The sequence below is a fragment of the Eufriesea mexicana genome, unplaced genomic scaffold (genome assembly GCF_001483705.2).
Source record: "Eufriesea mexicana isolate 0111107269 unplaced genomic scaffold, ASM148370v2 scaffold798, whole genome shotgun sequence".
NCBI classification, from domain to species: domain Eukaryota; kingdom Metazoa; phylum Arthropoda; class Insecta; order Hymenoptera; family Apidae; genus Eufriesea; species Eufriesea mexicana.
In genome coordinates, this window is record NW_016908980.1 from 984,755 (window position 1) to 1,056,843 (window position 72,089).

The window sequence follows — 72,089 nt, forward strand, 5'->3', positions numbered from 1 at the left end:
CTCTCTTTCTATCTTTACTCGAATACACGGAGACACACGAACGCGGACCCTCGTGGCGTTGGAAAGAGCCGAGGATATGGGTAGCTTCGGTCGGCTGCGGGTCTGCGAATAACACGTGACGACCATAATGCGGCTGAAGGCGTCTTAATAAAATGAACTTGTCATTCCGAAACAGCTAACCAGCCTTCGGTCCAACCACCTCTAACTCGCCGGCAGGCTTGAACGCTTCTTCGTCGCGCACCCTCCCGTGCCTCCCGCGTCTCCTCCACCGCCACCAGCGCCGCGGCGCGCCGTCTCCATTCGTCCTATGGCCGTGGTTCCCTTCTGGAACCCTACTCAAAGTCTTTCCAGCTTCCTTAACCGCGCGAGTCTCTTCTGGCCGGCGGCTTTATTTATACCTCGTTAAATTAGTGCCGATCGGCGAGCCGCCGCGAGTAGAACCCCGATCCGCTTCCATTTCGATATAATTCGTGACACCTCGCCGCGTTCCACGCGTCTCCACCCGTCATCGGTCGTTCGCTGCCGATCGGGCACGTCGACCGATCGTGACAGTCGTTGCAATGTGTCACCGCTGGATCGGCAAGCGTTAACGTCGCGTCGCCAACGCTAACGGAATTCTTACGATCCGTCCGTAATTGCGAGTCGTCCGAGGTCACGGGCGTGTCTCCTCGTCTCCGGTATTTACCAAGTACGACGCGTACCCCTTTGAAAAATTCCCAGTCCCGTGGACGTATCCGCGCGATCGCGCAGCGCGAATCGGACGCGAGACTCGCCGAGTCACGGATCGGAAGCGACGATCGCAGAGGTCTGGAACGGCTACCGCGTCGATCGTGCGTGGCGATCGCGCGTGGCGATCGCGCGAAGGCAGAACGAAGCGGATAGGAGACGAGCGCGATCCGTGTCCACGAAATTTTCGCGGATGCGATAAATTACGCGCGACGGTTCCATGGGCGGGGGGGCGCGGGGGCAGAAAGAGCGATGGGTACACCGCGATGGCCTCGGAGAAAGGGCAGCCACCCACAAAAGGGCAGCGGAGCACTTGAAATGAAAGGGCGAATGGATGTGCCTAGGCAAGTGCAAGAGACACGTAAAGGCATTCATCTCGTTCAAGGTAGCCTTAAGTTTCTGATCAGATAACGAATGTACACTCCTCTCTCCTTGGTTGGCATCACGGCCGACGCGTCGTCTTCTCTCTCTCTCCCTCTCTCTCGCCGTTTCGTTCCCTCTACCCACAGAAACCGCCCCCTCGCCCCCTCCTTCTTCCGTGTCCCATGGCGTCTTTCTCCTGTCCGTCTCACGGCGTCCACTCTTCCTCGTCTTTTTCTTGTCCCCGCGTGTCTGACTCGCGCGCGTCTCCGCTCCTCTCTCTGTCTTCTGTCCGGCGTACGAAAGAGAGAGCTCGTCTCGTCTCGTCTCGAACGTGCTCCACACGCGAAACCACGTTACGACCGCCTTTCCTTGGCCCGTTGCGACGCGGGTGACGCCTGAAAAAAATGGGATCACGATTAGAAAGAGAGGAAACACCTCTTTCTCTCTCTCTCTCTCTCTCTCTCTCTTTCTCTTTCTGCTCCCCGCGACGCCGTTTTACTCGGTTCACCGTCGCTCGTTATTAATATCCCGCCACCCCTCGGTCGTCGATCGGATCTACGAATAAGAGCGACAGCGATGACGGGGGCGACGAGGACGGGGGCGACGTCGATGGCGGGTCGTAGGTCGTGGAAAATAAACGATTAACCCGGCGACCGTGGAAGGTGGATTTTTCAGATAAGATCGCGAAAGTTTAGTGCCGAAGAAGAGCCGGGAAGACGAGAGAGTCACCACGGAGAAATTCCCGAGTCGGACGGGACGAATTGAAATATCGTAATACCCGTGCGCCTCCCATTCTCCCGTCAAAATTTTCCTCGGACGATCGGTCGCCCTCTCTCGCGTGCAACGTTCGACCTGTCCCGGTCTCTCTTCTTCCCCGTCGAGCAACGAGTTACACGAGAAGAGTTCCATACACGCAAAAGGTCGTTGCAACGTTCCCGAACGCGATACACGGAGAGGGAGGCTCTATTCATCGGCGCGATTTATAGCGTAATTATCTAACCGAGATTGCAAAAGCGGCGAACGATGGGAAAGATAATCACGTCACCGAGATTCCGAACGTTTCTATCGTACTAGCTCCGCCACGAAACCAACCACGTCGGCTCTGTTCCATGAGAATCCTACCTTCTCCTCGCTCTCTCGTCTTCTTCTTCTTCTTCTTCTTCTTCTCCTTCTTCTTCTCCTTCTTCTTTCTCTTCTCCCCCCTCCGCTGTACTCTCGTTGCCTCCCCTCTGCCGTTTCTTCTCGAGTTCTTGCTTCAAAGTGCATTCCATAAGTTCTGAATTCGCGCACGAAACCATTTCGAATTGTTCCCCCGTTGGAGAGGCTGGAGGGACCGAGGCGAAGTAGCCGGCGGACGTGAAACGTTCCGCGAGAGACGATAGTCCGTGATTTATTTGATGTCCCTCCGAGAGAGAAAACGAGGAACCAGCGGCGGACGGGCCGTCGGTGGTATACGGCGCCCCGTGCACAAAACGACGCAACGACAACGAAACAAACGGCTTCCAGGCACCGGCTACGACGCCCTCGAATTTCTTACGAGCAGCCGGGGTCACCGGGGTGATTTCGCAGTACGGATCCGTGCGGGCATAAAGCACGTCGTGCCCGTAATCGAGGGAACCCGCGGTACTTTTCGAATTATCGCGGTCGCCACGATTCCTAGGCAAACGCGCCGATGAGGTAATTTAAAAATAATTTTCGATCGTCCCAAATCGCTTCATCTCTCTCGCTGCGTATCGGCCACGATTTCTTCTCGGTCTGGACCCGTGAGTATGGGCGTTCGGACGCGGGACGACGCGGATGAAAATCCTGAACCGTCGACGAATTCTTTCCCAGAGATGGTTCATCCATCATCCGACGACGAACGCTTTCGGTACCTACTCCCGAGATCGAACTCCTTACGTATGTACTCGTCGAGATGCACGCTCGGGAAAATAATGGAGCTTTGGATGGTGGACCGCGACGCGTGGTCGAGGACAAGATAATCGATATCAGCCGCGCTATCAGGGACAAAAGGAGGTCCGCGAGGTCAGGCGAACCGAGTCCGAGTTCCCCGACGGGTCTCGTGGATCTCCACGCGCCTAATACAATCGTGAACGGAGATAGGTTGGCGAGGGAACAATAGGGAAGGCCCGGAGTGACACGACGTTCCGTGTCGTAGCCTACATATTCGAGCGCGTTCCGAAGCGGACGCAGAGGGGGTCCAGGACGATACCGGCGTTTGGTCGAAAACGAACGCCGGCCGAGAGGAATTTGCCTGGCCGGTGAACCCGGCCGGGGACGAGCAGCCGTCCGATCGTAACAGATTTCTCGATATTTCTTCGGCTCGATCGGCCAGAACGCGTCGGACCTTTTACGGCCGTTCTTTTGATCCCTTTCATCGATCTGAACGCCGGGCCGCGCGCACGGCGAACCCTGGTACCGACGGTGAGCCCGCGGTTTAATCCCTTTCGACTTCACGAGGCGCTCGTAAAACGACATCATAATTCCCTTTGAATGTCCCCGTCGTAACCCTGCCTCGACCCGATATCGTGCTTCTCGCTCCACGGACGCGCGCTTCCTCGTCCAACGTAATTTCAGCGGATCGTTGCCCGATCCTTCGTCCATTTGTTTACCTTGCCGCGAAACCGCGGGATCGAACGGGGTTCGAACGGTTCTCCGGAAGGTTTAGAATCGTGGGTGACGATAGGTTTCTTCTCGCCGCTCGACTCGTGCCGCGTTCGTCTCGTACGCGCGCGCGTAATCGTCGGTGATCTCTCTCGGATACAACGACTCGTTACGTCGTCGATGCTCGAATAGATCTCGGAGAATACCGTTGCCAGGTGTAGCAAGAAAGAATAGAAAGAGGTGAAGAAAGATGGACGACTGCTGCACGGTTCACGAAGCATTATAAACTCGTATCTCGAATTCAAACTACCGCTCTAGCCGCGAACGCGGAAAGGAAAGGCGCCGTATCTGTCGACCGTTCGAAACTTCTCATTCTCGTCGCTACAAAAGCGTCGTCACGCCACTCTCCGCGCGTTGATCCCCTCGAACGGCTGAAACTTTTCAATTTCCGAGAGCCTCGTGAGACCTGGTAGCTTAGCAATAAGCGACCTCTGACCCCGGCCAACGCTTACGCGAAACTTTCCACGGGTAACGTCTCTTTCCGCCCACCTGGTATCCTATGCCCAATGGGAAATCCAACGCGTACGCGAAACTTTCCACGGGTAACGTCTCTTTCCGCCCACCTGGTATCCTATGCCCAATGGGAAACAGGGTTCATTCGTACTCGCTAGGTTCGAAACGAAGCACACAGCCACGATAAATCCTTCCGCGGCGTTGCGTGTCACCGGCACGGCCGGATCCCTCTCTCGCGCTTCGATCTCGCGAGCAAACGCTCGAGAGGAGCGGCCAGGGGGTGCGGAGAGGCGGACATAAAATTAAGCCGCAAATAAAATAAGCCGGTGCTTGCCTTCGGAGGTGTTCGCGCCCGTTTATGTCCAGCAGGCCGTGAATCATCGCACCTAAACTAGTGACGTTTACTGTCAGGGATAACATTTGTCATACTAGACGGAGGAGTCTTTCGGTCCGCGCAACGAGCCAGACCGGATTTGACGACGTGTCGGCCAGGACGATGGAGAGAGACGAGGCTGGCCCGGAGGATCAGGTCGGCGAGGCCTCGTAGGCTCATCCGTGGGGGCAACACTCGAAGCACCACCGTAAATCTGTTGGCGAGCAGCGCCCCGAGACCGTTGAATTAACGGATCGCGATCGTAAAACGATCCTTTGCCCCTTTCGCGCGTCTTGGTCCTCCGGAGGGCGAAGAACGCCCCGGCGGATCTTTGCCCTGGCCGGTGATTCATGGCGAGCCGAAAAGCTCGTTTTCTCGGAAATACGTCGCGGCTCGCGTTGCTCGAAAACCGGAGGCCGACCGGTCCCTCGGACGGGAGCGACGCGTTTCGTCGAATGCCCCCCCGCAACTGCTCGGCGGCCCGTACCGTCGCGGAAACTCGGATTATTTCGTTGGCGTGCTAAAGTTGGCGGAATGTAACGGGCGCGCGCGAACCACGAGTGGGAAATTACCCCGGATGGCCGTTGGTCGATCCGCGGAGATCGGTGCCGGCACTGAATCGCGACGGAGGAGATCGGTACCGACTTGCCGCGCCGGGGTGCTGTCAGTTATCAGTGCATAAACATTCGTTCTCCACGCCGGCGTACCGCTCGGTCCCTCGCGTTGCGAGTTATACGCGGCAGGGTTCGGCCGGAGGGGGACAACACACCGGCACGCATAAAGTAAGAGCGCGGAAGGGGGGAAGAAAAAGAAAGGGGGAGAGAAAAAAGGGGAAAAAATGGGCGCGGGAGCGAGGTAGGTAGGATACGAAAGAGGAGGAAGTGGAAGACGAAGTGTCGGAGGTGGTGGAAGGAGCGAGGGAGAGAAAAAGAAGAAAAGGAAAAAGGCGGAGGTGAAGGAGGCGGAGCACGGCGACGCAACCCGAAGGAACGCGCGCGACGGAAGGGATGGAATATGATATAATGCAAAGGCAAAAAAAAAAGAAAAAAAATAAAAAACGAAAAAGAAAAGAAAAAAAAAGAAAGGCTGCGGTCTGCTGGGTCGACCGGCGTGGGGGCTGTAGGGGGAGATTTAAAGCCGCGTGGACATTGTCATCGGACGCGCGGCTATAAACCAAAGCGGCCGGCGCTGCTAACTGAGACGCTCTCTCCGTTACCAGCGTCGCCGTGCGTGTAACACGTACGCGGGGTGCCGTGGTATGTTTCGCGGTCGCCCGTGCGCCTCGTCTCCACGGTACAGATCTCGCCGGTTATCCGGCACCCCTTTGCCTACGTATATATCGAGCCGCGTTTACGATCTTGGCAGCAGCCCGGCCGGGACAGGTGTTATTTTTCATCGATTCGTTCGAGCCGCTGCCTCCCAAACGATCGCGCGATCCGTTCGCTTTGCCGCGAGAGCGCTTTAAGACCGCGTCCCGCGCCGATTTTCAGGCCCCTGCCGGACGCTGCGCGGGGACAGCGGGGCGAGAGAAAACACGAGAGAAAGGTGAAACGAGAGGGGGCGGGCGAGCGAGGAGAGAGCCCCGGAGAGCCGAGAACAAGGAGGCCGCGGAGATCCGAGATCGAGATCGTAGCCGATAATAAACGCATTCGGGAGCGAGAGCCGACTCTCCCGAAGGGGAGCAACTCGGTGTGCCGTGATAGATAGGAAAAAATCAAACGCATCCGTTACGAAGCTCGACTCTCGTGGTCCGGCTAACGGCCGAAATAAATCCTGCCACCCCTTCTTGCCCTCGCGCGAAATCCGCGGCTCTCCTACGGACTACCGTCGCGGCCATTTCTCACTCCCCGCCGAATCCCGAAATTCACGAATTCGCCGACTCGCGATCGCGCCGGGACTCTTTCTCCGCGCGGAGAGCAACCCACCGAGATAGCCATCGGCTGTGGCTTTTTCTCGCGAGCCGAGCGAGAGGAACCCCGCGAAGAGTGAGCCCACGAGAGGCGCGAGAAAAGAGCAGAGAAACGTCCGTCGAGTTTGCTACGAGCCCGTGACGGTTCGCTATCATCGATTGTTCCGTTTTACCTTGAGCGTGCGTGCGCGGCGTCTGTCCCTCCGTTATCTGTCGGGCCCCGCGGCGAGAGAGGATAGTCCTCGGACAAGATTTCAATGAACATTTCTCAGCGGACGTCGCGCACGCCGGCGCAAATATAATGCTCCGTCCACGGAGGGTGCTTCGCGATCGTCGCTTCTTCCCTCGCCTAATCCGCCTGACCAGCAGGCACTCCGCGCTATCGTCGAATTCCATCTGCGGTTCTTTAACGCGGCTCGTTCGCGATAATTCACGCGAGCGCGAGTGGAGCGGGGAAACGAACCGCGTGATGAACGAGTCGATGCGCAATGACGGGGCCCTCGGAGACTTATTATCGCGCCCTCGAATTATATACGGCCCCTCTTTAAGCCACAATATGCCGGGAAATTAATAGACGCGATTTGCGCGCCGCCTCGCGCAGTCAGCCACGTTGAAATTATGTCGCGTCCAGGCCCTCGAATAATTACCCGACCCGTCGCGCTGCTTGGGAACCGGCGACGCGCCGGATTAACCCCCTCGACGGCACGACCCCGTTCGCAACCTGCTCGCAACCTGCTCGCCGACCTATCGGCCGTGTTATCACCGCTTTCGGACGTCTCGCGAAACTCGTCCGCCTTTTACGACCGTTCGCGACCGTTTACGATCGTTCTCGAGGGATGTTTACCGCGTCCATCGTTCCCGTATTTCGCGTTTCAACGAGCTCGCGCGTCCGAGGTTCTCGCGAAGATTGCAGCGTTTAGTCACGATCCGACGATGTATCGATGCGATACGTTGGGTGTTGCGTAACGACGTTTGATTACCTTCTCGCGTTCCAATGGTCCCGTTCGTGTCGATATTCTTGCGTTCGGCACGCGTCGCCGTGATTCTGTATACAAGGCTCGCGTGACGCGAACTTTCTGGGTTATGTACGTTGCAACGTTCTCGCCACGCGACGTTCCGATTCGTCGCGTAAGATTCGAGGTAGACGCAACAGTTGGATTCTTCATGGTCGAGTAAACGAAACGTCGAGTCGACGCCGAGCATAGGGGGTCCACTGTTCCAGTAGTCGGAATCGATGCTCGGCTGACGTAATCGTCGGGAGGAAACGTGGAAATATTTTGTAAGGAGATCGCTAGTAGAGCGTGGGATGGCAACGGAGTCGGGTCGAGGAGCGGAAAATCGGCAGAAACGAGCGGAGAATGCTCCGAATCAAGTTATACGGTGGCAGCGTAGCTAATAGTAATCGTAACGCTAACGATACCATCGTATCGTCGCGAAAGCATTAGAAATCGTGATTCGGTGGGTAGCGGTGAGCTCGTAACCTTTGCAGCGATGCACACCGTGGCCAGATGACGGGAGATAAGAGAGCACTGTAGATAACGGTATACAACGGACGTTGCAGCTAGATCTACGGCAGAAACGCGGAGATAATCGCGCGACGATGAGGCGAACGAAGAGGAGGATGTCCATTTAGCAAATCGGACCGTGGTGAACCGGGGACGTCGTAACGGAGAGATCTAGATTAAGCGTTCGCCGTGCATCCTCGGGCAACTGGAACGGAGAAGACGCTGCGTTTCGAAAGATCGGGCGTGCGCGCGATCTCCTTCGGTGCCAGATCGGGACTACGATAAATCGGGTAATTTCGGACAAAGCGAACGGGACTCTCTCGAGTCGGAGACGTTAAGTAATTCGTTGAGCAGTGGTATCTCCGTTTGGCGAATACCGAGGTAAATATTCAATGATGGGGACACGGGGAAATAATTAGAACCCTGCTCCGAAGGCGGCTCGTGTCCTCCGTCGGATAAGCCGCTAATTTCCCCATAGATCGCGAACGTTACTGCGACAACGACGACTGTGGGAACCATGAATAAACATTCGGGATTGCCGACGAATCGTTAGACGAGGCCGGTTTAAGCGGCGTTCGGGTACCATTTGTATCTCTCGGAGAGAAATTTGTCTCCTTCGAGCGGACAGAAAGTGCGATCGTGTCCCCATTAGGGGGTTTACAAACGGGGCCTGGTAAATTTTTATCGCGAGCGGGAAGCCCGTTCCGTTCGGAAAGTCTGTCGAGGGATGGGATTTGCGGGGACCTGTGGCGTACGATAACGATTCTCGCAGGTGCGATCCCGGGGCCGCGACGAATTACGAGCGTACGAATCGACTTCTTGGCTCGGCATCGATGCCGGCGCAGATTAGCCGCCGATACGTACGCGCACGCACGCGGCCACCACCCTGTTTTTTTCGCCCGTGCGAAGGGACGCACACTGGCCTAGCGGACGGTGGAAGCGAGGCAACGTGTACCATGGGTGGTAACTTAACACCTTAACGGATATTTATGGGCTTTTGCTAACGCAAAAGATAAAAATAACGTTTTCGCCTGGCCCACGGCCAACCTCGCGCGATACTAACCGCGACGCGTGTGCGCGTGCGTGCGTGACGTCGCACACCTGCCCGCGACCACGTGCAAACGCTTCTCGAATATTGGATTCGACCGTGTGCATTCGGTTCGTTACAGCGATCATCCATATATATATATATGTATGTATACACATATGCTCTATCTACACCGTGCCGTCGCTGCCATCGCGTTTCACGGCTGCAGCGCGAACGTAAGTTGGTAAACGCTTTCGCGAATAATCGCGATAAAAATATGAAATATCATATCGGCGGGGCTTTTCGTCGACGCGATTATTATACGAGCATGACCCATCGACGATGAAGCAATCGAGGAAGACGCAATTGCCCGATGCTCGAATATCACCCCCTCGGATCTTGACTCGTTAACTCGAGCGCGAGTGTAAAGCGTCGAGAATCGATAAATGGAATTCGTAATACTGGCGTGGAAGTTAAAGAGAGCGAAACGGGGAATTCGTCACGGTTTCGGCTGGACGAAAGAAATCTGGGACAGCCTGTACCCGTGGGTGTACGCGTACACACGCGTGTCGAAATTTGCGGGGGGGACAGGCATTTAACTCGTCGCGAATGAACGTGTTCAAAAGTGTACAAGGGTGGCAATACGAGGTTATATAAGCGCACATTCGGCGAATAAACGTATATCGGTTCGACTGTCGGCTACAAAGCCGTCGTTTACAGCGGGGCTAGCCCACGGCGAGCGCAAAATCTGAAATCTCGGCCGTGGTTCCGGGCCCGGACACGTCTCAATTATGCCGTTAAAGGAGCTGTTGATCTTAATCAGCTCCCCCGTAATATTTTTTCGATGCCACGGGATCGCGCGCCCGCGCCCGCGCGAGCTCATGCACGCGGACGCGAGCCTCTGCTCGCGGATCGTGCAAATCTGATATGGCCGCCGATACGGATCGACGAATGTTGCCGGACATAACTGAAAACGATAGCCGATACCTCGGCGAAAGTTACGAGACAATTATGTCGGCCTCTTAGAAATATCGCCAGTCCGACCTACCTAACCGGTGATTTTTACCAATTAGCGATTAAGACGATTTACGACGGTTACGTGGGATTCGAAGGCTATCGTTACCGGCATCTGGAATTCGTGTACCGCTGTTAACCGAATTCCATCACTCGGATTCCATCGTTATCAGATTCGGAAAGTCGGGGGGTATCGGTACCGAATTCTAGGATCTACGGGGTTCACGGGTCGTTGCTTCCGAATTCTTAGATTCGAGGGATATCGGGACCAAATTCTCGGATTAACAGGAAGAAGGCCATCGTTCCCAAATTCTGATATACGCGGGATCTCTGGCGGGTTAGGCAGTTAATCTCGAATTCCGGGTTTTCCAGTCTCAGGAGTCGAAGGTCGTTTCGAAAGCAGTTTACGAAACGGTTACGAAATTTACAATTCGAAAGCCATCGTCAGCGAGATTTGAAATTCGAAATTCGTAAGGGGCGAATTTAAAAATTCAAATACCATCGGTGGGCAAATTTTACGACGTGCCCTGGGTACTTCCTTCCCGATTCATAACCCTCGAAACTTCAGCCTGGAGCAGCCAGCGTCGCGCCAGTGACAATTTTCTTCGCGCACACGCCGGAAGTTACATAGTAAAGTCAAAGAGGAACGAAGGGGGTTGAGCTCGCGGTGGCGTGGGCGGAATCAAAGTCGGGGCCCGTATTAATGAATTAAATTTAGCGAGTGGCAGTCGAGTGGGGCAAAAAGGAAAGTCAACAAAGAAAGTTTAACGACGTCTGAGTCCGCCGGTTCATCCGCGGCTTCTTGCACGCGAGCGTGTGCGCGTGCGCGCGCGTGGAGCCGCCGCTCGCGAGAACAGAAAAGGAAACAATGGACGAGAATGTTCGCGTGAAATTCGTTAATTGAAACGTCTCGTGGAACGTGAACGTCGTACGTACGGTAGCCGTTGTTTGGAAAAGGGCGTGGCGACTGTGATTACTCTATAGTGGGCGGGAAAAGCAGTATAAGTCATTTCGCGACGCGTACGCGGTACCGATCGAGACCGTGAGCCGAAACGTTAACGTCCATCCAACGAGCGTACGTTTTTTCCTCCTTTCTTTTCCCCTGGGTATCGTATTCACCGGGAATAAGGGTTGAAACGAGGCGCGCTTAGTTAGACGTTGTCTCGACGCTCAGCTTCGCGATTTCCATCCTGCATATATCTGCATACGCGCGTCCTCGTAGATGCTCGCGATGGCAGCGTCTAATTATCTCGCGGCAAGTCGGGCCTGCAATTACGGAAAGGCCGCCGTTTGCCGCGTTGGCATTGTTACAGATCTCTCGCGACTGCGCTATCATCGAACGATCGCGTCGATTTCAACGGTATGCAAATCGAGAGGTCGACGGACGTTTCCGCGTTTCCTTGGATCTCTCGGGACGAAGCTCGAGACGCTGTTGGAAGGACGCGCGTTCCGCTCCACGCACCACAAAGTCCACTTAATTTCCACTTGCTCCGCGAGAAGTCGTTCCGCGTGTAACGTGTCCATTATACCGGCGAGGCAACGACGTTATCTGGCTAATCGGTCCGAGCGTTTTTCGCTAATCTCCGACAGACAGTACTCGTACCATTTAGTCGACACGTCGAGCAAATCCTCTTCCTTCGCGGCGATTAGTGTCCCCGGGACACGTCGCCGCCACGGAATCGATTCTATCTCGATCCCTCGATCTCCTTCCCTCCTTCGCGGCGGGATTAGCTAAAAACAGCGAATGGGCTAGGGCCCGGGACAACGGTGCGCGACTCGGTCCACACGGTCGCTGGCGTGCACACAGAAATGCGGAGTAGAACGTGTGTGCGTTACTCCGATCGCCTTTTAGTCCCCGTTCCACCCCTCGCGCCGTTGCCACGGGTTCGCGGGGCCCGACGGGCACGGGGGGGAAGAAACAGACGTCCGTACACGACATAAGCATATCAATAAAATGTTTAATTGGCGTTTACATTTCTTCATTCGGCCCAACAAGATCGCGATACCGATCTTCCGCCCGGTTTCTCGTTCAGCCCCGTGTAAGCTCGTCCTTCCACCGCGTCCTTCCTCCGCGATGCACCTCCGGCCTGCGCGGATGTCAGACGTCTCGCGGAGGTAAGCGGCCTCCCTGGGGACGAGGATCGTGGCGAAGGGAGAAAGGGAGACGGAGAGAAAAGGAGGAGAAAATCGAGCGAAAAGACCGTGGAACGAGGCGCGCTGCGACCAAGTAACGCGCGTGGAAATAAAGGGCGGCCGAAGGGGCATCGCTCGTTTTTCTCTCTTTTCAGGGTGACGACGTCGATATCTTATTATAGGACGTCGTGAGAGAAAAACGGGGCACCGTTAGCGAATAATAATAATAAATTTCGCGACGCACCTCGATTACGTCGATCGGGTTCTGCGAGTCGAACCGAGGTAATTCCCGACAGTCGGCCGATTAATTAAGCCGCCTGAAATATTCCGGTCGATGAGTTACCATGGTAAAAACACGTCGGTTACATCGAAGGAGGAATGGTCAGGTGAGAAGGTGCGAAATCCAATTTTTTTTATCTGATAAACGTATCCCGGGCGTACAAGGGTCGACGACAAGAGGGCAGGGATTGGCCCAATTATTTCCACCGGCCGGGCAAATATTTCTCGGCTTAATTCGCCGAAAATACTCGATCGATCGCGACGTCTACGACTCGTGCGATATTTCACGGCGAAACGAACATCGCACCGTGACGTAATCGCTTAATTAACGGGTCTTGGTCGCTTGACGGCCGCTCGCGCCGCGGAGACGTGGCCCTCGTGTAAACACCACGTGGACGGTGCCGTTTGCGCGACCGATCGCGCCTCCGCTTTCGCCGTTACGCGCGAGTATGAGCCGGGACAAGCCGCGTCAGGGGGCCGGTACCACGGTATACCACAGGTGCCGAAATTTCCTTCATTTATTTTCTCGCGCGCGGTCCCCTCTTGGTCACCGTTTAGCCACGACACCTTCTACGCGCCCACGCTTCGGCGAGTCGCCGTGCGACTGGTCGCGCGTGTAGGTGTAAGCGAACGAGAGGAGGAGGAATAGAATTTCTCGCCGGATTATGGAGCTTTCGGCTTTGAGAGGTATGGTTGTAGCAATTTTGGAATTTCAAGGTCCACCGTCGACGCGCACGCAAATTTCGCTCGCGAAAATTCCACGAGAGCGAAAGGTGCGCATCCGCTCGACCCCCCTCGCGACCACGTATCCGATGCGGCTCGTAAAACTCGCGCGATATCCCGAGCAAATGATTACTCGAACGAGAGCCGGCGAGAACATCATCCGTTGACGGCTGATCCAACGACCCCCCGTGTCGTAATTGTTAGAGGATCGTCGATAGCTGCCGGGGACTCTATCATTCGGAATCTATCGCTGGAACGGTGTGAAATTGTTCGACAGAAAGTTTCCATTTGTTTGAACGACCCAGTTAAACGAGTCGTTAAAATGGTCGATCGGTTTCTTCCATTCGCCGGCCACTCATCGGAGCGTCGAGTGCGACGTTAACGATTCACGGGCAAAACGTGAAGCGCGCTGTCCAATCGGTATTAAACGGAACAGAAATCGGCACTCGGAAGTACCTCCGAGTCGCTTACCCCGTTTACCCGGCGCGCAACTTTCCGGCCGCTTTATTACGCGAGTAACGGTCACCGGGCCAAAGGAACCCGTTCGCGCGTATCGAGGGACTTTTATCGGGCCGAGTCGCTTCGGGTAATTTTAATAAGAAAATAAGCGGACGCTTGGCGGGAAGTAAAGCGGCGCGGGGGAACGGGGGGCTCGGAGGGAACCGGTAGAGGAGCCCCGTTAATGATTTACCGCGGCTTCGACTTTATAACCGCGAATTCACCGTCGCCGCAAACGCCAAACTCCTCTCGGTGCAAGGGGGAAGACGAGAGAGCGAGGCAAGACCGCGCCACGCCCCCGACCTCTCATCTTTTACGCGTCTCATTCCGTGACGTCGGTACGCGAGGGCCGCCGTTTCGGCAGCGAAACCGGCAAACGCCTCGCAACGCGCTTCGCAGCCTGCCTCGCAGCTCGCCGCGGAGGGGCGGTTTTCGAGCACCGTCGAAAACCATCGCGCTCCTTTTTCCCCGGTTCCCGGCCACCGACTCGCTTGTCCGTTAACCTCAGCCGTCCGGCAATCTCGCGCGAGATGAATTTCGAGGGAGGACCGCTCGTCGAACCGGAAAACGATCCTCGATGTGCTCGATAAAAGTCCCCGCGACCAGCTCGAGCTGTCACGATCGAGGTGCGAGGATGGCTGTTTCTCGGATACCGCTTCATTCTGCTCCTCCTCCTTTCGGCTGTTTACGCGCCTCGCGACTTAACCCTTTGCCGATTAAATTGCACTCGACGTTCTCTTCGAAGTGGTTCATAGTCGACGCCTCGGAGACGCGATATGGCAACACGTGTATCTATCTATCTTGGACCGATACGAAAGTTGGACCGAGGTTTCTTCGTTTGATATTTCGAAAGGCGGAAAGAGCGGATGTGGCAAAAATGTGGGTTTGAAGCTGTGCCAATTTTGGTATGATCGATCTTGTTCGAAGAGGTAGGAAGTCGAGCAAGAAGGTGATTAATGATTGCGATAGAAGATGAGTCTTTGTTGCAACAGTTCTAGATCGTAACTAATGGATCGCGAATGGAGGAAGTATATCTTGGGGCATGTTGCACCGGCCGCGGTGCCAGGTCGTCGAATCTTCCGCGTCCCTGGACGCCTCTTTTACAGAAACCCGGACCACTTCCGGGACTCGAACCGATCTTAAAATTCGAATCGCCGCCCTCTCCGCTCGCGCAGATAGCATCAGAATCCGGAGGCTGAATTGAAAAGCGGAGGGGAGCGCGAGTGGGAAATAATTTTCGCGCGGAATCCCATTAATCAGAGTGACTGGTTGAAAAAGAGTAGTTAAGATAGAGCGTAACCTCATCGACGGCCGTTATCTCGAAATCACGATCGAGGCTGTTAACTCGAAACACGTGGCCGAGTGGCAAGCCGAGCGGTAAGGCGAGCGTTCGAAGGAGTAAAATGGAAGAGTGGCGAAAGCCGTGGGAGGACGAGGACGGAGAAATGGAGGGAGAAAAGCATAACGGAGGGATGCGTTCTGTGTACCTGGAAACAAGCGATTCCCGTTAGGAAAGATGGAAAGCGGCGTAGGTAACCGGACGTGCGGACTATTTCGAGGATCATTATTTCTGGATCGGTTTACCACTATTCATTAACGTCAAGCTTTCCACGTAACTCGAGATCCTTCGAGGCCACTCGCAGGCGGCTGCGAGCGTTAACGGACGTTTACCGACCACCGGATAATTATTTTTCCTGCGCCCTCGTGTTAATCATTTTACGATGTGTTCATAAAGCGGGCGCGGACGGAGCCGAAAGGGAAAGACTCAAAGGCGGAACGCGAACGTCTCTGCCGCCTGCGCCGTTATAAACGCGGGAGTGTCCGATTGGATTACGGGGCAAAGGGGTGGGCGGAAAATCTGGAAATTCTAGAGGAAATCTGGTACGCGGCACGGGTAGAAAGTACCATGGGAAAGCACGGCGAATCAGGGTAACGGTACGGCATGCGTACGCGCGCCATTACGATTTTCCCTTCGAAAAATAGCGCAACAAAGAACGGAATAGTTTCCAGCAGATTTGATCCGATTTTTTACGCGCCAACTAAATTCGAGGGAAAACGCTGGAATCAAAGTGAAACGAAGCCCGAGTCTAAACGGATCCGCGCGGAATCGACGAGCAACGGAGAGGAGAGAGATGTATCGGGGAAAATGGAGCCGGGAACGCGGCTCGGTCGCGCGGTCGCGGCATAAATAAAGAACGAGGAACGATTCCGCGAGGCAGAGGCCGACTTTCTTGCCGCATTCCACCGGTCGTGTGCAGGAAGAAACGAACAGGTACACCGTCCGCGGGGGACCGCTTTGCAGCGCGCGGTCCCGAGACTATCGATTGCGACGCTCCTCGTCGCGTGGAGGAGCGGGCGTGGTTGTCCCGCGAAGAAAGATACGCGCGAAAGACGAGGAAGGCGAAGAGCCACCGAGCGTGTGTGGAAGGTGTTGCGCGACGCGGTCGCGGCTGCGGCCGCGGTTACCGCGGCGTACGCCACAGGCCCTTTCACGGCCGCGATAATGGATGAGCGTTCTTAATGATTTTTTCGCCGCGGAACGCATCGGTCATTGAGTAACGATGGCGCGTACGAGATAAGGGGCCGAAGGTTCGAACGAGCAGGCGAAAGAAAAGGTGGAAGAGGGAGGTACCAAGGGGATGAGGGCTGGCACGTACGCGCGTTAAGTCGATTCGCTGGAGGCGTCGTCGCGGCTCGCGAGAAAGGGACGGGCGTCGTATCGCGTAGCGGAGGTTCGCTTTCACGGTTTATTTCCGGAAAACCAGGCGTCTGCTCGCGATCCTTGCGCGAACACCGGTGCAGGACTCGAAATGGGTTGCACGCTTTCATCGCGTCGGTATTTTTGGAGATCCTCGTCTAAGACGCGCCTGGTCGTTACTCCTCCGAGGCTAATTACCTCGTGGAATCGTTCCTTTCTCACCCTCGTATCGCTCGGTGAACTTCAAAGGTGCCGATTCGATCGGGGCGTTTGTTCGCGGAGCGTGTCTTATCCTACGACGAGACGCGCGTCTCCGAAACGGTCGGCAACGCGAACGCCTGGATGTAATAAACCGGGAGACAAGGGGCATCGGTTAATTAAGCAAAGCAACGCGAAAAGCGCGCAGGAAAAATGCGTTGGTAGGATAAAACGCGCGAAGCCTCGTCGCGCGATGGCCGAGGGAAGAGAAAATCCGCGTCGCGACGCCCCCGGCTACCGCGCAACGAGCTATTTCCGGAAACAAGATTCTTTGTTGCGACCAGCTCTATGCTCCCGCGTAACTTTGGTTAATTAATAGTCGCGAAACTATGCGGCGACGAGTCTTCTCCAAGCTATAGTCACAACCCAGCGTCGTCGATATCGCGACGTTATCCTTTTCGTTTCTCTCGGGTTTTCGCACCAAGATGTCCCTTTGTTCCCTTCGCGCGAGCACTCGCGGATGAACGCGCGAAGAAAGCCGAGCTTTACGAAGTTGTTAATAAATTGGACTAAATTGCGGTCCTCGTCGCGGGTATTATTTCGCGAATTCCCTCGCTGTCTTTCTTCGCTTTGGCCTGTCCGTTCGTTCAAAATCGTCGCTTTCGTTTTCCACGAAGTCGCGACGACGATACGCTCGGTTTAAAATTAACCATTGTCGAGGCCGGGCATTTTCGCGCGCGAATATTCGCGATTTACGTGGATCGTCTTCGGGTTCGTAGGGTCACGTCTCGCGCCCGGAAATTTTCGCGTGGATTTGAAGACCCTTGATGCGCCTGCACGCGATGACGAACGCCCCCGCGACGCGACGCGACGCGACATGGCCCGTCGTTGCATATGCATTAATCGATATCGCGTCGAGTTCGATTAATATTTTATGTTAATGGGTGCCGATTATCGTCGGCTTCGATTATGCTGGACACCGTTGACCGACGGCGTTTTGTCATTATTATTAATTATGTCACGGGCGTCCGTCGTGAGAATGCGAAATAACTTCCTATCGTAAACACGTCGATAATAATTATTGCTTGACCGGTTAGGACCCCGAGGGCGATGATTACCAGCGTAGAAGTCTCGTTGAGAATATCGATAAATTAATCGCGCGCATACGCGCGTATATCAATTAGGCGTAGGATGAATCATTAATTCGAGAGGATGGACGTCTCCCCCCTCGTCCCGGTCGCTGGTCCGACAACGTCACCCTCGGTCGTGTTGCTCGTTTCGCGATGCCTTCGTTTCCATGCGACTCGTCCTTTCTCTCGCGCAAAGCCGCTGTCACGCGGCGTGGAAGCGAGCGTTTGCCGAACGGGGACCGGTCGCTGATCGAACGACATCGCGGCGAGTGGGAGAGAGACGTCGACGGGGAAAGTTTGCGGTTTCTCGTGGTTTTTGCGGAGCGTGCGTGACGCGTAAAACCGTGCGATCCGATGGCGAGGTTTGCAAGGGCCACGAACGATCCTGGCCCGACTATTGATCCGGAGAAACGCTCGATCAGAGACGCGATATTCAATTACGGGGCCTGACAATTATCGCGCGACGGCTGAAACGACGTTCGATTCGAGCACGGACAGGAATTCAATTTGTAAAAGTCGCTGAATGCCGCCCCCTCCTCGCACAACAGGTTTACAGGCTTTCTTGACTTTTCTTTTACAGCCCGCGTGCGCGCGCGCGCGAGCGTTCGCGACCACGTCCGTCGCAGACGAGCTCGCGCCGCCGGCGTCGCGTTGTATCCGCGCGAAAAAGAGGATAACCGCGACGAGCTTGCCCGCTGATTGGACATTGAAGTCCCTTCGTCGCACGATGCAACTTCACGCCCACGTCGGCTGGAAATTCGAGCCGTTCGACGCACGCACAATGCTCCTCGCGATGCCAGCGGATCCGCGTGCCCTTCCTTTTGCGTTCGTTCCTCACCGATTCGCGCGGCAATCCTCTGCGAACGCGCTCGCGGAAAAATGAAATATCAAACGCGGTGTCAACCGTGAGCCCGATCGAATCCTCCAGCCAAGAGGATCCGATCCTATCTCGCGGCGCGCCCGAAACGAACGCCGGGTTCGCGGACCTCGTCGATCTCGCGGTCGATACTCGCGAGACGAATCGAGAGGTCTAGCGAGGGCTACTAGCCGGACACGCTGTGCTTCCGTTCCATTTTTCGCTTTTTCGCGGAATAAAATTAAGCCAGGTATCCTCTGACAATTGCTTAAAATTATGGGGTAGTTCGTGATCTTTGGTACCGTGCAGCGATGATGCGTTAAAACCAGAAATAGCATTGGAATCGAGAATCACATTGGAATCAAATATAACGTAGGGTATATGATGGAAATAATTATAGGAGAGTCGAAGCGCGCGGCCTTGGGTTCAGCATGCGTGGCAAGGCTCGAGCCAGTTCCACGTAAACACGCGACGATGAACGACAACCTCGAGTTCGGCTCCGACGATTAGGCGAATATCGCGTGTTTATAAACGCGCGCGGAAGGACGGTTGCGACCACGTGCGTGGACAGTTGGAAAGTGCGAGCCTCGGAGGACGCATAGCGTGAGACAGCGGGTATTCGGACGTGTGGCAGGGCAGAAGTGTGAGTACTCAAATATTTTTACCGTACTATTACTGTTATTACGACTAGAGATGTTGCGTGTGTTCCATTTTCTAACCTCGTATCGAGAACGCGTAGGGATTTGCGAATAACTAAATTTGTTAGAACTAGAAGTTGCACGAATAATAGGATTGTCGCGAGAATATCGTAGTAGAGGATAGTTCGCGTCGATTTCGATCGTTTGTAGCAGTCGTAGGTGGTAACGATCGTTGGAAACTGTTCGGAGAAACCTAAATCGATTTTACAACGATTTTCCGACCCCGATTTTCACCGATGCCCACACTTTCGAGTAGCCGCGTTACCCCGCGGATTTACTTACGCAGGGAAAAGTTAGGGAATCGCCGGGGTAAGAGGAGACTTCACGGTGAAATTGAAAGAGACGCAGTTTATTGTGAACCGTAGGAGTTACGAGGGTCGTACAGAAGCGGACTGCTCGCGAAACTTTCACCGACTGTTTTATTAGCAGGCGGTCGGACAGCCGGGCGCATTAGGTCGAAAGAAAGAACGGGACCGGTTGGTCGGTTGATTGGGACATTGAATCGCGTGCACCAGACACGCGAAGTGTCCCTTTTAATTCACGAGTCTGAATCACAATCGCGATATCTTCGTGGCGGATAGAAAAAGCGTCGGTGAGTTATGTACAACCGGTATAAAGAGCGGCCTAGCTAGACATTAATCCTTAAATAAGACTCGACTCGCCGGGCAGGAGTCAAAAATTCCATTTCCAATCTTCGATACTCATTAGCTGTTAGCGCTCGTTAATTCTAATGCTCATTACCTCTTACACTCGTTAATTCATTGCCTTCGTATACTCATTAGCCTACGTTACTCCTGAACCGTTCCTCTATCCCACTTTCGACCTGGCCTTTCGATTATTTACAAATGTAAACCATCATTGTACTCGACGGTATACGACCCGGTCGATCCCGTCTGCTTTCCATCCGTTCGTATTTCGGATCACGCCCATCTCTCAGCGTGCGATCACTGCCATTTTCTTCGTCTTCTTCCTACTTTTACCGTACTTCTGCCAAACGGGGGGAGTAAAGATTCATCGGGGCGTAGTTACAACGCACACGCCAGTTTAACAGTACATCGACCCAAAAGCAACGACGCCAACGTACTACCGCGTAATCCATATCCGACAAACTTGGCGAGAAATGCATCAACGTCCTGCCATTTCTCAAGCACGCGACGTACAACGATCCGCGCACGTGGTCCAATGGCTGGCCGCTAAGCATCGCGGCCAAAGGATCCGAAGGCAATTAGCGAACAATACGGAAGAAGGGTGGGTCGCGGAAGCTTTCGCGGCGCCGCGGCAATTCTCCGGATTCGAAGAAAGTTGGGCACTGCTCGGCTGGATATTCGCCTCGGGTCTAAAACGGCGAAAACGTGACGCGAAACGTCGTCCTTGGATATTCGAGCGACGTTCCGGCGACGGCGATAAATTTCGCGGTTCGGCCTTACGCCAGGAGAACGAGCAGCGTAATCACAATAGCGGCGAACTCGAGGTGGTAACAGGCCTTCTTGGTCCAGGGCTCGTGCGTCGCTTTTGTGCTTACCGTTGCTGCTGCTGCTACTCGCTGCGACGGCTGTTCCTTACGTAGCACCCGAGACGCTCGTCGCGGAACAGACGCCGCGGTCACAATAGACACGTCGTTGCGCCGCCTTCCGCGTGCCGGACAATGAAACGGGACAAAAGCGCAGATTAGCGATATTCCGCGAACACGGTGCACGAGCCACGGGGGTGGTAGAAAAGTGCCTCGCTCTGCGAGCAGTAAACGCGATCCATCAATGATCGTCCAGGATTTAGTATCGTCGCGGGACGCAAAGTGCTCGGCTTGTCGAGAATTCGCGTCGATACGGGGATTGTGATCCCTATAGAATTCGAATTTGTAGTGGCGCGTATAAAGGCGAAGAATTATTCCGAGGAAACGCGTTCCATTCCGTTCCGTTCGTTGCTCGATAAATGGACTCGTTATTTGGAGCTTCTCTGGTATTCGTCTGCCCGACGTACCGGATTGATCGAGGAGGGGTTAAAGGGACGCGTTTTGGTGGAAATGGAGGAACGTAGAAGGGTTCGTAAGGTAGATTGTTCGAATTATTCACGGTTGCGTTAATTTTCGACGACTGTGATTATCGGGAGGGCGAATCTATAGGTAATCGTGACACGCGAAATTAACTGTCCGAGAAACCCGTTAGGTATAAGAGCATGCACGAAACGCAGATTAGTCCATAAACAGCGGATTCGTATTCCTGCCGGCCCTTACGGACCACCGTGCACGTCGGGCCAGGCACATTGTTCCCGGCCGTTATTACCAGCCGTGCCGAATGACGGGATGATTCAGACGGAGTGAAATTCACAATAAATAATAATGATAATAAAATGTCGGGGAATACCGCGGCGTCATTATTAACCCGGGTATCGATCGACGGGCCCTTGGCTGCACGGCGATCGCGACCGATAACGTTCTTTCTTTCGTTCGTTCCTTCCTGGAAGGACCGTCGTAGATCCCAAAGGAGCCCAGCCAACAGAAGAGGCTATTCCCTTTCGCTACACACGCGTACACGCGTACACGCAGCGGTGTGCAGACCGGGTCAGCCACCGATGGTGGCACGGACAGGCCGAAATCTCGATTCCTCTATGTCAAGGCGCGCAGTCGGGGTTAACGTGGCGACCTGCTGCCACCTTTCTTCGGCTTTATTAATACTCGGTAGGTGGCCGGCATGACAATAATCGTCTGTGATTACGGCGGAAGACCGCGGGAATAATGCCATATTAAAATGATATATCGCTGGAAGGGGTTGCCACACCCCTGCCGAAATGAGCCGAGGACAATCGGGGCTGTGGGAAATTAAATGGCGGAAGTAATGATTTATTTCGGAGCAACTCGCAGCTCTCTTAACGCGGATTCGTCGTTCTCCGAGTCATTCGGAACGTCTTCGAGGTTCGTCAACGGAGACGAGCGAATGACGATGATCCTGCGACTAGCCTGCTCTATTCCCCGATAGATTTTTCTACTCGCAGTATCCCCCTAGGAAGATCGATTAACTTATCGTTTAACCAGTCTGGCCGACGTTCCAACAGACGCGCGTCTCCCCTCGGAATCGCGTCCGGACGGAACGGCGAGGGCTCGCATTGAAAGGCCGCCATTAAACGGATCGAAGTGCAACTATCAGACGTTCCGCGAAAGATACACAAGCGGCGAGACCGCGGGAGAGTCCGTTCGTCTACCGTCTGTTCATCGTGTAATAAAGCGTGTTGGAGCGAGCGAGCAAGCGGGCAAACGTCTATTCCGGCCAGGGCGTTTCGGGCTTTGCCTACTCTCGCTGGCCGAGAAAGGGCCGCTCTTTCAAGATCTCCCTTCCTCGCGCTGGCCCTTCGAGGTAACCGTGGAGAAAGAAGGAAACACGCGAGTCCGGCAGAGAAGAGGAGGACGGCTAGAGTTACGCGTAGGCCTGGTCGTGGACGGAGGCGGCGGAGATAGAAACAGAGGGGCGAAAGGGGGGAAAGAAAGAAAGAAAGAAAGAAAGAAAGAAAGAAAGAAAGGGAAGAGGGCGAGGAGCCGGGAAAGAAACCAATTGGAGTCGAAGGGTTTCGGCGAAAAAAAGAGAGACACGTAGAAGGAGAAGAAGAAGGTGGAGAGGCAGGGCAGACAGATAGAAAAGGAAAAGAGCCGTGGAAGAGGTGATAAATGGGAATGAGGATTGCTTGGCAAAGTGCGAATGGGCCACGAGCGGGGATATGGATGGAAAGGATGGATGGGTGGATGGGATGGATGGACGGATGGATGGGCAGACGGTAGTGTATGGACGGATGGGCATTGCACGAGAGCGCAAGTATTACGTCTGGACGAAATCCAAATGCATTCACCGGCGCCGGCCATTTCGACCAACCAACTAATCCTCCCACCTGCGCGTTTTTACTACCGTGCTTCCCTTTTCATGCCCGCCACGGCTCACCTTGGGACCGTGGCTGCGGCATCTCGCGGCACGGAGTTAGCTACTTCTTTCTTTCCCCGGGCACCGGTAGCCCTTTCATGGCCGACGAGGATTTATTTAAAACCGATGGCTACGCCCTTTCAGCGAAATCTCGCGTCTCGATCGTGTCTCTCTCGCCGGTCGCGCGTACCATCCAATCGCGTGCATCGTCCGCGATCTGTCCGATTCTTCCACTCTTCGGAGAGTAATCTGGATCTTGCCGAGTATCCGCGACGCGAGGCTAAAGTAGCAGGAAGTGCGCGTGAAAACGCTTCGCTGCAGGGTTCGACGACGCGCGAGCTTCGGGATTACTTCGTTACCTTAACGAAGCGGCCACTCAACCTTGACATCATTAGCCGATTGTTCGTCTAAGTCCAGCTGGTACCGGCCAGAGGATTTATCTTCCTCGCGCAAGATGTATCGTTCGTCTCTCCCCGTACCCTTGCCGCGTCTATCATCCATGGCCGCGGGGTGAGACGAGCGGACCTCAGCAGCGACGGCCACGACGGTCACGACGACGACGACGACGACGACGACGACGAAGAAGGGCTCACGGTCGCGCCGAGGCTCAAAGGCGTAACGAGATAAACGCGCACGACGAACAGAGACGAGGAGGAGGAGCTCGGTTAGTTCGTCGATTCGAGATTCCGTGGATACGCGGCGCGATACGTGGTGGCCAGGCCCGTGTGATGATTGGTCGAACGAATAATCCAGCCAGCCGGCTAATAAGAGACGTATTTATACCTCTCACGAGGCGAAGACGAACGGACTGACGGACAGGTCGGTCAAAGGGAACGCCACGCCGCGCTACTAATGAATCCGATTGTTCCCGCTGAATCGAATTGTTAATGAATTATATATCGTTGCGCGGGTCTACCCCCTCTGAACGATCTATGCCCGTTGCCAGAGATTTCACGGCTCGCCATCGACCGGTATCCATCTCTGTCCGGACTCCTTCTATTTTCCCTCGCACCAGACTGATCGCCTTCGCCTCGTTTGCCCGCGCGCGCCTCCTTTCCTAGCCGAGCGTCGTTCAGAAACAATACGCGCGCGATCCCTTTGCCTCGATTCGAGGGAAAGATGCTCCCAGGCGAATGGTATCCCTTTCAGACACCGGAGTTTTATAGGTCCTGGTTAGGCTCGAGAGGGTTGAATTTCGTGGACGGTGGCACGGGAAGATTCGGAGGCTGACTTTATTAGAAAAGTGTCCGGGTGGGTGATGCCGCGGGTATATATTAATTTTAATAGTGTCCTGATACTTAGTCGGATTATGTAAATCGGATGAAATATGTGGCGTTGGCCAACTTTCCTCCCGCTGAGGGCACGAACGCGAGAATTTCGAGTTTTATGTACCGCCGTAAATCTTGCGTAATCCACCGTATGGCCCTCTCCGTCTGTCTGGAAGCGTGGCCACAAAAACCAGCCTGGAAATCTTCGAAACTCGAGTCGTAATAAAAAGGCATCCGTACCGTCGATAGGGGAAAGGTTTCGAAAAGCCGTGATTCGGGAATCGAACGCTTTCACTCCCGCGCATCCTCCGCGTCGAAGGAAGCGAGAGATGCAACAGTCCATACCTGTGTCTAGCATTTTCGTCGAGGTCTCTTTACCGCCTAAACGTTTCTCGAGAACGTTTACTCCTAAAGGATTAATAACACAGCGCGGCGCGAGCGATTATGCCTCTGGCTGACCATATCCAGCGTTCGTCGACGACCGCTTGGAAGGAACGGTGGGCGAGTTCTCGTCGCGCGGAGGGATGCCTTCCCGACGAAGCTGGCCTGCTGGAATCGACACGTTCCGAAAGATCCAGCCGGAACGTGGGTATTTCCGCTCGTTCGTAACGAGCCAATCTCCAGCCAGAGGCGTTTCTCTTCGTTACCGTGAGAAACCCTTCCGCGTCAAGACTATGACACGCGCGCTCCGCTGCGAGTCGGCCAGCGGTGCACGCGTTGCTCTTCCTCGTCCGCCGCGTTGTCTATCACGCTCGTTAATTATTCCTCGTTGATCGTCGCGAACCTGTCGCTGAAGGAACGGAGCTAGAGCTCGACGAATTAAGGATATCGTAGATCTGCCGCGGGTTACGAGTCGATTACAGGCGATAGTCGATAGTCTGGTTACTCGCTCGTTAATGACTTTTCGCGCGACTAGAATACCTTATCGTTCGACGAGGTAAATCGAAGCTTTAATACGAGCTCGATTCGGTTAAGATCAGGGATCTGGCAAAAACATCGAACCGAGTTAAACCGTCGTTCGGAAATAGAACTCTTAACCCCTTTTAAACCCCGAGACTGGATACATCTGCCGCTTTTGCTTGTTTATGCTTCGTTACGAGTATCCGAATAAGTTCTTCCCCTCGGATGAAACTTTTCCACGCGCGAAACGTTATCGTCCCTCTTAGTTTATAAAGTAGCAGTGGTACAATGGCGGCTAAACGTACCTTCGAGTTTCTAAGAGTCCGCGTAAACTATTAACGAGCGAGTTTAAGAACGCGAAAGGGTAGCAAAACCGAGAATTATGCGTAGCGACTGTTGCAAACTTGCTCCGGCGAAAAGTCCGCGTCGCGTTTCTTCTAACGAAGGATCCTTTCAAGGGAAATGCGCAAAATCGACCGAAGGCTCGAGATATCGCGGGTTCTTCGTGAACGATGCAACGAACGTCGAGGAAGTAAACGGAATTAAGCGTCTGCTCGGAAGCAGCGAGCTACGTGCTCGTTGAAAAAAAGAAATAACCCCCCGAGTGGGAGCGAATTTCGACTGGTTAAAACGTTATTGAAATTCGAAAATCACGAACGGATTAAATTCCACGAGGACCTCGCCTATCGTCCCTCCTCCGGGCAACGAAACGTCGCTCGAGGGATAAAAACGCAATTCCCTTGGGATGCATAAATTCCGCAAACGCGAAACGCTAACGTCGTAAATCTCGCGATCGACGAAGCAATCGACTAAATGGACACGTGAAATACAGCGCGGCGCTTCCATTAAAATGGAGGAAATGATAAAGAAGACGTCGAATCGGTCGCGTTACGACTCCCTTAATGGGCCTCTTTTTACTTTCGCGTATTTATTAGTATCGCGTAATATAATGTCAATTAAGAACTAACGCCGGCGACCGATAAAAAGGAACCGGATCGAACGTGTCCTCCAGCGTGTACCAACTCGAATGGTATTTTTTGGCAACCCTCCTTATCCGTCGGCGGAATGGAACAGCTCGTGAAGCAGCGTTCGATTAAAAAATCGGTCGCGCGACGCGTCGTTCAAAGGTGAATCGTTCTCCGGGTAATTTGAATACAGTCGGGAGACCTTGACTTTTCGGCACACCATCGGAAACTAATCCCGTCTTAGGGCCTCCGAGATCGGCTTAGAGCCGGTATAAAACGTGAAATGTCCGGCACGGGGTCCGGTAGCTGACGTTTAAGTTCATTCTCGACTCTTAACCTCGTTGTTGTCGCGAGTCTACAGAGTCGTAAAAGGTACAGGGGCAACGTGATCAACGGTGGGTGGAAGAGAGACAGTCGCGCGCGATCGTGCGAGGGTTGAAGAAGGACGTAGGTAAGAAAGAATCCGAAATGAAGTCGGACTTTACGATCGAGTATATTTCATACGTCGCTCGGAAGCCGATTAGTGGAAATAACTTAATTCACGGTTTCGAGGTCGTTGTATTTTAAGGTCGTCCACGGGCTGGCAGGAAGGGGACGAGGGTTTGTTCCTCCCGTAATTCGTGCCACGTTTAGAGACTTATTTATGGTGTACGCCGCTCGCCGACGCAATACTTGGTCAATCGTATTTTATTAACCGAGGCACCGCTCGACTCGACCAGTCGATAAACTCGAATTACTTTTCTTCTTGCATCGAGTCCTCGTCCTGTTGGCCTTTTTAACCGGGGACGAGCAGCGAGAGCTTCGAACGGTGTTTCAATTAGGTTTCTCGAATAATTCGCCGACTGGTTAGGCCGCGATCGCGGGACTCCTTCTTGGATATCGCTTCGGTGTCGATGTCCATAATCGACCATCGTTTCTTCTTAAATTCGTAAAGTGGAATCCAAGTACTCGTATCTCGGAACCTTCGCACGCAGAAGCCGAGGAATCTCGTCCATTGGAATCGATCAAAATCCCCGCGATTTCCGTTCCCAGCTCGGCCTCGATCGATCGAAACGCAGCTGAGGACCCCGTGCACCGGTGAACCTCGCGAGGGTTCGTGAACTCTCGTTCGACGTTCTATTTCACTTACGCCAGTGTTTCACAATGGGCCCTTTATCTCTTACTTCCGACGAATATCATTGCATAAATAAGCGGTTTCCCGCGCAACAATGTTGACAGTAACGCGAAAATCATGCTAACAGCCCGGGGGATCGTCGACGGGGCGGAGAGGGCGAACGGCGACGTTCCGCGTGGTTTCGTGATTTGGCCGGAGGTGCATTTGTAATGCAGCGTAAAGAAAAGATAAAAGGGCAGGTTCATCGGTGCTAGGATCAGGTACGACCGCGGAGAGGCCAGTCGCTGGCACGGTCGCGGGATCACGTTTTGCAATATTTATAAGCCGCATTTCAATGATATTATTCCGCCCGTTCCATTTCGTACTTGGCCGCGAGCTTCTGCCGAGAGACGGAAACGGGATCTAACGTCGAAGAAATTCAAATTCGATTTTGACGGTAATGCGGTTCCCGCGCGCATTCGATACGACGACTTTTCGCCGGTCGCCACGAACTTCATAAATGGCCGGGGTATCGTGTACGTTCGAGCACAGGCTCGCGATGGAGTATTGGTCGATTAGCGTAAACGTTCGTTCCTTGGTTCGACGACCGAGTTCGCTCGAAGCGAATTCTATAAAAGTAAAATTGAAACCCGTCGGTCGTGTAATTTATTAATCTAGACTGTCTAAAAATATGAACAGAAGTCGGTTCCATTCGCGGCGATTTTAATTCGAGCAAGGAAAGAATAGATAAATACGTTAAGGGGCATTCACCTGTAACAGATGGCTGGAAACTGAAAAATCGAGAGAAAAATGAATTCGCGCGACTTACCCCCTATCCGACCAGTCTATGAAACCCAAGAACTCACGGCTGCTCTTGGAGACCGCTTACCAAGAGCATCGGACTCGGAGGCGGACTAGCGGAGCGCAGAGGGTGGAACGAAATGGCGGCGAAAGTAATACGAGTCCGATGGAATCTACACATCGGCGGGCGGAGGAGTCCGATTTGCGGTGTGGCCTGGGCAAATTATAAATGGAATCGGGCCGATCGCGAACCGCAGGCCCGCGTAGAGAGATTCGCGTCGGAGCGCGTTTCACACGTGGCGGAGGTGCGTAAGGTCGGCAGCCTTGTCCGGAGTGTGCGTGCGCGCTCGCGTGTTCGTACGTGCGAACAAGCGTGAAAAGGTGGGGGGAAAGAAAGGAAGAAAGAAAGGAAGAAAAAGGGGGTGGCGGAGAGGCGGCACGTACAGCTCGAACGTGGGAGATGTTCAGGTAGCTCCGGCCGCGAATACGTTAGGCAGATTACGTATTATGATGCCCTATTGTATACAAATACGAATACCTACCGTGGCCTGTGTCGGTATATGGGCGTAGACACACCGAGATAGCTTTGTCTCACGTGGAAACGCGGCAGTAGCGCTGCGGGGAACGTTTCGCTGCTCCCCCATAGTCCTGTTTCCTCTTCTCCCGCGAGAATATCGAAACGATATCGCCGGCAATTAACCAGACTTTTCCAGAACTCTCCGTTTGCTTTAGCCGGCGAGGGTGCTAATGGATCGACAGTGTTTGCCGTCCTATCGATCCTTTCTTATTTAATAAGAAGGGAATTTAATGGCCACGGGGGAGAAACGCGGCGTGTCCGTTTTTGTCCGTTTTTCTCGATTTTCCAGCTGCTCTCGCGGCTGAAATAACCAGTCGGATCGAAAGATATACATCTTCCAGGGACGAACGTTTAATTCCGAAAGACCTCACGACGATCGATAGCTCTCGAATGTTCGAGAGCCCGGCAGAAGCGCGCGCGTCGAGTTTGGAAGCCGAAGGAGAACAGAGAGACTCGTCTCTCCGTTCATGGAGAAAACGTTCATCTCCGGTATCGCGCCTCCTAATCAACTCTCGTCCCTCGAGCGACACCTTTAATCTGCCCGCGAAAACAACGCGGGCACACGGTAATCATTGGCCGGGGAGATTGTTCAGGCCTGGGCCGTTGGAATCGTCTTCCGAGCCCGCCGACCGACCCGTATCGGTTCATTTCCGGGACGCTCGAAAGCCGAAAACCTCTACGGCGTGATACATAGTCCGCGGTCATTTCTTTATTACGCCGCGCGTGATTCATGCGCGCGAGTCCGATTCGTAAATCATCGGAACACGCGACTATCCGTTTCGAGGCAGGGTTCTTTCTCTTGCTCGCCGTTCTGTGCCCGGACGCTCCTCGTTTCTCATTCCTCTCGCGGCCTGCACCGAGAGATCCGATCGAAATTTCGAGAGAGTCGTTAAATCATCGGACGGTCGATGGTGTCGATCGGCGTTATTTTTCTTCCGTCGTCTCCGCGCTCCGCGGCCGCTTGTCGTTAAGGCACTGTTCGCCGCGGCGCGGAGCGGACGGAGCGGACGAAGCGGAACGGTGACCAGAGCGCGGCCAGAAAGCGAAAGGGATGGGAGGCAGCTAGTTAATCAACGCATACGTACGAGACGCACGTACGATCGTGCGTCGGGAAACGGGGTCGGGGGGATGTTTGGAGTTATTAATTGGCCGCGCTCGTAGATTATCCTGCCCCCTCTCTTGTCGCTTGCCCTAACCGGACTCGCGATTTCCGGCCTCTGAATGACGATGTGTTCTGCCCGAAGTAGTCCGATCGCGTGAATGACGTTACGTCGCGTTACGATGCCTCGCGAGGTACCCCGTGCTTCTCGATCAACGGGCAGAAGTTACCCTATTTTATTCCTCTCGCATCGAAAATAAAAAAGAGAAAAAAATACTGAACGAGAAAATTTCTCGCGCCTATCATGCTCGGTAGTACAACGCGTCGGAACGTAAGCGGATATCGATGACAGGATCGCAAATTTGAACAGGTTTGTCACCTAAACGGTGACTCGAGGCTTTCACACAGTAACGATGATGTCACGTCACACTCGACGTTCCTCCACAAAGGCTCGATACCTAGTTCCTGTCAGCTTTTTTTCACCCCGATCGTTCCCTCTCGTTTTTCCCTCTTTCCTTTTTTTCTTTTTTTTTTTTTTTTTTTTTTTTTAATCCATGTTAACGCGAGAACGTAATTTCAAAGTGTCAGGCCGACGTACAGAGCGTTAAAATTATTTTAACGCTCGGAACTTTCATAATTTCGCGATTACGGTATTCACGGAATGAACCTACTATCCGGGGATATATTATATTTCGTCGGAAATTCGCGCGTGCCCGGTGATTGCGAGGAGGATCAGGCGAATCGCGATAAAACGCGACGCGCGCGATAAGCCTAATAGAAAATTCTTTTTCGTCCCGTGTATTACCCATTAACCGTTCTTTTGACCCCGCTGCGTCAAACCTTTTGCCCCCGTTCGAAAAATTGGTCACCCGGCGAAAATTGATTTTCGTTCGCGCGCTGCTGACCGATCGCGATCGCGTGACGCGCGGCCGAATTCGAAGCGCCGTTCTTTGCCGCGGTAACGACGTTAACGCGAAAGATACACGGGCCTCTCTGCCCGTGTGCCTACTCGCTGCTACGACCTCGAGATCGGAGGTGGAACGCGAAAGAGAGTGAGAGAGAGAGAGAGAGAGAGAGAGAGAGGGAGGGAGAAAAGAGAAACGGGCGTTATATCGGCGTGAAAAAAGACGCGAGCTCTCAGTCTCATTTCCTAAGGGAGAAAGGAGATTGATTGGCCGCTGCTGGTACCTTCGATACTTCACCCTAACGCCTTAACTTAATGATCCGGAATGCATCGTTACTTTCGGAGATGCGCGCGATCCCTGATGCTTTATCAATTACGTTAACGTTCGCGAGGCCCCGTCTGTTATTAGCGTATCCCAAAGCGACACTGCGATCGATTGCTCGATTACTCTCACGCGATTATACGGATCGGTAACATATGAGACGTCCGTTTCGAAGATGTTCGAGTTCCCCGCCATGAAACGTCGGATAAAGACGCTGTTTGTCTCGGAATCAATTCGGGCCAATTCTCCGTTAATGCGTTCGGTTATTGGGCCACGGTTCTCGCCGTTCAGCCATGGTCTCGAGATCGAGAATCGCCTCGAGGGGGTGTTGCGAGCGTTTCGATACGCGAGAAGCTGTTAAGCGTAATTTTCAAATCGTACATCGCAAAGTTTGCGAGGATACGTGGCTCGTTAGCGAAACACTCGCGATCGCGCGTAGTCGAGAGAACCGAGGCGAGTATTCGTCACGGATCGGCCTCGAGGCGAAATTAATACCCCGTTTAGACAGGTAGCGATAAAAATGCTTCAACGACTAAGCAATCGGCCGGCCGGGTAAATAAAGACACCTTTACCGGGACGCTATCGCGTTAACAAAGTGGGTTAATCGGTTTTTGCATAACACACCGTCCGGCTAACGATACCGGTATCAACGACATCGATCTCTGATTACGGGACACCCTATGTGCAGAGCCAGCACGCTCGCCGGGTACCAACGGCCATCGTAGACCTCACCCCATTCTCTCTATCGAGCCTCCTGCTTCGTGTACGAACGCGGTACCACGGGGCTCGACTACTAATAACAGCCACTTTGCGAGTGTGAAATAATTACTCCGAATGGCATCCAAACCAGTTCCAACGCGGAGATTAGCATAAGTGATCGAAATGATCAATGAGTCCGTGGCCTCCGCGCGACGTGACTCGCCCCTATCCCCTTCGTTTTCCAACGCCAACCTCTCACTCCCTCTCTCTTCCTCTCTCCTCCTCTCTCTATCCCTGTCCCTTTTCCAGCGCCAGTTTTCTCTCTACCGCTCGCCGTTCTCCTCGCGCGGCTCTCGCTCTCCTAGCCTCTCTCGCGGAGACGCTCTTACGCCGGGTGACTTACTATGCTGCTTTACGTATAATGTACGTAGTTGCGTATGTACCCCGAGTCGCTAACACGCTCGACGGGATTTACGGCCGTGGACAGCATCGCGGCCGACCGTTCCTCGCCGCTAGTCGTTCACCGGGACACCGGCCGCGCTCGCGGTTCCCCCGGTTCGCGCGGAAACTTTCACCCGCGAGCGGATCCTAACGAGATAAAAATCCCCGAGGCTTTTTGCCGGCTCGATCGCCGATCTCCGGTGAAACGCGATCGTCGCGCGGTCCGGCGTCCTTTTTGCCGCGTCCCGCGCGCGGCCACGAGCTCGCTGATCGAGCGTTGGATGCGGACACCGCGTCCGGTTTCGCGCTCCGCTCGATTAGAAAGTAGTCGCGAGGAAGCGCGCCACCGTCGGGCACGCGAACGCGGGAGAAATTGCGGAAGTTGGCGATCGCGAGCTGCCTGTCGAAGCCGAGGCGTCGATATCGGGTTTCGTCTCGCAGACTTCGGCCATTTCGGCGCGGCAGGTTTCGTTGCCGCCGGGTAATTGACTTTGTAAACTCGCGGCGCTCGTCGAGATTGCTTTCCGATTTTACGTCCCTGCCTTTGCGAATTATTATTTTCCATTATTGCCGTGGGAGAGAAAAACGTTCGCGTTGGCGCATGCCAATGACATGGTCGCGTCGAAGTGTCTTCTCTCTTCGTTCTTGGAACAAACACCTGGAACACCGTCTGTTCCCGTGATTTTACTCGAACTTTGAACCAGCTAGGCGAACCCGGCATTCCAACGCGGTCATTTATTCGGCCGCTGACTATGCCCGAACGCGGCTTAATTTCGCTGGATCGGACAAGAAGCGATGCTTCCTGCGCGGCAGACTCGTTAACCCGAGGGTATTTGTTACAAGTGGATGCTGATGAATGACGGCAGCGTGGCTCTCTCGGGCCAGCGCCGAAAATTAGGACAATAAGAAAGGGTGCCGTAGGCGATCCCCGATGAGGATTAGCGTACCTGGCCGTTCCACGCCACTGACAGAAGGAACAACGGCGGCCATTCTTTCGGCCCGTGTTACCGTTGCTCCGCGGCCCGTCGTCGATGCGGTTCTGCCACTCCGTTCCGAGTTCCGCGTGTAAGTACGCGCGTACGTGCAAAAGCAAACGCAACGAGGAGGACGAAGGGAAAGTATGGCGCGTGTCCTTAGCGGAACGTAGGCGAACCGTGATGAATCTTGGTCGGTATTCGAGGCTCGTACGTAACGAAAATCGTGACCGCGACCGTGACGAATTTTAGCTAACTCGCTGGAAACTGGAGCGAAGGTGTTTTACGAACTGGCGCGAAGATTTCTCGGCGCGGAGCGGTTGGAAGACGGTTTCCGTGCAAACGTGGCTTCCAGGTAGGCGGATCGTTTTTCGAAACGGAGGAAATGTCGCGTCTTCCCGCGTTGCGATATTTATAACCCGATAATTTATGGCTGTTTGGCTACTCCGACGCCTTTGTCCCGCGTGAATAACTCTTCGTGGGTCAATCGTGACCGAGCGTTCAACGTCAACCCCTTGCCTCGCGATCTTCCACGCGATTCGATTCTGCTCCGCCGATTACGCCCGCGAAACGCGAAATCGGAGATGAAAGGAAGCGGTATTTTACGAACGCTAAAATTCCCGATAACGGCGCAGCGGAACCGGAAATGAACCGCAAACCTGGTTTCACCGGAGTATTACTGTCGCGACCTTTCGAAATTCGTCATTACGGAGGAATCGGGCGTCGCTGTTTCGCGGTGGAAACGTTCATCGCGCGGAACACAATTTCGCGTAACGAGTTCGCGTCAAAGTGATATTGCCCGCGCAGAGGGTCCCGATATCACCGAGTGCCCTCTCGTCTGTCCTCGCGTTAAATCGAAAATTGGCCCCCGAGCCGTGAAATCCTGCGCGCGTTCCGCCCTTTTTCGCGCTCGCGCCAACCCGATACGAGTTTTAGCCTCTATTAGCCCGCTCGAATTTTAGAACGCGAGACTGCTCGCGTTATCTTCCACGCGAGCGTGATCCGTCGCTAATCGCCGTTCGAGCGAACGGAAGCGGCACGGAGCGGGCTCGCGTAACCGTGCGATCGTTAATTCGCGTTTGACGATACCAGCGTGAGGCGATTAGGCTGCCGGAATTCGCGATATTATTCGCCTTTTGCGTGATTTTCGAGGAACGTGCGGCGGGAGGATGAGTAGGATAATGAACTGCTGGAATAGAATGGTGGGAACGGGAGGGAATTGAAATGGCAGAGACTCGGCTGGCTAAAATCTATCGCCTGTCCCAGGGCAGCAGACTTTCAAGGGATACCGGTATCTCGCGACTCGGAGAACATACGACGAGATTAAAAAATAACATTTCCTCGAAGCCGGCCGCGGAACATGCGGCTGAAAGGACAATTACAAGAAGAAGAGGGTAGAGAGGGAAATAGAAAGGCGGGCATTGTCGTCGGGTTTTACTCGAGCGGCGCACTATACGGAATTAAATTCTCTCATGCACGGGATAGCGTGTAAGAGGCACGAGGCGGCGGTGACGCGAGATCTCGAAATTCCACGTTGAGGACACGGAAACGACCTCCGTCGTAACCGAGTCGTTCGTGCATACCATTACCGGACTGCTTGATCGCGAGTGACGACCTGAAAAAGTCACGTTAAACCGTATGAGAAAGTGTCAGGCTCGTTGATGGAACGAGCCGCGAAGAGGATTTCAGGCTCGCTAAGGAGGGCACAGGCTCGAGAGGCCAATGGTCGCTCGCGTTCTCACGACCCAACGAATCGACTTTTGCGCTTCCACCGCGGGGCTCGGATCATCCAATAACGCGTAACGTTTTTTCCCCATTTTTTCTTTCTTTTTCGTGTTTAAATCGCGCATCGCGAATACGGATAGATCAAAGTGTCGTTAACGGAGAGAAAGGAAGAGAAATCGAGCGAGAAACGATTCGCGGAATTGACCGACGAATGTGTCTACTCAGTGTCAGGTGTTCGCGCGATCGCGAGCTCATCGTCGCAATTACTTATTCGGTGATGGCGTTACTCGGAACCAGCGATCCTTCGCTGCCATTTCGAATCCACGGATTTAGATTAAACTGTGATCGCGATCAGGCGAATTCGACGGGAAACGCGATAAGGGACGAGATTTTATCTCGCCGGAGCTGCCGTATCGTATCGACCGGGGGTTCGAGAGCGATCCGACTTAATAATCCGTAGAAACAACGCCTCGGTCGTGGGCGGTATATAAATTTCCCGGAATGGAGTACCAAGGAGGGCAGAGATAAAGCAATTTCTATTCGGTGTAAATCGAATGAGCGAAGTTTTGATAAACGCGTCGAAAACAGAGGAAGCTCTCTGCCCGCTCGGCCCCTTATCGCCCCCGCCGCGGGAACTTTTAAAGGCTCCTTAGTCCAGTATCTCGTGCTATTAACCAAGAACCGAAAAACTTCTTGGGTGGCGGTTACCGAGCGTGCACGCATCACAAATCACCGTCGCGTAGCCTTTCCACGCGCGTCCCGTGTCCGTCCCCTTCGTTATACCATCGACGTCCCACGGCTACCGTTCAACGAAAACGTCGACCTCGAATTCCACTCTCGCATACCAGCCTCGTTTTCGACGAACGCGAGGCCTGGCTATCTCCGCCGCACCTGGACCATACGGGATATCCAGTCAGCGATTGTTTCCGCCCCGTGACACGAAACGATACTTAACCGTGTGTACGCCCGTCGTATACGCCGTCGAGCGCGGGAAGTTAAGCTCCGCGCGCAACTTTCCACGAATTTCACGGACCGTCGAGGGAACCATTAATCGCGCGACAAACCGAGCTTTCCTGATCCCGGCAAGTGCAAATCGCTCGCGATCGAATTTGCAGCGGAAGCACGAGGACGCGTCGGTAGTGGGGCGAGTTGCTCGTGACGGGATGCAATCGCGACCGAGAGAGACCTCTTTAGTCGTTTTCCTCTACGTACCGTCGGCGTTTCAGGAAATAGCAGTTTCGTAATATTTTCTGCCTACGCTGTATAGATCTTTCGAAAGAAACTATCCACGGAACAATGGGTCGCTATCGGAAAGCCACGCGCTTAATACCATCGGGCGAGCAGAAGACGAGTTCCTGCCGATCGGAACACGAATCTACATGCTAGAACACAGAGCTATAACGAGGATGAGACAGCACGGACGGAGAACACGGAAGACACGGAGGACCGAGCGTGTAGCTCGTATCGCGGCTCACGGTCCACGTTTGAAGGTAGCGCCGCGCGAGGACGGGTGAAATTTCCCGGCGCGGATAATTCGAGGGAAATGGCCGAGACCGTAGTCGCGCGAGTGGTACGATCTATATGCAGATCACGAGGAGAACGCGGTCGTCATACCGGTAACGGACCCGCGCGCTTAACCCGAATACTCCGACGCGCGGGTATACACGGTGCCGGATGACTCGGTGGCGACGAGAAAAGAAAACGAGAGACGCGGACCGGATGCCGGCGTCCCGACGAAGGTCCGCGAGAACGCGCGGCGCGAGGGGGTGCCGCGAGGTCTGCTTTGAGCCGTGGTTAATGACACGCGATGATACGCGGCATTCGTCACTGTCCGATGTCCGGCTTGATTGCCGCTACTGTTCTCTATCCTTTATCTTTCGCGGCCCCGCGTGTACGCCGCGCTACGCTTAAATACGTCCACGTGCATAAACCGCGTGTGGATCCGAGCGAGCGTAATGCGTCGGCCGAGATCCCGCGATGGAATTCGAGGCATCGAGGTGCCAGCCGCGGCCAACCGCGAGCGCTCTCGGCTTCGGCCTCTCCTACGTTTCGGTTCAAAGAAATGGGCGTAACGTCGGCCGAGGAACGGTAGACGAGAACTTTTCGTCTCGCACGATTATGGTCGGAGGTACGGTATTTTAAGTTTTCGGCTTCGAGAACCAAGCATTCGCGGAATTTCGGATCAGAGTAGGAAAATATCCGATGCTATTAGGTATCTTCGTTTCGAATCATCGTTGGATTCAAATTTTTATTCCAATTGAAATTGTATTTCAGTCACCATTGTTTCATTCCCCCGCAACTGTCAGATTCCAAACACCTCGAATTCCCGTTCGCTACGTCGCGACTTTGCGTCGTTTCAAATTCAAAGCACCACCGATCCGAACCCAAACTTCGTCATTCGCCGTGTTTCCGGCTCGATACGAATACAGCTTTCATTTCGAAGCTTACACCGGGAAAAAGCTATCAGAGTCGCTTCGGAGTCCTCGCGTGTACGTCTGGTCTCGCTCCTCGGCGAATATTCAAACTCGCCGGCCAGTTGCCGCGTTTACGCGAAACTCGCGCAACTGCCGCGTGTCGCGGGCACACGACGCCGTTTATACGTGCCGTGATCGTCGGCGATCGTCGGCGGATCCGCGACCCGGAGGGAACACGCAGAAAAAGTCCGTTTGGCACACTCCACCATTAGCGGGCGCGGCGAGGAGGCCCGAAACGATGGGCCGTAACTCATCCGACGAGCGCGCGCGCGCGCGGCCCGGACCAGGCTCTGCTCTCCGTTACTCACTGACAGCCAGTCGCGGAAAAAGTTAACTTATTCTAAGCGTGAAACCAGACCCGGGCCCCTGAAAGAAGCTGCACATCGTAATCAGTCCCCTCGCGTGCCATCGGCCGTGCTCGACTTTCGCGGGAACCGGGCAGCGGCCTTTACCGCGGGACTCGGCCGAATCACCCATTCGTCCCGCCTCGCGAGCTCCAATCCCGGGCATAGGTTTTATAACGGTAATTAGGATCGGCCCTATTACGGCGCTAGCTTTTTGCCGCTTTGTCGCCCTATCGATATGCGTTCCTCGCTTGCCGGTTTTAATCGGTTCAACCGGACATTGTCGGCGGTCAGTGAGACCCGGCGGTGGAGGATGGCGAGAAACTTTCTTCTGCCTCTGCCGAGCAGATCGTCGGAGATGTACGAAATCTCGCGAGAACCTTGTTCGAGGATAGTCGTAGAAGGTACGATTATTCGAATCGAATCCGATAACGTCGAGACGCGAAACGGACGAAGGTATCGCTGCGCGATGGCGCAATTCGCGAAGCCATATCGAGCCGTTCCTCGCGCAACCCTAATCCCCGATGCCGTCGTGCCGCGTGGACCGAAGGGAAAAGGGAACGCGGGCGAATTAATCCAAGTTGCCGAGATGTACATCGCGAAATCGCCGAGAGAAAGAGTAAAGCGTCGAAATAGGCAAGCGAAGGAACGCCGGGACGGTATTCGGTACCGGACGTCTCGATAATCGAGCTAGTAGCCCCGCTGCCCGACGAATAACAGCGATATAATTGCTCGTCCTACTTCGTAATCGCGGGTTTTCGATTGCAGCCGCGTTAGTCTAGTTTCGATACACGGATCGGGGCTACGCTTAATAATCCCACTGCCGAGCTACGCTAAGCTCACCGTCTGGAATTCTATTCACCGTCCGCGTAGACACGGCAAACGAGCTAATCGCGTTCGCGCACGAACCAGCTGGCATTTGTGTTTTCCCAGGGAAACGTAATATCCCATTAATTAACGCTAATCAACGATAGGAACGATAGAGGCCGAGATAGTAGACCGAGGAGGCACTTTTGTCCTCGCGAACGTGCGAGGTCAGGAGGATAGCTATCCGGAATAGAGGCATCGCCATTGTTCCACACCGCGTGTATACGCCACTCCTGCGAGCGAGTGGAGAGTTCGGGAGAAGATTGCGGAACGGGCAATTCCATTATTTCGCGATCGAGGTCTCTCGCGGTGGAGGATATCGTCGGAGGGATAGGATTGAACGAGGTTCGCGCGCGGAACCTTGACATTCGTCGATGCGCTCGTGGCCGGAGAAATTAATATCGCGGTCTCGCGTCAGCGGGGATCACGAGAGCTCGCTTGGAAGGCAGAAGACAGAAGAATGGACGAAAGGGACGACTCTCGGCCGTCGTACGTTGTCCGAGGCGTGGGCAGGCAAGACAACGCTCGCGTCGCCGCGAACTCGTCCCTGTGACGGCGTACATACGATAATACCGGCGGTCGATGGCATATGGAGCACAAGATCGATACCCGACCGATGCGCCGATACATCCGTGACGAAGGTATCAGGCCCCCTATTAGACGTTCCACGATCGCCACGACGACGCTCCGCGTCTACCAGGCCAGGGAATATTCAGCTTAGTTTGCGCCAGAGGGTCCCCTCTTTTTCATCCTCGTCGACCGCTTCGTCCTCGTCGTCCGCGAGTTCCTTCCCCTCTGGACGTTTCCATTCGAGCTTTGTCAGGGTAACTGATCGCTACGAGCCCCCACGATCGATCGATACACGCTCGATTCCCTGTAAGCGAGTTGCAAATGCGATTGGCGTTGAAGGAGGAGCCTGCCGGAAGCGGCGGGGCCACGGTGAGCATTAGATGTATTATTAGGAGGGAGAAGGCGTTGTTCCTCCGCTCCGCGCCGATGTTAGTTAGCCTGGTCGGATAACAGAACGGTCGGTTGATGAATGTCGTGGCAGAAATCGTTAGAACGGTTTCAGCGGTCCGCTGCGCGTACGAGCACGCCGGGCAACGCGCGACGATGATCCCGAAGAACGCGATAATTTACCGACCAGACCATTACCCGCGACACGCGTTCGCGTCTATGGTCCGCGATTTTCCCGAGAATACGTTCGTTTACTCCACGTAATAATATTCCCTCCGTGCTCGTGCTTCAGCGAAAGTTCCTCCAACGACCATGCGACGAGGCACGTCGGAGCCTCTATATCCCCCAGGCGTTTGTCGCGTTACGACGCAACTTGCGCGAGGAATGTCGTCGACGATCGCGCGTCCTCGTTCGCGCAACGTGGTAGCGTCGGCTGATATATTCGCGGGGCTGCAACGACGAACCGGGCAACGAGCTAATCCAGCCTCGGTGGTAAAAGACCGCAGGACCGAGCTCTCGCCCCGTCGTTACGAACTCTCCTACTGTGTTTCAATATTTCCTTTACGCCCCGAGAGCCGCGTTAGTGGCCGGTCTTTATATCTCGAGCACGCATAAAACCGGGCATAATAACTTTGCAGCGGGCGCGCGTTCGCGACATTTTCCTCGCGTCCAGAGCCAACCACACGGCGATCATTAAACCGCCATCGCCTTTAAATATTCCCGGAACGTACCCGGTTCCACGATTATCCGCCGCTTCTCCGCCGATCCCGTCGAGCTTTCGCGCCGCGATAAATACTTTGGTCCTCGTCGCCCATCGCGCCACGCACTTCGCTGCTCTGACATTCCTAGGTCTTCGTCTCGACCGTCCTTTGACCATCCTTCGACACACCGTTGAGTCCGGCAATATCGCGGCCACCGTACCATCTCCACGCTTCGACTCGCGTGCTTCCACCTCGTACGATCGTTCATCGAGGTTTCACTGACATCAGGTGCAACTCCTAGAGCCGTGGATAACGATCCTCGAGAACGAAAGGAAGCATTTTTACGACCGACTCTGGCTTCGATCCGGACGCGAGGCTTATCGAATACGCCTTGTCCGGGACGCGAGGATTATTTTATCGCTACGTCAATGCGAATCTACGGATATACTGATAGACTCTCTCCCTCCCTCTGTCTCTGTTCCTCCGTGCAACAGGCTGTTTCTCGCGTACGGTGACAAGGTGTTGGGATGTTTGGCGATTCGCGCGAGCGCGACGTCGAGGCGAAATCGCGCGTGTTCGGGAGCTAGCCGAGTGCCGAACGAAACGAAATGACGCGGCGAAAAGGAGCAAAGCGGAGCGGCTGGTAGAGGACAAGAAAAAGGCGAAACGGAGGAAGGGGGACGGGGTGCAGGAGGCAGGTACGATCGTGAGGAGATCCGCGGGCAGATTTAGCGGCTCCCGCTGACAAGACAATAGCTGTTCCCCTCGTTTTCTGTGGACGCGCATTCCGCGGGTAGGTATGCGCGCTTCACGAAGCGCCCCGACGCGACGCGCGCAACCGGAGCCCTCTCGCGCCTTCCAGCGGCCACGGTAGGAGTTCTTCTTCCTCTGTGCCCCCAAAGCGACCGCGGCTGTCCCTTTTCCCTCGGGCCCCGAAAGCTTCTCGGCCACACCGCCGCAGCCGTTTTCTCTTTCGTCGTTCTTTTGCATCGGGACCACAGCCCGGGAATGGTTTCCATTCGTCTGTCCTGTTCGGCCCGGCTCCTGCACATGTTTATCGCCGCCACGGAACTGACACTTTCGCACGGATAGAGGCCGGGCGAGAAGCGGCGGACAGCGAGGCGGAGCGAAGCTTTTCGGCCGTCCGCGGCCGCAACGTCCGACGACCTGTCTCTACTCTCCCTCTTCTCCGCCATTCGCTTTCCTCCGACCGTCCCGACGCGCGGGCTCCCACGCTTCGGCCCCCGTGCAAATAGCATCCTCGTGACGCTTCGATAGAATCTTTGCTGACTTTTTTACGCTTCCCGGCGATGAGAGATTGGTCGACGCCGTCGTCGTCGTTGTTGACGCGTCTCGATTCGGAACCGCGTAATCTTCCATAGACAGATGGAGCACCGACTCGAGTTTCCGGAAACTCCGGCAACTGTGGTCCCGCCAAACACGGTCTACCCGACCAAACACCGCGACTCGCGAACCTCTCGAAATGAAGTCGTCCCTATAACGAACCTCCGCAGGGGAACGATACCGAGGGGGATAGTTTCTAATTGAGCAAGTTGGAGCTCGGCCACGAAATTAACATTTAACGGGTCGGACACCTGGAACCCGAACGGACAGCTAACTAATGCCTCGGTCCGAACGCAGCGGTGTAGCTTTGCGAACGCGAGAGTCCACAGGCGCGGAGCGTGCGGTGGTCGCGATCGTGTGCGGCTAGACGCGCCGAGGGCCGCTGCAGCGCGCATTTCACGCACCGCGACGCGCGCTATCTGAACCGCGAAACGCGTGCGTAGCAGCGGCCTCTCCCCTGTGTGTTTACAGCTCCTGGGGCACCGGTCTCTACGAGCGACAAAAAGACCAGGTGTAACCGGCGGCGTACGACGCGAGAGAGCAAATCGCTCGAGTTCACGCAACGCTACGTGACGGGCCGAGGCGGAAATGCTCGCGTGGAATCGATAAGCCGGCTAAAAGCGAACGATGAAATTTGTAGGTTGTCTCCGGGGTGGGTAATTCGCCTGCGTTCAATCTGCCTGATTACCCCGGCGGGTTGCGTTTCGGACGATGGAATGCCGTTCGCCGTTCCGAATCGCCGAGTCCAGGGCGCTCCGGGGGTTAATGGCGAAGTAGGTGGCGAAACGGGGACGAGATACGTCTACAGCGTTCGCGTTTTAACGTCGGAACCGAAATATCCGACGAACCCAACGACCACGTCCGAGTATAAACGGGGAGGGGTCCGATGACCGGGGAGAGGAAAGAATTCTCCCTTTATCGCCGAGATCGATTACTCAACGCGGACGGGCGGTGTGCGCCGCGGTGTACAGCGCGTTTCAAACGCATCCGCAACGAACGCGACAAATAGCGTGCGGCCGGGCCAAAAAGCGCGGCACGGAAAGACAAAGAGGAACTCAGAGCCGCGGGGCAAATTTGGGGCCAGAAGAGCGAGCAGCGGCCAGAAGACTTTGATTTACATTCTCCCTAATTACAAATGAAACGCGCGCTCTTATTGGCGCGTCAGTAGCTCGCAAGAAGGATGAGCCTCGTGCATCGTGGCGCGCATGCGTGCGTGCGAACGGCCGGGCCTCGGCGCGCATGCGTGCGCGCTCGGCCTTTCTTTCGCCACGACCGCGATACGTCTCTCGGAACATGTGCTGGCCGCACACGCGAGCGTGGCCGCGTGCGTACACGCGGTACACGCGTAAACCAGCGTACGGGGTAACGAGCGAGTTGACGCGAAAGAGGAGCAGAAGCGGGCAGCGAAATAGCACGGCGGAAGAGAGATGGCCGGGAGAGGGAAGAGAGAGAGAGAGACGGGACACGGCACGGCGTGCGAATCCTCTTCTCTCCGGCATTTATCACTCGGCAACCGCGCCAGTTTACGCGCTTTTAGGCCGCGCGAGTGTGTGCGTGCGACGAATCGGCGAACCGAGACGTCGAGACAGCGACCGCACGGGGGAGATCGCGACCGTCTTCCGCTTAATGAACGTAGATTTGGTAGTCCCGGGAGGAACGGATATCGATGGTTAGAAATTTGTCTCGGCGAAAGAAAGCCGGGAGATATCCTCGCCGGCCAATTTCTCCCCCTCGCGTGGGGACGCGAGCTTCGTTAATGTCTTTTTCGCGTTCATTTTTTAACCAACCTTCTCCCCCCTCGGATGATCGAGCAAGTGTACACCGCTGCGCGTTTATCGTGCAAGCGTCTCTCTTGCCACGAGATTTGCCGCGTATCGACTCGATCGTGTAGGAAACGTACGACGTGTAAACGTTGCAATTCCAGCGAGTATTCTCTCCGTGCTTTTTTTCCTCCTCGCGCTTTCTCGTCTCGAGCGCGCCGATCGAGCGGATCGCGCAGAGTCGCGAAAGGGACTATCGGGCAAAGATCGAGTGGGCAATTTTTCACTCGTCCGGCTCTTATTCTGCCGTTGAAATTACCCGCGCCTAATATCTATACAAACCTCGCGGACCGTATTTGGAACGGCGATTGTTACGAGTCACACACGGCGCGGCGCGCTCGGTTTAAAGAGGAAAAACAGAAACGCGAGCGAGAACAATGCCGCGCAATTTCGAGCGCGATAACAGGGCCGTGCCGCGGCCGGGAACGAAGGCATTTGTCAGTACACGAGCGCTTAACGACTTGGCGCTGCAAAGGAGCAACAGGTATCGATAGCTAGAAATTAGTCTTCACCTCGGGGTGGGATATCGCGTGAACTTTAAAGCGGGTGTTTAAAAAAGAGAGGAAAAAAGGGAGAAATAGAGGAAGCAAGAAAGAGGAAAAAGAAAAATACCGTTGCTAATAACTCGCAACGCACGCTACGCTCTCGCGCTCGCCGGACCGCGCGTGCACAGGGAACGGCTTATCGATAGGTCGAAAGACGAAAAGGAGCAGAAAAAAGGGAAGTGGGAAGAAAGGGAAAAGGAAAGAGAAACGGGATGATAATAAGAAAGGTGGAGAAGCAGGGTGGGAGAGAACGATCCACAGATCAACGTCAGAAAAAGTAACAGCTCGACGACGTCGATGGAACGACGCCGAATGGGGACCCACTTCTTCGACCTAATGAATATAGATTCGTTTCAGCAAGAAGCAACAGATATTGATCGCCGCGAATACGTCTCCGCGCACGAATATTAAGTTATCATTTCACGGAGATCGCGCTGCCTTTCGAACGCGATCGAGCTCGATACGTAATCCACCAGTCGTATATCGGTCTAATTGCCAGGTAAGTTCTACGATGAACGAACAGGGAAAAAAGGAACGAGACGATGGCGAAGACGAAGGGAGAAGGAGATGGAGAAAGAGAAGAATAAGAAGGAGGAGGAGGAGGAGGAGGAGGAGGAGGAGGTGGAGGATGTGGAGAATGAAGATCGAACTGGCAATAGCAATCGAACAGGGGGTCCGTACCTGTGGCATTGGCGAGCGCGTGATCCGAACGAAAGTAAACTCAGTCGGTCGCATTCCCGGCCGATTATCGCCTCCGCTCGATTATACGCGCTTCGTCGGAGCAAGAAATCGCAGTAGCGATCGATGTCGGGTGAAAGGAAGGCTGGAGGAGGGAAGAAGAAGAAGAAGAGGAAAAAGAAAGCGGACGGCAGAGGAAGAAGGTGGAGACGCGACGGTGGCCGGCTGTTGGAAGGGAGAGAAAGGCGAGGAGGCGTTCGTCTTGGAATTCGACGAGTTGCAATGGAAATGAAGCGCGCACCCGCGCGTATATGGTACGCATCGACACCGTGACGCGGGTATCGATATCGATTGATTTATCTCGACCGATTCTCCCCGGGCCTACGTCGATGACTGGCTGGCCGAAGACGAAAGGGTGTATTGGCCTCTCGGTTGTTCGCGACGTGTGTTCGCGACGTGTGTTCGCGCTCGTGCTCGCGCTCGCGCGCGCTGGCGCGCCTACCTAATGACATCGGCTCCTCGTGCAGCCGCTCTTAGGGCTGATTAAAAATGGCATAATGAAAGAAGCTGCTGCAGCGACGACGATACGGCGCTGCTACCAAGAAGCCGGCAAGCCGCTGGCGAGCGAAGAAAGGGGACGAGGAAAGGTCGAAGAGAAGAAGAACGCCGGGAAGAGGGAGCGAGAGGGAAGCAGCGGGCCGAAATCGGCCGAGAGGAGGACAGAGCGAGACGAACCGGCCGTAGAAGAGGAGACTCCTGGTCCCGAGTGGAGTTTAGTTTTTTAAGCGATCAATCACCCGCTCTACAAGAAGTACGTATCCCACCTACCGAAACGAGAAGCGAGTTAGAAAGGGGGTTAGGGGGGAGGACAATGAGAGAAAACGAACGAACGCGTCTCGGGGCCCGCGAAGAGGAGCGAGAAATCCGTTGTGGGCTGGGCGGAGGTAGGACCCGGCGCGGTCCAATCCAGCCACCGAATCATCGTTATTAAACGCTCTATTCAACGCTCCTGTGTATTACAACGAGGGTAGCGTAGGTTGCTTACGAGCCAACGCGTCTGTCCCTTTCTCGTGGAAACGCGCCGCGAAAGCTGCGTTGATACTTTTGCAACCGACCCGATCGTCCGTTCGCGTTTCTCGTTTCCCGCGTTCCCGGGGCCCGCAACGGGGGTCGATTACGACTCGCTGTGGCGAACGTTGGCACGCTGTATAAATAACGCTCGCGATAATACGCAAAATCCATCTACGATGCGGAGAGATACCCCGATCAGGAACAATCGTCTCGGATCGGAGAGGTCGAGCGCCGATTTCCTTGTAAATTGCTTCTCGATCCCTCCAGCTCCATCGTTCTCTCGTCGATTTCTCTTTTTCTTCCTTCGCCATCCTCTCTCATCTCGGTGTGCTGGCTCTTCCACCCGGCTCGTCTCGATCCATCCGCGTCGGACCTCTGAATTCGTCCCCTCTCCCTCTCTCCCGTTCTCTCTTCGTCTCTCGGTCTCTCTTCTTCTCGCCCAGGGATAATAATAAAATATCACAATCATCACGGCTAACTACTGTTTCATTAAACGATTAATTAACCGACGATATATTACGTAGATAGTGCCGGAATCCCCGTGCCCCGTCAGGCCCCATTCTACCGATTATTGCCTCCACTCTGCCTACGGTGGCGTTGCGATGCAACTTTCACGCGGCATCGATACGCCACCATCGGTGGCGAGCGTCCCTTCCTCGATGGGCCCGGTACCATCGTCCTATCCCTTTTCACGGCTCGATAAGACCCGAACCGTCCTCTTCTCTTCTTCTCTCTTTTTTTCGCTCTCTCTCTCTCTCTCTCTCTCTCTCTTCTTCGCCGTTTTAATTCCCTCGTTCGAAAAGCCACGTCGAGGGGAGGGTATTAGTTGTCCTTGCACGAAGGCCATCAGCGCCCCGTCGAGCCGGGCCCCGATGCCGACGTCCGATTCGTCGGCGACGCGAGACGCCCGTGAAGAATCGGTGAAAATTAAAAATTAACCGGGCCCCCTATTTACACTGCTGTTTACCGTTACCGCGACCATGGCTCCGGGAAAATGGCCACTGCCGCAGCTGTACGTCGTCCAATTACGATAATCACCGGTCGTTGACGTTGGATTTGTCACCGTGAATGGCCACGAGGCGTTTGATTTGGGCCCTTCCCTCGTCTCCGATCGTGATAAGGGTTCTAGGATGCTATTAATGATTGTCAACGAGTTCCTCCACCTATTTTTTTCCCCCTCTTTTTCGTCCCCTTTTTCAAGCAGGACCCGGGGGGATGCGTCCGACGTCGTTTTCGAGTCTGGTATATCGCCCCGTGGATAGATCGTTTCTTTCCCAAGCGTGATTAGACCGAGGATCGAGATTCCTTTGCTCCCGTCGAGCCACGCGAGTCACGCCGAGCGTTCGAGTTTTCGATTTATCGCGTTTCTCCGATGATCCAGTCACCTCGAAACGCGTTCAAGAGGCAATAATCGCGACGCAAGGTGCATAAACGAGTTACCCCGTGTCGTGCAACGCGATTCGCGTCTTCGTTGGATTTATCGACGAACGCTAATTGCCTGCTCGTTACGCGCGTTATTTACATTCCGGGTTAACGTCGTGCAACGCGATTCGCGTCTTCGTTGCGCGTTGGATTTATCGACGAACGCTAATTGCCTGCTCGTTACGCGCGTTATTTACATTCCGGGTTAAAAATCCCGCGAAATACGACAATCTTCCGTCCCAGTTGTAATTTATGGCGCCCGATCGATAATCGGCTTATCGCTGTTCGTCAAAACCGACGATCCAGCGTTTATCGATCCGCGCGTTGTTCGTTTCCGAGCCGATCGAGAAACGCGGTTAACCCCTCGCGGATTTCATTCCTCGATCGCAAACGCGGCTCTTTCTTCCGAGAAATCGGGGAATATTTATCGCGGATGGTACTCGGAATCGATTCACGAAATTACCGCGACCACCGCGATCCGTAATCGTTCGGCAATTAAATAGCCTCGATCGCGATAATATCCGAAAGTTTTTCGATCTTCTTTTTACTACCGAAAGAGAAAGACGATGAAACGTCCCCGAGTCAGCGAGAAAACGCAAAGGTACGACGTCTCTCTTTCTCGCTCTTCTTCTCCCACTGCCCTCCGCCATCTTCCAATTGCACTTTATTTATCACAATTTGCTGACGTTGATATATCGTTACACGGCCGCACGACACATATGTATGCGTCATCGCAATTTACATTGGCCATCTCTCAATGTAACCGTCTTACTTAACGACCGGTCGACCGGCCGCGGACTGTCTTTAGAACGGGGCCCTCGCGATGGAAACTCGTGGAATTTTCACGCGTCGCGCGACAGCTGGTCCCGGAGAACGGCTGAAAGGTATACGGCGGCGATACGCTTATCGAAAAATAGTGCATTTTGCAATGGGAACCGGTTCCCTCCGACAGATAACCCGGACCGCATAAATACACGCCACTAAGTACTTTCAGCGCGCGACGAACATAAAGGGACTGTCATATTGCACGTCTCTTTTCCCTTATCTCCTCCGCTGGACCGACTGGCCAGGGACACGAGGAGAAAAGCCTTTGAATCGGTACCTTGCTCGCTGCCAGCGCTCGCGCGCACGACTCGTCGGGCCCGTAGGTGTAAGCGTTCGGGAAACATTTTTTCGGAAAACCACGACCTCGGTGTTTTATCGAATTCGAGTCGTCGTTATCGCGAGACCAGCGGCGTAGAAATGCCTGGGTTCCAACGACGGAGGGAAAAATTCTCGCCTTCCCCCGCGAGGGAAAACGAGAGACGCTCCAGGATGGATATGTCACTGCGAGGCGGGTACCGTGTGGGTTAGGTCGGAGAACGAAACGAGAGGGAGAGAGAGAGAGAGAGAAAGAGAGAACGGTGCGCGGATCGCGAGGCAGGATATAGAACAATTAGGATGTTAAGTGTCGACCATTTAAGGACGCGTGTCACAACATAATGCCCGTGTCCGTCTATCCATTCATTCGTACCACGACCCGTCCCACGCGATCCTTATTCCGCTCTTTTTGGTCCGTTTATGCGAGTCCCGGTCTCGTAATGCTCTTACGGCTTACAAGCGTCTTCGTGCGTCGGTTTCAGCACGGTGCATCGATCACCCGCAATCTCACGGTCTCTAACTCTCGCTGGTCTAGAGAATGCGAATTATAAAAGGGAAAAGGACGAGAACGAACGCGCGGGGAATATTCCTGTCGACGACACGGCCACGTGACAAATCGAACGAGCAGGAGAAACATTTCCCATTGTGCCCGGCTGCTGCGACCGCGCGATCCTCCGAAATGATCGCGATCGCGAATAGAACGATACGGACGCGTAGCCAAAGGGTCAACGAATCGTCACCGATGACCCGACATTTGTTTGTCACGCGCAACATTTTCGCTCCAAAAATCGCTGCTCTCGAGGCCCACTTAACCAGCGGTAATGATCGAAAATCGCCACTTGCGAGGCAATGGCGGGCCTCCCCGTCCCGAAGGCAATAAATTCCATCGACGGCCAGCGAGAGGGAGATACCGAGCAAATTTTTACTACCGACTTCTTCCACGATAATTGCGCCGACCTTGTTTACCAATCTGGCTACGCGAGGCCATCTACGCCGAGAGAGCCCCATCCGGCAACGGGGACCGATCGCGGGAACGAAAGTTTCTGTATTTTCGCCGGTCTCCGTCGACATCGACGATGCAAGCGGAATTCGGCGATGGACTGGACGATTAACGATTTACTCGCGAGCCTTGAAATATTCCCGGAACGTCCAGTGATAGAACTAACCTGTAAATTACGATTAATTACCCGTACGTTTCGAATCTCCAGACTCGGAGTCCCGTTCGTTTAACACGTTTCCTACATAATTCGTGGATACGAGAGTTCAGTTCGTGGAGTCGTTCGTTATTCATCGACGAATTCTAAAATTGGATACGCGTTCGACGATTTCCTGGTTGGCAAACGAAGCTGCGACTGAACCCCGGGTATTCCGATTTTCCAAACGACGACGTTGCAAAATCGCCTGGATTCCCGGGAAATAAGAAGAGCGTTGCGCTCTAACCGATAGGACTGCATGGGCTATGAAATAGTGGAGAGAGAAAAAGCAGCGAATAGAAGGGGGAAAAAATAGCGGAGACGAACACGGAAAGCGTTTAAAGAGCGTGGCTCGAGAAAGGAAGGGAACCGGGGAGAGAAAAAGAAAAGAGCGTGGAAGGAAAAGGGAACAAAAGGTGGCCGCCGAAGGAAGGAGCGCGTTAGCCGAGGCAGCAGGTGTAAACGCGGTGGCAAAGTAGATGCGGATAAATATGCGAAGCACGAAGGATCCTTCGAGGGTCCTACGAGCGAGCCTGCTCTAAGCCTCTGCCTGAAAGCGCGCGCGCGCGCTCGCTCGCTCGCTATAAACTCGCGCGATGGATAATTAGAGTCGAGCGCTACGATTATCGCGCCATATTTAGCGAACGCGGCTAGACTAGCTCGCAGGGAACCCTCGGTAATGGACAACGGGCGTGCACCTTACACGGCTACGCTTATTTTCCGCTCCGAAGAAAACGTCCGGCCGGCGACCACGCACTCATTTGCCACCGCGTGCATCGCCCGAGTCCGCCATTTCTCCATCCCGGAGACCGGCCAAAGCGTGCAGGGAATACGAAGGGGCATTTTCCGATTTAATTCCAACATCTCGGAGTGTAAGCCATTATTGCGTCCTTGGAAGAGGGTCGAAATTCGACGAGAAGAATCGGGATCGTAGATTTTCCGCCGATCTGCTCGAAATATTTCGTTCCCGAATCGATTGGAATCTAGATCGGAGGGTTTAAAAGGGAACAGCGTAGCAGGATCGGCCCATTGATCCACTGACCAGGCGTTTCTCGATCAGCGGGGGCGAATACGAATTTAATCGGGGCCCGATTATTTCGGTGGTCGGGCGGGCCGACGGAAGAATTTTCGCCCGTTCGTACGGTCGACGAATCATCCTTCGTTCATTAGGTTTGCCAGCTGCTCCGTGAGATTACCATTGCCGAGATTGTTGCCGGTCATCGTTTGCAATCGATGCCTCGGGAACAGTATGGGGTCTATACCCGCCGCGTGCGCGGTTTCTGTGTCATTTTACTCGCGCGAGCCGCCACGGGTTCCTCTAGCGACCAGAGGCGGCCACGGTGTGTGCCGGTAATTAAATATCCGTCGTTTCATGCCTGCGAACCTGGCGAAATAATCGAATATCGGAGTCATAGGGCGGCAAAAAGTTTCTCCCGTCTGTAATGAATCGCGCGCGGTTATTGGATAATTAAAAGCGGCTAAGAATGCGGCTCGAACGCACGGTACGAGGGAACGGAAAATTCGAATCGCGATTGGAAAGCTCGCCGCGACGCGCGCAATCGTTTTCATAGCTATTCGCGAAGCCTCTGCTATACGGTACTTGATATATCGTCGTCCGTTCGCTAATAAGCGGTCGCTCTGACATTTTAACTTCGTTAGCAACCGCTTCGTTAAGGAGTTTCCACGGTTCCTCCTCTGCGTCTACTTTCTACTCCTGCAGCGATTGCTCTATCGATCGACGTTTCTTCTGTTTCCGATTCGTTCGACAGCCGATGCCCGATTTACAAACGATTCCCACGTTCGAAATTATCCCCGGTGAAATTACTCTGCTCGATCGTCAAACTTCCCGCGAATCCTTAGAACGTGTGCAGCGTCCCGGAGTAGCGAGCTCTAGGCAAAGAGGATTACGCGCGGCCTCTCCGTGGCGCTCGCGCCATTTGGGTTACAAAGCGACGCGAAGAAGGAAGAAAAGGAAAGGAGAAAGGACCGATGCATCGGTCTTCCCACGCGGCCGCTAATTACCCGACCGTTACCGGCTCGGTATCGGCTGGATGTTTTTACAAACGTTAGCGAGGAGCGGGTAATCATGAGTCGGCGCGATGCTCGTGCCCGGACGAATGTAACCGGGCAAATGAAACAAGCAAACCGCGCGAATAATTACGGCCCGCTATCTTCGGGGTCCCCGGAATAATCCTCGTTTCCCCCGATACGTATCGATCGTGCACGATGACCGGCAACAATCGCCGGCTGCCGCGGCTGCTGCACGCGCACACGAGCCAGACCCGCGCAACCCGCGCGCGTAATCACGCCCGGATGATTCGCGGACGCGTGCAAAATCATCCACCGACCCCGTTCCCTCCTTCTTCCATTCTGGTTCGTCGCGAGGGGCGAGAAGCGGAAGGAACGGTGGAACGAAGAGAAAGGGGAGTCGCGATGGGAGAAGTTGCCGGAGCCAAAGCGCAACGTGGCCCGTTGAAAGTGATGTATACCGAGTGGCTGGCTTCTCGGCGCTAATTACCGCTATTAGTAACCCCCCACCAGACCGGTACTCGCAAACATTAACATAAGGGACAATGACAAATGACAATAACGCGGCTGCGACGCGGTAAGGCACTGGCCTCTCGTCCCGCCTCGTCGCGCTTTCTCTTCCCTTTCGTCAGTCGCTCCTCCTTCACCGTCGCAGTTTCACCAGCCGTGCGCGTCCTTTCTTTCGACAGTCGTTCCTGCCGTTGCTTACCACGCCGTGAAAACGCCGATCGGGTGACGCGGTTTCCCGTCGTCGCCGGTGGATAACGTCCGGAAGATCCTCGAGGTACCTAACCTCGACGACGCTCAGTCGCTCGCTCGCCATCCGCGGGACCAGCTTCCTCTCCGCTTCGCCTCGTTTGCCCGTTGACGCTCGAATTCCGATCAGCTCGGCGGCGTTCTTCTTTCCTTTTTCGTCGACCACCCCATCGATCCTCCGGTGATCCGTACTTCGATCCCCCGGCCGTTTCGTGTACATACGAAATTCGACGAAAGGGGGCCCCGGTGACGGCACGTCGAAAAGGGACTTCCGCGTGTTTCGCCGCACGACGGACAATTTGTTTGTTACAAGGACGAGACCCAAGCGAGAGAGAGAGAGAGAGAGAGAGGGGGGAGAGAGAACGAGAGACAAGTTCGAGGCTCCGTTTCACCCTTCTGGCCCGCCTTCCCTTCCCACCTTCGATACCCTCCCTTTCCTCGAGCAGTTACGTACCTAACGAGGCCGCGAGATGGATCGACTCTCCGTCGAGAATGTGCCTCTTTCTCCTCTCCTCTCCTCTCCACTCCTTCCCCCTCCTTCTCCTCCTCGTCCTCGTCCTCGTCCTCGCTCTCCCCTCGTTCCCCTTGCACCGTGTCCGCGATCGAACAGGAGCACCGTCCTCTGGCCAAGTAATTTGTGCGCCAAGACAAAGAATTCCTCTCCTCCTTTCGTACGTCGTCCGAGTTGGTTTCGTGCCGCGAACCGGATAACGAGACGCGGAAACTGATTGATTTCCCGTCGTGGACGCCTGCCAGCGCGATAGTCCGAAGCATTAATGAAGTTGTCGAGGTGACCGCCACCGGCCCCTCAGCTGATCGGTGAAGGCTCGCCGCGGGAAACGCGCCGTCCTCTCGTTTGCCGCCGCCAACGAGAACGTCCGTCCGCACGTTTCCGCGCGTCCACCGTGCCATCGATACTCTTTACCGACTCCACCGACTGACTGCGGGTATTAAGACGGCGGGATTGGCATTTACAACCGCGTCCGCGCGGGAAACTCGCGTTCGTGGAATCCGGCCAGAGCTGGACATTCGTAATCGTCTCCTTTGTTCCATCCGCGATCCTCCGCAGGATCGGAGAACCGAACTCGAGGTAGCCTTTGCCTTTTCCCTTCGATCCGCGAGAATAGCGGAGAACTCGGTGATAAGATTAGCTGATAAGACTCCGACCAGACTGTCCTATTCGCACTCTGATTCCAACTCGATTCGCGCTCGTATCTCCGTCCGAAAGATTTTTCGTTCCGCTCGATAGCCGGTCACCGAACACGCTTCAGCTCGGATCGACCGCGTCGTGTCTCGCTTATCAAAGCGGAATAGCCGAGCATCGACGGTGATACCCATCGTTCAGAAGCGATTCGTCAATCGACGGAGAGTTCGAATTAACTCCGTCATGAAGGATTCGATGGAGGATTCGTGCTGCAAGGGTCGTATAGAAGGAACAAGAGGAAAGATGCACGGCGTCGCGTTGTTCCAGCGAGTAACGCTATCGATTAGGATGACTGGGAGTTTCGAGATAAGCCGTCGTTCCCCGTCATTTCTCCGCGTAAAGCCCCTTACCTTTACAGCCGAGGCTGATCGAGTTCCGATGGGTGCGCCGCGTTTCAAACGCCTCCGCATTAATTACGCTGTTCAACGCGAATCTTAATCTGTAATATCCATTGAGCAGTTCGGGTCCAGTTTACTTTCCTGAAAACGAATGCGTGCGATCGAAACTACGCTGTCATCCTCGATTTTCGAACGTTCCGAGTTTCTCTAAGCTAAAATGAAGCGTTGCGTGAAAGGTAAGAACGTTGGGAGACTCGTTCTTGGCTTGAAAGTTAGGTGAGAGTATCCCGAGTTTAACCGTGTTTATAGTTATAATTATTTGTGTTTCTGAATTATTATAATTGGTCTTCAAAGTTTTAAAATAAAACGACGATTGTACTTTTTACCTTTACATTTGCATTTTTATGAAAAATTCTTTATATGGCAAGAATTTATTATACAGTAACGTATTTTGTAGGTTTCTCTGAAGTGAAACTCATGGGATAGAGTGCCATAGCTACGTATAATTCGAGTACCAAGCGCAATGGAGCTAAGATATAGCAGTCTGCGAAAATTAATTAATAATGAAAGGATTATCAGGGAAGATAAAGTGTTCAAATTAATAGTAAATATTATTTGTGTATAATTACTATATGTTCTTTTATGTTATTGTAGAAATAGCAAAGAGTTAAAGAAAAATGGTCTTTGAATGTGCAACGAAATATGGTACGTAGAATATTGATAAATAGACTCGATATATCCTTAATGGAACTTTTTCATTCTGCCTATACCTTTAATAAGATAGACAAAGATAGACTTCCAGCGACATTCGATCATTTTGGACTCGAAACTCTGAAAAGTAACAGGAACACAGAATGCACGAGGAGGTCGTCTAAACCTGAGCAGGTGATGGACAAGGACGGCAAGCGGTTAGAAAGGGAAGGAGACGACGCCGCAGTGAAAAATCACGTATTTCCAAATTTCTACGAATAATTTGTGAACTTTTATAGTTGCATCGGAAAGCAGGAACTATAGGTAACATTTTTATTCAATTTTCGTACATAATTTTACGCTAATTAGTTTGTTATCAATAATTATTTGAAGGCGGATGTGATTCGATAACAACGACCGACAGGCATGTTCGAGAAAATATTTAATTATGCACAAAAATAGAAGGAAAATGTGGTCAAAAATAGCATGAGAACACGCGCAAGAATCGCGTCTTTATAACGTGTGTATGCAATTCGAAAAATAATTACGTAAAAGATAGTAATTAATGAGAATCTATTGGTATTTACGATAACAATTCAAATTCTTTGTAGAATAATTATTAATAATTAATTGATTAACGAGAAATTTTCATCAAAAATAATATCAGAAAGTTCTTTATGGATGCCTCTTTACGACGTAATTATAAAAATTCACAAATTAATCACGGAAATTGAGAAATTTTATGATTTTCCCTTTCAAGTCAATCGTATTTGCGAATCGCCATTCTGTTTCCTTTTCGAAGCCGTTGATTGGCTCCAATGCAGCCAATCAGATAAAGTTTCGATCAGTGCCATCTATGAATTTTGATTCGAAGCTTTTGACGACCTCCTCCCGCATCCTATACTTTTGTTACTTTTTGGAGCTTCGAGTCCAAAATCATAGGTGGCACTGATCGCAAGTCTTTCTGATTGGCGGTAGTTCCGCCAATAACAGCAACAGAAAATGTGAGGGGCGGTCGTCAAAATTTCGCTACGTGACAGACGAGGACAGGAAGCGCTTAGAACAGGACAGAGACGACGCCGAAGTGAAAAATCACAAATTAGCAAGTTTCTGTGATTAATTTGTGAACTTTTATAATTGCATCATATAGGTGCGTCTTTAAAGAACTTTCCAATATTATTTTAGATATAAATTTTTCCTTAATTAATTAATTATTAATAATTAAATCGCGGAATGTTTGATTTAATGCCAAAATAGTGACAATTCTTCATCACTTAATATCTTCTATGTAATTAATTTCTGATATACATGGACTCATTATGAAAACAATATTCTTGTGCGTATTCTCATGCTATTTTTGACCATATTTTATTTCTAATTTTGTGTATAAATAAATATTTTAACGAATATCCCTGCCGGTCGTTATTAACGAATCATATCCGCCTTCAAATGATTATTGATAACAAACTAATTAGCCTCAAATTGTGTACAAAAATTGTATAAGAATGTAGCCTATAGTTCCAGCTTTGCGATACACTCATAAAAGTCTATAAATTATTCACAGAAATTACGTAATTTGTGATTTTTCATTGCAGCGTCGGCTCTGTCCTTTTTTAATCGCTTGCTGTCCTTGTCTATCACGTGTGGTTTCGACAATCTCCTCGTACATTCTGCGTTCCTGTTATTTTTTTGAGCTTCGGATTCAAAATCATAGATGGTGCTAATCGAATATTCCTTAAACTTCCAGTTCAAAATCATAGATGACACTGAGAGAATATTCTTTGAACTTTCAGTTCAAAATCATAGATGACGGTGAACGACTTTTCTTTAAACTTTCAATCCAAAGTCATAGATGGCACTGATCGTATGTTCCTTGAACTTCCAATCCAAAATCATAGATGTCATCAATGGAATATCTTCTTTCCTTGTCTATTTCATTGAAGGTATTAGCGTGGTATAATGGGTTGCATTAGGAGCGTATTGAGTTTATTTTTTGAATAGAGTAATCGCAGGTTTTCTCTTACTTATGTAGCGGTATGTTAAAGATGATGTAAAATAAATTTGACAAAAAGACTGCGGAGGGGTATGCGACATAAACATAGAAGAGACAGTACGCTGAAACAATTGCCAGGAATTCTAATAATTCTCCAAAAACTTTGAGCCTATAAATTTCGCAGCATTGGCATGGAACCTTCTGCCAATTTTGCGTTCTTGTATTAGGCGAACATAACATGAAAAGAGCGTGCACGCTGACATAATTTTTGGCCTACAAAATTTGTAGTGTTGGCATGAAACCTTCTGCCAATTCTGCGTTTTTGTATTAGGCGAACATAACAATAAAAGAGCTCTCAAGCTGACAGAATTCTGGGCCTACAAATTTCGTAGCGTTGGCATAAAATCCATTGCTAATTCTACGATTTTCTATTAGGCGAACATAACATGAAAAGAGGTCTATCACCGAGACAATTCCAAGAAATGACGTCATTTCCAAGAATTTTTTGGACAATACTTTTACCGCAGTGAGGAAAAATTTCTGGCCGACTTTACGATTTTGTATCAGGAGAACATAATATGACAGGAGGACGTTCGCTGAAACAGTTCCAAGAACTGACGTCATTTCCAAGAATTTCATGGACAATACTTTTACGGCCGACTTGGACAACACTTTTACGGCCGACTTGGACAATATTTTTACGGCCGGCTTGGACAATACTTTTACGGCCGGCTTGGACAATACTTTTACGGCCGGATTGGACAAAACCTTTACGGCCGACGTGGACAAAACTTTTACGGCCGACGTGGACAATACTTTTGCCGTCGACATGGGCAATGTTTTCGCCGCCTCAAAGAAAAAATTCTGGCCGATTTCGCGATTTTGTATCAGGAGAACATAATATGACAGGAGGTCGCTTGCCGAGACAGTTCCAAGAAATGACGTCATTTCCAGGAATTCTCAGATAATCCTTTTGCTGCCTTGTCATAAAATTTTCGGCCGATTTCGCGACTTTGTACTAGGATAACATGACATGATAGGAGGTCGCTCGCTGAGTCAGTTCCAAGAATTGACGTCATTTCCAAGAATTCTCTGACAATGCTTTTGCTGCCTTGTTGTAAAATTTTCGGCCGATTTCGCAACTTTGTACTAGGATAACATGACATGATAGGAGGTTGCTCGCCGAATCAGTTCCAAGAAATGACGTCATTTCCAAGAATTCTTGGACAATACTTTTGCTGCCTTGCCGTAAAATTTTCGGCCGATTTCCCGACTTTGTACTAGGATAACATGACATGATAGGAGGTCGCTCGCCGATTCAGTTCCAGGAATTGACGTCATTTCCAGGAATTCTCTGGCAATACTTCTGCTGCCTTGCCGTAAAATTTTCGGCCGATTTCGCAACTTTGTACTAGGATAACATGACATGATAGGAGGTCGCTCGCCGATTCAGTTCCAAGAACTGACGTCATTTCCAGGAATTCTCGGACAATACTTTTGCTGCCTTGCCGTAAAATTTTCGGCCGATTTCGCGACTTTGTACTAGGATAACATGACATGATAGGAGGTCGCTCGCCGATTCAGTTCCAAGAATTGACGTCATTTCCAGGAATTCTCGGACAGTACTTTTGCTGTTTTTCCGTACAATTTTAGGCCGATTTCGCGACTTTGTACTAGGATAACATGACATGATAGGAGGTTGCTCGTTAACAGATTCTTGGAAGTGACGTCACTTTCCAAGAATTCTGATTGCGTGCATATACATACTGCACAACGACTATTCATTGAGGGAGATTTTAATTACTTTACTTACCTTACTTACCTTATTTTCCTTACCTACCTTACTCCACTTAGTTTATTCTTCTTTGTTCTTTCTTCACATGTTACTTTAGCAGATATTGCTCACTCTTAATTTTCGAAGTTCGAAGAGAACATTGAAAATTTACAAGAGATAGGAAATATCTTTAATTTTGTGCGTAGCTCTTAGCTTGGAATTATTTTCCAGAGAAAAATCTTTTTTTTAGAAGATTTTACTTTGGAAGTTAATTCCAATTACCAGGTCTCACCACGTGGAGGTGGCTACGCATCGAGACCCGACATGCGCCCTAGTGGCGCATCCTACTGGCGCTATCTGTATCAAAGGTAGCCTAGTCTAACTTGGAGCGAATTAAGTTAAAGTGACTCTACTGACACTTTATTTTATTTCGTGTCTTACAAAGGGGATTTCGATTCGATATACTAAAACTCTACTGTCGCAACGCTAAGATATTTTCAAGTTCCCATAAAAATAGGGAATGAAATATCAAACACGTGAGCAAATAGAAAATCGCGACGCGCCCGAACGAGTTCGCGATTATTCGAAAGACCGACTAGTCTAGGCGATGTACTCCCGTGTACAGAGATAACTTCATACCTCGGCACCCTCCCGATCGGGCCTAGCTCAATTCCAGTCACTGTCGCACTCGCCAAGACTTACACGTGGACCAAGGATAGTCCCTGAACCAATGAAACTTCTAGTGTCAACGCGAGGGCCCTGCTGGGCGGTTGCCGGCCAAGACAGACACTTCGCATCCCAGCCACACGGGGTAGAACTTAATCATCCCTGTGGTCTAACCGTAGATGGTACTAGTCCGTCAGCCAGCATGTGCCCGAGCCCAAGTCGCGTACGACTTAGGCAGCGGACCGCCCGGTCGAGGTCAGAAGACGCACTGATTCGAGGGGGTCACCCTGGAACCCGATGCATGACGAGATTGACAGTGACTGGAAATGAGTGTCGGAGACGAGTCGTGAGGATGACTTACGAAGCATGTACTTATCGAGTACACGAGAGCACGTCGCGTAGGCTAGTCGGTACTTACGAACGATCGCGATTATCGCGAGAACAATTATGTTCTATTTGCTAAACGAGGGGGATAAGAAAATGATAGAGAATTTATAAATTTCGCTCCAAATTAGGTAGCTTACCTTTGTACAGATAGCGCGCACATGATACTTAGTCTATGGATCTATCTTATGATTACTTAAAAGTAAACGCACGCATCGTTCATTGATGTGTCGCAAACAGAATCTTGAGAAACCTAAAAGCTAAAACAGAATATATTATTGTTAATATGTAGCTGAAAGGAAAGGGATTAGTACGAGGAAACCATCAAGGATAATAACCAAATGGAACGAGCAAGCCAACGACGAGACCTGAGCAACATAACTACGAGACAGAAACATTCCAACGGTGAGATATAAACATACCAACGAGGAAGCGCTCGAGTATTATACGAAATACTCGAACGCTCTAACGAAAACAAATCGAACGGAAGTCGTAAAATTTGTGAAAGGAAAGATTTAGCCAACGATGAGACATAAGTAAACCAACGACGAAGCATTCGAATATTATACGAAATACTCGAATGCTGAAACAAAGACACATAGAATGAAAAAAATAAAATCTGCAAGAAGAAATTATTGTTAAATTATTTAAGAGAGTGGACAATGGCCACTGAATAGCCATTGATCTAGCCAACGATGATATACAATACAAATAAACCAACGACGAAGCATTCGAATATTGTACGAAATACTCGAATGCACAAACAATGAAAATTGGGATAAAAGAAATAGAATCTGAAAGAAGAAAGATAATTAAATCCTGAAACAAAAAATAATTAGTACCTGAAACAGAGAAATATTGTTAAATTATTTAAGAGGTTGGGGTGTGGGTGTAATGTACAGTGGCTATCGACTAGCCAAAGGTCTAGTCAACGACCACTGATAACTACAACCTCACTTTCGGAACCCCTTCCCCACCGAAAAAATATTAACGCGGACCTTCCGAAGTCGACTCGACAAATGGCTCGAGCCTTCACGCGGGCCCCTTATATAGCGGCGTCCGGCCGAAGATCGGCGAAAATTTCCGAACTTTACCGATTTCCTTAAAAGTTACTTTTACGCTGTAATAACTTATAATTTATTAACTTTTTTGACTTTTATCGTTAATATACGTTGCAAACTATTTGTTATCAACAATTTTAATTTGTTATTGACAATAAATTTATTAATTTATTAGCTTTCTGTAAGTTACGAATACAATTTAATACAAGGACGTTGTTTGTTTAAGTAGTAGCTAATAATTTATTAACTTTTTTTACTTTTATCGTTAATATACGTTGCAAAATATTTGTTATTAACAATGAATGTAGCAATATATTAACTTTTTGCTAATTGTAGATACATTTTCACCTAAATACGTTATATATACTACTAATAGCCTATAATTCAATAATTTTTCCACTTGTATTATTAATTAACGTTGTGACCAATTTGTTATTAGAAATAGGTGCAATAATTTTTACACTTTCGCAAATTATAGGTACATTTAAACATTCGTGTGTTATTTTTCAAGTGATAACCAATGATATATTAATTCTTTTCTTGTATTATAAATTTACGTTATGAAAAATTTATTATTAATAAGAAATTGGATTATTTACACATTTTTATGAACTATAACTATATTTGAATGATGTCAGTGCTAAGAATTCCGTCCACTTACTTCTCGCAACCTCAAAAATCATCAAACGTTTAACTGAAACATCGAAAATTTATAAAAGATAGGAAATATCTTAAACTTTGTGCGTAGCTCTTAGCTTGGTATCGTTTGCCAAAGATTTCTCTTTGGAAAACGATAGCAGTTACCAGGTCTCACCACGAGGAGGTGGCTACGCATCGAGACCCGACATGCGCCCTAGTGGCGCGTCCTACTGGCGCTCTCCGTATCAAAGGAACCCTAATCTAACTTGGAGCGAATTAAAGTGACTCTACTGACACTTTATTTTATTTCGTGTCTTTCAAAGGGAATTCGATTCGGTATACTATAACTCTACTGTCGCAACGCTAAGATATTTTCAAGTTCCCATAAAAATAGGGAATGAAATATCAAACACGCGAGCAAATAGAAAATCGCGACGCGCCCGAACGAATTCGCGATTATTCGAAAGATCGACTAGCCTACGAGACGTACTCTCGTGTAGAAGACAACTTCATGTCTCGACACCCTCGCGACCGAACCTAGCCCACCCAGCCACCACAGACCCCGCCATGACTTACTCGTGAACGAGAGTGATCGACGAACCAACGAAACACCCAAAATCAAGCCGAGGGTCCCTAGCGAGGCCCTGTAGCCGGTCACGCAGGCCCCTGCCACATGGGGGAGAACTTAATCATCCCATGGGGTCTGACCGCAGGCCCATATGCAGTGTCACGGCTGCAGGACCCATACCCCGGTCGTGCACGCGCTGGTGCCCAGGACGACTAAGGCCGACAGACCCTCGAATTGACCCAGGTGAGTGCCATCCCGCCGACCACCCTAGAACCGATGCGTGACAAGGGTGGTAGTGGCGAGGGTGAGTGTCGGAACGTATCGTTTGGATGACTTACGAAACATGTAGTTATCAAGTACACGAGAGTACATCGCGCAGGCTAGTCGGTACTTAAGAAGAATGGCGATTATCGCGAGAACAATTATGTTCTGTTTGGTAAACGAGGGGGATAAGATGACGATAGAGAATTGATATATTTCGCTCCAAGTTAGGTAGCTTACCTTTGTACGGATAGCGCGCACATGAGACTTAGTCTAGGGATCTATCTTACATCTGCTTATAACTACTTAGGTCTAATCGCACGCATCCCGCCTCGTCCATTGATATATTCTAAATAAAGTCTTAAGGAGACTTGAGAACCTTGAAAAACCTATAAGCTAAAACAGAATATATTGTTGTTAATATAAACCTGAAAAGAAATGGATTAGCACAAGGAAGGAAAACGAATAAATAGAAACCATGAAGGTTAACCAAGTGGGGAAGGAAAAAGCAACCGGTGAGATAAAAACAAACCTATGATGAGACATAAAGAAACCAACGACGAAACATTCGAATATTATACCAAATATTCGAATTTTCAAATAAAAATAAAAATCTGAAAAGAGAAAAATAATTAAATGCTGAAAAAAGATATATAATTAGAACCTGAGAAAGAAAACCTAACCCAAACCCAAGAATGACACATGAACCACCCAACGATGGGATATAAACAAACTAACAACGAGACATTCGAATATTGTACGAAATATTCGAATTCTCAGAGAAAAATAAAAAGAAATGGAAAAAAAATCTGAAAGAAAAAAAATAATTAAAGCCTGAAAAGAAAAAAAAATTGGAACCTGAAAAAATAAAAAATTAGTCGTGAAAAGAAAAATTATTATTAATTGGTTTAATGGGGTAGGGTGAGAGTGGGGTGGCTAGCCCCAACCTCACTTCGGACTCTCACCCCTCGCGCACTCCGAAAAATTTAGATGTTACACTTCCGATGTCGAACCGACAAATGGTTGCAGCCGTGCATGAGTGCAATGAGTGCCGCCCTTTATATAGCCGCCGATCGGCCGAGCTCCCCACCCCGATCAAAAATTTTGCAACTTTACCGATTCCATTATTTATTATTTTTCCTCTTTAATAGCCAATAATTTATTAATTTTTTCACTTTTATTATAAATATACGTTACGGGCAATTTGTCATTAACAATATTAATTTGTTATGAACAATTGGTGTAATTATTTATAAACCTTTTACAAATCATTTGTACATTTTTAGTACAAATACATTACAAGTTCAATTAAAACTGAATTATTTATTAATTAATTCATTTCTATTATAAATTTTCGTTGTAAACAATTTGTTATTAACAATATTAACTTCTTATTATTAACAAATTTCATATTTCGTACATTTTTTATAAATTTCCAAGCTCAGTTTCGATGATCGATTATAATTATTTAGAGACACGAATAATTATAATTATGCACATCGATAAACTCGGGATTCCTTTACCTAACACTTGAGACAACCATGAATCTCCTAACGTTCTTACTTCTTGTATAACGCTTCATTTTAGCCAAGCATATCGTGCCTTTTTCGTAAAACTCACATTTCTCTGGAATTCGAGATGATATCGGAGGAATTTCGATTACGGCCTCGTATTTGGGAAAGTAGTCTCTACAGGACTCGCCTAATCGATTTTACAGATTAGAGAAAAAATAAAAATTTGTCCAACAGTTTTTACCAGACCTACCGAGAGTCGAAGTTCCTAGTCGCGCGTTCCTCGTCTGAATTCTTAAGCGGATCGGCGCACGGACGCGATCATCTATCGATCAGGATCGCATGGAGTGAACGGGAAACGCTCGGAAAGTCTAAGAGGGACGGGAGTGGACCAAGAGGGAAACCGTTTACGAATTTATGACAACAGCGAGGGGTCTCGGGCGATTTATATCGCAATATAAACTTTTTGCCTTGCACTTGCCCGAGCGCGACGACGGAGACTACCGCCTCTTCCGCCGATGCAATCACAAAGCTATCGATGCTTGATGGCTCTACGAACGACGGCCGCGTGCAATATTCGCGGGCCGATGCCGAAGAAGAAGGAGAGGAAGAGGAAACGCGGGCCGAAGAAGAGGCGCAGCGAGCAGCAGCGAAGAGGAGTTACGATGGCTTCCGGGCGGCAGGTGGTTCCCTCCTTCTTTCTGCCCACCCCACTCGCTGCTCGTTCCCCGTTTTCCCATCGTTCGAGCAGGCTCCTCGTGCATCTCGCCGCGGCCACCATGGCGCGTATCGTTGCTTCGGCTTTTATCATTACTGTTATTATAATTTCGGTGAACGTGGCTGATGAATCGATGCGAAGTCTCGGCTCCGAGGGGAAAGAAACGTCGACGAGGAGAAAAACGGCCGGTGAAAAAAGTTTACCGTCGGAGAAGATGGGCTCCGAGAACCTGGAGATGGAAGCGAACAGAGTGAGAAAGAGAGAGAGAGAGAGAGAGAGAGAGAGAGAGAGAGAGAGAGAAAAGAAAAGGGATCGTACGAAGAAGGAACTGGGAAACAGAGGAGAGGCCCTCTCCGCGGGTTCGTGGTTGGCCCCCCTGGTAATTTGTAGCTGCGATATCATCGCTGCGAGTTATTCAGAGGCGCACCAGCGTACGTACCGAGCTGACTACCTATCTACCGATAGCACCTCCTTGCTTCCACTCCGTACCCCTTGCCCCCTCCCGTTTCCTTCTCGACTCCTCCCGAAATCCTTCCACTTTATACTTCCTTCTTTGTAACTTTAGCGGCCAGGAACGCGGTTCGGCCAATCCACGAACCGGGTTTATCGGCAGCACCCTCCGACCGTTCGGCATCCGTCGTTATCGACATCCGCAGAAATATTTCCCGATTCGAGAATGTTACCGAATCGCTGCGCGTTTCGCCGAGCAACGCGATTGCGAGAAACGCGAGGATCGTCGATGTGGAGGAATTTCAGTTGATTACCGCGAACGGTTTTTACGAATCGCTGGAATCGTGGAATTATCGCGAATTAACCTGGATCATATCGCGAACGGTTGCTTCCATACCTCGAGTTACTTAGGTTTAAGTTACTCCTCGAAATTGTACGACGAAAACACCTGTTTGCTCGCTAGATAGTCGGCCGACTGTCCGGTCCAGTCGTAATTTCCCGGTTCCCGGCATTCTCTCTTCTTTCTCGACAATTTCCATATCGATATGGAAAGTAGCGACGGACGAAACTTTCGCCAAAGTTGCGGTCCATCCCCTGTTTCGCGAGGACTGTTCTCGAGGAAACTATCCGTCGAACGTCTCGTAGTCCGTTAATGACTTTCCAACGACGTGGCCGTCTCGGACCAGACGTCTTTGAGCCAGCTTCTCGTCCAGCCTCGCTCGTCTAGCTCGTGGTCCGAGAACACAACCGAACGAGCGAGTTTTCTTTTCCTTTTACCGAAAGTTTCGATAAGACTAACCACCCCGACGAGCTCGGAACTCGGACGACGACGAGGTTCGCGTTTCCCTTGCCTCGCTACCGAAATTTCCAACTTGGAACACGCTTGGTCGGCACGCGAATCGATCCACGCGTGATCCAAATTGCCGACGGGTTAACGGAAATCGAGAAGAGAGAAGACGATGACGTACCTTGTTTAAAAACGGAGCTCTGGAAGGCAACCAGCCGGAACAATTAACCTCGTTCTCGCGCTTCCGCGAAGAATGGAAAAAAGCAGGTTAGCGTATACCTAGAGGACGGGAACTGCGGATAGGCGAGAGTCGGAGGAAACGTGAGACAAGCGGGTTCCCTCCGGGTTAGGATGCGTCAGGCCGATTGGTCATCGGAGTAGGACGATCCATCGAAGCGGCTCGATGATTGCGGGTTAGGTCTGACCAGAGCGCGTCGGTCGCCATCGAGGTGGCAGGAGGTCGCGATCACACGCCTACCAACTTTGCACCGTGCCTCCCTCTTCTTCCTCGTCGCGTCCTCGTCCTCGTCGTCCTCGTCCTTTTCGTCCTGGCTGGCGTATTTCACGCGCGTAACACGATAGCGTGAGTAGCGCGACGAAGGGACGGCGAGGGACGAAACCCTCGTCCGCTCCTTGCTGCCGCGTATCCATCGTTACGGATTTCCATGCAGGACGGGAATAGGAAAAGAGCGCGGAGCCGAGATGGTTACGACGATGACGACGACGACGATGACGACGACGACGACGACGAAACGATGGCGACGGCGACGGCGACGGCGACGCCGCGACGACACCTGGAAAAAACAATACGCCGGTTCGTGTGTCCCCGTTCGTCTCCTTCCTCCCCAGTTTCTCGCTCGATTCCTCTCAATGGCGCGACGCACGGTCCATGGAGCTGGGTCCTTGCTCGCGGTCGCAATGCTTGTCAACATCGGTTAGCGGGATATTTCCTCTGGAGCGGGCATTGGCCATTGATGTCACACCCGGTTCTCTCTTACGTTTTTTCCCCCGGCCCTCTTCTTCCTCTCTCTCTCTCTTTCTCTCTCCTCGTTCGTTATAATCGAGCCGGAGGAAGAGGAGAGCGAGAAAGCGGAGATCTCTTTTCACGGCAGCTTCGTACTACGGAATGTTTTCGATGCGAGAACACACCTATGAACCCACCTCTACCCTTCCTCTCGCGTTACGCTTCGTCCTCGTTTCACGTTTTTACCCTTCCACCGTATCCTCTCTCTCTCTCTCTCTCTCTCTCTCGCTCTCGGCAGACCCTCGTTCCCCTCGGGTAGTTACCTCCGCTCGCGCCGCCACCGCAGGCTTCCTACATCGCGCGCGCACAAGGATGAGGAGGAGCGACGAAGAGGGTGGTGCGCGCGGGCCTCCTTTATTTCACTGCAGGGCTGCTTTGTCGAACGCGGTCGCTCGAGTGCGGGTTTCTTCATGTCTTTGTTAGCGAGGCGAGAAATTCTGTCTGTCCTCTACAATTACGCGGCTCGAACCGGGCCACTCTCTTCGTCTCCCTCTCTCTCTCTCTCTCTCTCCCTCTCTTTCTCGCACCCCATAGGCAAAAGCGGTCGGTCCGCTTCGAGGTGTGATCCTTGCTCGCCCGTTCACCGGTTATACGCGACACGTCCGCTCGACCAGGCATCGAACGCGCCTGTTATGCCCGTACACGCACCACTCGCTTTTCATCCCTCGACGTCGCGTCGCCGCGCGCGATTACGAGCGGCCACGACCACACGGCCGCGCTTGCAACGCGTCGATACGCTCTCGAGGAGAGGCGAGGCGAGGCCGTGTAATCGGGCGACGATCGAGCGGATCGAGATCCTCGAGAGACCCTCTCTCGCCGGTGTGCGCGACGCGTTTTGCCTCCCCGCGACACGTTCTACAATCGTGAGATGCATGGCTGAAGAATCGTGTCGAGGGGCACGGCTTCCAATGGAACGAGAAGTCGTGAATGGTGTAATTGACCTATTAGTGCGCGCTTTTTAGAGCCCCACGAACCGCGCACTTTGCTTCGTTATTGCGATCCGTTCGAATCGCGCCCTCTCCTATTATGGGGTTGCCCTTCCCGGCTTCTATACCGCCTATGTACGCGATCGACGCCCGATGAGTAATGCCCGGGGATTCAAGGAATACAACGGCGCGGAAAACTCGAGTGCGGAATATCTTCCAGCCTTTTTTCATTCCCGGTTCACCTCCAACGGCTGCGCGTGATTCGAGTTTGACCGGGGAACGGGAAGAAAAGAGGCGTTCCTTTATCGAGCTCCGCGATCGCGCCAATTCGAACAAAGACTCGACTCTTCGCTTTTAATCATCGCGCGACACACTTTGCCGATCGACGAAAGAAAAGCGGAGAACCTTCTACGAACGTTTCTCTGCGCGTTGTTTCCAGTCGAAGGACTCGGTGGGACTGTCGTCTTTGTATTTTCGTTTCGTTCGTCGACGAAAAGCGTCGGACGTTTCGCGGAAGCGAGGTCCGAACCGGTCGGTTATTTATTTTTCCTCGACGGTCGTAAACCGCGATACCTGACGCGAGAACGCGAGAACGCGAACGATATACCGGCGTACCTGTAATGGTATTTATAATGGTACCTGTACGGTACCGATACCGGTTTCTATCCACCCGCGACGCTCCGTTTTCGACGCGATTTTTCGGAACAAAAGCTTCGTTAGGGCCCCGCATACGACTGCTCGCGCGGAAGTAATCCTCGACCCTCGACGCGGATCAGCAGCGAATCGGCGGCAGTGGCCCAGATCCGTGGCGACGCGAATCGTATCGACGAGTGGTTGCGAAACGCGCTCGGCCTAAGCGAGCGATCGAGAGCGAATGGAAATGCGAGAAAAGGGAGGGAAAAGCGGAGAAAGAAAAAGGGGAGAGAAAAATGGGCGATAGGCCGCGGCACGTAGCGGCGGTAGCCCGAGTGGTAATTGCATTAGATCGATATCCGAATATGGCGAGCGACACGGGGGAAACGAAAGGGTTTCGTGAGCTCTATCGTGCCCGGGGCGACTCTTAACTTTTACACGGCCGCGTGAATACATTAAGCGCGCGGCTTCGACGAGATACGCGGTTTCTTTAATCTTAATCAGAAGACGTATGGACATAGCGGAGCAACTACATTCGAACACGAGTACGCCATTAGCAAACAAGATCACCTACCTGACCCTTTCCTCGCCAGCCGCCCGCCCGCCCCCGGGCCGCCCTTCGATCCGCTCGCGTACCGCTCTTAAAACACCTCTGTAAATTGGTGATAAACCAACGGTACGGGTGTCCGGGTCGCTGAAAAGTCACGGCAACCGGGGGAGAAAGAGAGAGACGGCAGAAGCCACGGGTCGGTCCGGGCCAGGTATCGCCTCGCAATTACGTGGATCGCGAAGCGTCGCGTAACAGGTGGCCGTCACGACGCCACGGCGGGACGCGTTTCTGCGTTTCCAGAGCGGCAACGCGAATAAAGCTGTCGAGGGAATCGCGACACCTACGACGATCGTTGGAGAACGATCGCGAGACGTGGCAAAAGGTTACGTCGTCATTTTTCAACGTCGAATTTGAATAATTCGCGTATTCGGTGTGGACGGGACGCGAGAAAACGAGCGAGAATTCGCATAAATTTCCGATACCGAATCCGCGTCGATAAATTCGCGAAACCAGAATTTCCACTTTAATCGGCTCCGTTTTTATCGCCCGACCATCGTCGCTTCTCGCCTCGGATATTCCATCTAACTCGTGACTAGGCTCCTAACTCCGAACCGACGATATTTCTCCATTAAGAATTTCGAGATCCTCTCTTCGGCCGGTGTCTCGTCTTGGTCCACCAGCGATCGGTGGCCCCCGGTCGATTGGGAAAAAATCCAATAAACGAGAATGACAAAGAGAGATACCTCGCCGTGGCTAAAAAGAAAAGGGTCCCGTCATCGGCGTGGTGGCTGCCGAAAAGCCTGTATCGGTAATAAACATCGGGGGGCCCAGAAGCACTGCAGGGCGCGTAGATCGTCGAGGGATTTTTTTACGCTGAGCCACCGCGAAGAGGCGTATTTTAATAATGCGAATTCCATTCCGCGCTCGAAGCCTTGGCGCGTGAGGGCCCAGGGACCCCGGTGCGTAAACCGCGCGTCGGTGTTCGTTGGCCGCGCTTCGGATAGATAGGAGCCGAAGGCCGGCCACTCTTATCTGGTTAATGTCTCGTTACCGTAATGATTTCGCCTCGGATCTTCGCCTCTTCATTTATTCCCGGCAGTATTGGCCGATCGGAGGCTGATAACCGATCCTCTCGTTATGCTAACGGTATTAAAGGGCCGGCAGTCTCCTCCGCCGCCACGTTCCAGCCTCGCCGCGAATTTCGTGGACGGCCCCTGCCTACGAGAGATGATTTATCATCGCCGCGCCGGCACGCTGATCGGCCGTTGCTCCCGTTCTTAATTATAATCGAGAATTTTCCGCCACGTACGCCGTGGCCGCGATTTCGGGTACCGGTCGCGTCCCAGGGACCATCCGTCGATCGATTAACGCGACCCGCGGTCGAAACGCGTCGGCTTAACGAGATATTCGATCGAGCACGAATCTCTCCGGTGTGGAGATAGGCGGTCGTATTATTTATTCCCGTCGCGACTGGATCGCGAGGAATTTCTCGAATACGATGGAATCGATCGTCCCTGGTTCCGTTCGTGGTCCGAGGAAACTCTGGTCGGTATAGAAAACCAGTTCCACCGTAGAGAAGATCGCGAGAGGAGATCTCGATCCGGGAGAGCACAACCGGGGCAGTAGAGACGCAACGGACGTGGACTAATCGCGGCGCAGTCGCGTGTCACATCGGACATGATTCGAATACCGCGGAGCGTGGGTGTGAGGAAGTACGCGCTGACCAGGCCGTAAGAAGAGCCACGAGGCCAAAGTCATCCACGCAAATTACTTGGCCGCCATTAATGAGGGTCTTCGGCTGGGCACACGTCGAAAGTCGTTGCGGTCCCGGGAGATCGACTCGCCGTGGCGGCCACTTAATTCTTTCGGGCCCGTATCGGCGCGGGTCAGCCACGAAAGAAAGGAAATGCAAGCGCTGCCTTTCGCGGAGTAATTAAAACCGTCGTATCTGGCCGGGCAGCGTCGTTAATTACCGCTAATTACTCCCGGTCCCTTCCGTGGCCCCGACCCGTGTGTCTCGTTACCGGCAGATTTCGGCCCCGTTTCGGCCGCGAACGGTTCCGCCTGGCGTCCGTCATATTCTCTCGGACGATAAATAACGCGCGATTACGCGGATAGGTGTAAGGTCGGAACGGTGATACGGCGAAACCGATCGAGGGTCCCTCGATTCGTTACGCTCGGATACCTCCGTAACGCGGACTCTCGTGCGCGAAAAGAGATTCCGGCGTAAGCCGGCGAGATAACGGTTACGCGCGGTCGTCGAATCAGGTTCCGAGACATTCGCGATTTCCATTTCGCCGAGAAGGTGTAAAGATTTTGCTCGTATTATTCCTTTACGTCCGCCGCTCGTATGAAACGCGATCGAGGTGCAATTATTTCTTAACGCGCGTACTTATACAGGTATATTATCGAGTTCCGCGTTCGAAGATATACGAAGGTAGACGCGACTTTGGACGGGGTTTAACTCGAACGAGAAAGTAACGCGAGAGTTTTCGATCGAAGCGAAGAAAAAGAAGCAGATTCTTCGTGAAATTCTCGTTTTATACGAACGATCGTAATAAACTTCCTTGCCAGGGTGTTGTTCGTGGTGGTCGATAAGTCGTAGGGAACTTTCCACGCGAAGCGTTCTACGTCGTTGCCCGTAAACCGAGAACGAATACGCGCGATGCGCTCGGTCCTCCACCGTGGTGCGTCCGTCGCGAAGGATCCCCAGCGATCGCTTCGGTGGACGACGTGTACGCGAGCGTAGCCGTGTCAGGCACGAAGAGAGCCGCGTAGGTTCGGTGTAGTCCGTCACACCCACGCGACTGGCCACCTACAATCGTTTCGCGACAGGACGACGCGAGGGGTGGATGGAGAGAGAGGAGAGGTACGTCGGGAACGTCGAGACGCCGCGGACTAGTAGAGAGGAACGCGAGGGACGGCGACGTTTGCTGAACGAGCGAGCTTGGCATGATTTAATTACCCGCGAGCACCGGCTGCGGTACTAAACGTTCCGCCGCCGTCGTGGACGCGCGGTCTCTATCCATTCTTGCCTTCGGATAGGGCAATAGCTCTGTCGGAGCGGAGCCGACCGCGAGATTCACGATCCCGGCGCGATAGGACGCGCGCGCGCGACGATACGATCGATGCGATCGATAAAGGAGCGCATCGGTAAAAGGACAATCGTGGCACGGACGTGGATCTTTGCCGCGCGACACTCGAAAGCAGGCAGCGGCACGCTGCACGCGGAGCGGGGAGAGCGAAGAGTTATTCGGTAATTAGCGGAATAGCATGGCCGTTCTTTCAGACGACACGCAGGAGGATCGGCGATCGAGAAACCGGCGAGCACGGCCCGCTCCGCGTACCTGCGTAGTAGCTCCGGTGATGCATGTGTACAGGCCGAGAAAGGCTTGCCTTCTGCCTCGGCTTGCCGATCGTCGCAATTGAAATGCTCCCATGGAACTAATAGTCCTCTGTTCTTTTCCCTCTGCACGCGGCTAACGGGCTGAGTTACTGGCATTCGCGTCGATGCCTCGCGATCGTCGGATCGTTCGAGAGGAGGCTCGCTACGCGAGTACGGACGCGTCGCCGAGGATTTCTTGCGCGATGGCCTAGGGGGTCCCACCGGCCAGATTCCGCCGGTGATAATGCGTGCACCGTGTCGAGGAATCCG